The sequence below is a fragment of the Mauremys mutica genome, chromosome 12, assembly GCF_020497125.1.
Source record: "Mauremys mutica isolate MM-2020 ecotype Southern chromosome 12, ASM2049712v1, whole genome shotgun sequence".
Lineage (NCBI taxonomy): Eukaryota > Metazoa > Chordata > Testudines > Geoemydidae > Mauremys > Mauremys mutica.
Window position 1 is genome coordinate 55971860 of NC_059083.1, and position 72089 is coordinate 56043948.

The following is a 72089-nucleotide window of genomic DNA, read 5'->3' on the forward strand; positions in this document are numbered from 1 at the left end:
CTGCCGCAGCCTGGAGCCTGCACCGAGCACAGAGCCTGCACTCCAGACCCCCTCCCCCACCCCCACCCCCACCCAAACTCCCTCCCAGAGCCTTAGGCAGTAAATCTAAGTGCGTGTTTTGTCCTTTGAGTGAGGTGCATTACTGAGTGTATATATTTATTAAAACTGTAGATTCTACATTAAAGTGTCAAACAACACTGTCACAATGACATAACCAAAATTAGTACAAAATTTGACAAAACGTCAAAATTAGCACTGACGTTTCACATTACAGTTAAAGAAGTTAATAAAAAAGTTAATAAATTGACTTTTAATAGCATACTATATTTTAATACTATACTACTATATTACTCTTCTTTTTTTTTCTGCCTACCTCCAGGCGCTTCCTGCCGCCAAGCCGCCAAACAGCTATTGGTGGCGCTTAGCACTTTCCAGGAGGGAGGGGGGAGGAGCGGGGAGCCGCGCACTTAGGGGAGGAGGTGGAGAAGAGACAGGGCAGGGGCGGGGCCTCATGGAAGGGGTGGATTGGGGGTGGGGCCAGGGGCAGCAAGGGGGCGTGTCAGTGATGCGGCCCTCGGGCCAATGCACTAGTCCTCATGCGGCCCTCGGGGTCATTTGAGTTTGAGACCCCTGGTCTAGGCTGAGGTTGATGGTGGGATGGAAATTGTTAAAATCTTGGTGGAATTCCTCGAGGGCTTCTTTTCCATGAGTCCAGATGATGAAGATGTCATCAATGTAGCGCAAGTAGAGTAGGGGTGTTAGGGAACGAGAGTTAAGGAAGCGTTGTTCTAAGTCAGTGTAACAGGCGGGTCCGGGGCTCAACCCTCTGAGGGGAGGAGGGGAGCCACACCGGCCCGCTGGTCTCACAGGGGTGCTCTGTCCTGTCCCTTTAAGGCGAGGTAAATGAAGACAGAGTCAGTTGGGGCTCAGTCCTTTTGCTGTCAGGCTGAGCTATAAGCAGTACTAACGGTCTGGCAAAGGCCCAGGCCCTCTGGATCAGGGGCTGGGCGACAAACAGTATAAGGGCAGGCCTCTTGTGGCAGGCTGCCAGTAGCAAACAGTACAGGGGCTCAGGCCTCTTGTAGCAGGCCGAGCCAGTAGCAAACAGTACAGGGGCTCAGGCCTCTTGTAGCAGGCTGAGCCAGTAGCAAACAGTACAGGGGCTCAGGCCTCTTGTGGCAGGCTGAGCCAGTAGCAAACAGTACAGGGGCTCAGGCCTCTTGTGGCAGGCTGAGCCAGTAGCAAACAGTACAGGGGCTCAGGCCTCTTGTGGCAGGCTGAGCCAGTAGCAAACAGTACAGGGGCTCAGGCCTCTTGTGGCAGGCTGAGCCAGTAGCAAACAGTACAGGGGCTCAGGCCTCTTGTGGCAGGCTGAGCCAGTAGCAAACAGTACAGGGGCTCAGGCCTCTTGTGGCAGGCTGAGCCAGTAGCAAACAGTACAGGGGCTCAGGCCTCTTGTGGCAGGCTGAGCCAGTAGCAAACAGTACAGGGGCTCAGGCCTCTTGTGGCAGGCTGAGCCAGTAGCAAACAGTACAGGGGCTCAGGCCTCTTGTGGCAGGCTGAGCCAGTAGCAAACAGTATAAGGGCTCAGGCCTCTTGTGGCAGGCTGAGCCAGTAGCAAACAGTATAAGGGCTCAGGCCTCTTGTGGCAGGCTGAGCCAGTAGCAAACAGTATAAGGGCTCAGGCCTCTTGTGGCAGGCCGAGCCAGTAGCAAACAGTATAAGGGCTCAGGCCTCTTGTGGCAGGCTGAGCCAGTAGGTAGAGGGGGACGGCTGCCACCCGTGAGTGGGGTGGCAGGGGGGACACAGGCCCACCCACTCCACTGTGTCCCGGCCCGGGGCCCTAGGCAGCGGTCGTCACCGCTGACGGTCAGTGGGGATCCTGACCGCAACACACTGACATGGGTTCAGTCTGGTCAGCAGCCTGACTGAGGTCAGCTGCCCCCGGGCCACTTCCACTATCCCCCTCTTGCCCTACCTGGTCCACGGCGTCTGGCCCCGGGAAGTCCCACTGCATGGGCTCGTCCCCGCCCGGGCTGGGAGGTAGGTCTGGTAGGCTCGTAGGAAAGTCCGGCCAAACCGGGGGCTCCTCAGGGTAACAGCACGACAGCTGGGGCGCTCCCCCGGGCTCCTCGTCGTAGGTGGCGCGGGGGAGCTCCGGCTGGTCTTCCCAGGCGCGAGGTAGGGTGCTCTCCGTCCAGTTCAGGCAGTCGCTCGGGGCTACTGTGGTTCCTTCGGTAGGAGCTCCCTCAGGCAGGTCTGCTCTCTCCGGTGGCTGAGCCCTGACTGAGCTGGGAAGCCCGGCTTTTATTCTTCCGGGTCGCCGCCTGACCCTCTGAGGGGCGGGCTCACCGTGCTGTAGCCCCGCCCCTTCCTGTGTCCGGGGCTCAACCCTCTCCGGGGAGGAGGGGAGCCACACCGGCCCGCTACAGTCAGCCATAAAGATGTTGGCATACTGAGGGGCCATGCGGGTACCCATAGCAGTGCCACTGACTTGAAGATATATATTGTCCCCAAATGTGAAATAGTTGTGGGTGAGGACAAAGTCACAAAGTTCAGCCACCAGGTTAGCCGTGATATTATCGGGGATACTGTTCCTGATGGCTTGTAGTCCATCTTCGTGTGGAATGTTAGTGTAGAGGGCTTCCACATCCATAGTGGCCAGAATGGTGTTTTCTGGAAGATCATTGATGGATTGTAGTTTCCTCAGGAAGTCAGTGGTGTCTCGAAGATAGCTGGGAGTGCTGGTAGCATAGGGCCTGAGGAGAGAGTCCACATAGCCAGACAATCCTGCTGTTAAAGTACCAATGCTTGAGATGATGGGGCGTCCAGGATTTCCAGGTTTATGGATCTTGGGTAGCAAATAGAATACACCTGGTCGGGGTTCCAGGCATGTGTCTGTATAGATCTGTTCCTGTGCTTTCTCAGGGAGTTTTTTGAGCAGATGGTGTAGTTTCTTTTGGTAATCATCAGTGGGATCAGAGGGTAATGGCTTGTAGAATGTGGAGTTAGAGAGTTGTCTGGCAGCCTCTTGTTCATATTCCGACCTATTCATGATGACGACAGCACCTCCTTTGTCAGCCTGTTTGATTATGATGTCAGAGTTGTTCTTGAGGCTGTTGATGGCATTGTGTTCAGCACGGCTTAGGTTATGGGGCAAGTGATGTTGCTTTTCCACAATTTCAGCCCGTGCACGGTGACGGAAGCAATCTATGTAGAAGTCTAGTCTGTTGTTCTGACCCTCTGGAGGAGTCCATGCAGAATCCTTTTTATTATAGCGGTGGTAGGAAGGATTCTGTGGGTTAGTATGTAGTTCAGAGGTGTGTTGGAAGTATTCTTTGAGTCGGAGACGGCGAAAGTAGGATTCTAGGTCACCGCAAAACTGTATCATATTCGTGGATCTGGAAGGACAAAAGGAGAGTCCCCGAGATAGGATAGATTCTTCTGCTGGGCTAAGAGAATAGCTGGAAAGATTAACAATATTGTTGGGTGGGTTAAGGGAGCTATTGTTGTGGCTCCTTGTGCCATGTAGCAGTTTAGACAGTTTAGTGTCCTTTTTCTTTTGTAGAGAAGCAAAGTTTTTGTTGTAAATGGCTTGTCTAGTTTTTGTAAAGTTTGTCCATGAGGAAGTTTGTGTAGAAGGTTGGTTTTTCATCAGAATATCTAGTTTAGAGAGTTCAGTCTTAATCTTCCCCTGTTTGCTGTATAGGATGTTGATCAGGTGGTTTCGCAGTTTCTTTGAGAGTGTGTGGCACAATCTGTCAGCATAGTCTGTGTGGTATGTAGATTGTAATGGATTTTTTACCTTTAGTCCTTTTGGTATGATGTCCATCTGTTTGCATTTGGAAAGGAAGATGATGTCAGTCTGTATCTGTACGAGTTTTTTCATGAAGTTGATGGATTTCCACTCCATACGGCTAAATGCAGTGCCTTGCATAATGACAGGTTTCAGAGTAGCAGCCGTGTTAGTCTGTATCCGCAAAAAAAACAGGAGTACTTGTGGCACCTTAAAGACTAACAAATTTATTTTAGCATGAGCTTTCGTGAGCTAAAGCTCACTTCTTCAGATGCATAGAATGGAACACACAGACAGGAGATATTTATACATACAGAGAACATGAAAAGGTGGAAGTATGCATACCAACAGGCAGAGTCTAATCAATTGAGATGAGCTATCGTTAGCAGGAGGAAAAAAAACTTTTTGAAGTGATAATTAAGATGGCCCATAGAATTTGTTAGTCTTTAAGGTGCCACAAGTACTCCTGTTTTTTTTGCGGATACAGACTAACACGGCTGCTACTCTGAAACCTCTCAGCATCTGGAAACTCTGGGTAACTGAATTCCCAACTCACCTGTGGCAGAAAATTCATTGTCAAAGTCGATAGTAGGCAGGTTTTTAAATATCCACCAGAGGCCTGCTGTGCATACTGAAAGCTGAGCTATGTAAGGAAAAGGCAGCTCAGATGAGAGTTGGGACAGAGTGATGCAAACCAACCTGCTCAACATGCCTGATAGGTTGCTTTTAAGACCTTCAGTTTAGCAAGGTGGGAAGTCTATGAAACAACCTGAAGAGAGAATAGTCATAAGATTTAATAATGCTTTCCACTTCTACAGCACCATCCCTCAGCATTACCAGCTGTGCAGAGTGCCTTGGGAACATCAGGGCTACGTGACTGGTGACTCTTTACTAAGAAGAACAGACAGGTCTGTCAGCAGAGCAGAGCAGTGTGCTGTCTGGCAGGGGCTAAGATACGGAATGTGGACCTGAGGCTGAAGAGGAGCCTAAGGGGAGCAGGAAAGAATCCACTGATTGTCCTTCACATGGTTAAAAATGATATTGCTAGATTATCACTGGAAGGCATCAGAGGAGACTATGCCAGGCTAGGGAAAATGCTTAATGAAATGGAGGCTCAGATCATGTACAGTGGGTTTCTGCCTACCCCTAGAGGAGGAGAACAAAGGGTAACCAAGATTACAGTGATCAACAGGTGTCTCAGCCCGTGAGGCTATGAGAAGGGTTTTGAGATTTTTGACCACTGAGAGGCATTCACTGAGACAGGACAGTTCTCATGGGATGGATACCACCTGAGTAGGGAGGGAAATAGACTTCTGTGATGGAAGTTGGTACAACTGATTAAAAGAGCTTTAAACTAGGAACACAGTGGAGCCAGCTGGGGAATGATCATATAATCTCCATGCCTGATTTTAAAATTGAGAGGGAGGAAAATCAAGTAAGAAAGGATAAAGCAATGGAGAAAGGAACAACAGTGGGTAGCAGAATGGACATTAAGAGGAAGGATAGTGCTGATATCAGTCAGGTAGTTGATACTGGCAGTAAAATAACTCTACCCAATTGGGTGAGGAATTTGGGCAAAGCGAAGCAGCAACAATTAAGATGTTTGTACACCATGCAAGTAGGGTTACCAACTTTCTAATTGGACAAAACCAAGCACCCTTATCCTGCTCCCTGCTCATCCCATTCCTTGTGGACCAACCCTTGCCCTGCCCCTTCTCCGAGGCCCCATCCCCTCTCACTCCATCCCCCCACCCTCACACACTTTCACTAGGCTGGGGCAGAGGGTTGGGGATGGGAAGAGGTAAGGGCTCCAGCTGGGGATGTGGGCTTTGGGTTGGAGCTGGGGATGAGGGGTTTGGGGTGCAAGAGGGGCTCTGAGCTGGGGCTAAGGGGTTCAGAGTGTGGGAGGTTCAGAGCTGGGGTGGGGGTTGGGGCATGGGAACGGGTGCAGGGTGCAGGTGGTTCTTACCTAGGTCAGCTCCCAGGACATGGATGGCAGGTCCCTGTACCCCTAGGTTAAGGGGCTGCCAGGGAGGCTCCATGCACTGCCCCTGCCTGGGGCTAGGGCCGGGGGCTTGCCGCGCTCTGGCCGGGGCTACAGCCGGGAGAGTGGGGCTGGGGGCTTGCTGTTCTCTGCCTGGCGTTCCGGCCGGGAGAGTGGGGTCAGGGGTTTGCCACATTCCACCAGGTGCTCTGGCCGGGGAGCGGAGCCGGGGGCTTGCCGCGCTCCGCCAAGTGCTGCGGCCGGGAGAGCGGGGTTTGCCATGCTACGGCCGGGGCTATGGCCGGGGGAGTGGGGCCGAGGGCTTGTCACACTTCGCCCTGTGCTCTGGCTGGGGGATCGGGGCTTCCTGCCCTTCAAACTGTGCTCCGGCCGGGAAAGCGGGGCTGGGGGCTTGCTGCGCTTCGCTCTGCACTCTGGCTGGGGGAGTGGGGCTTCCCGCCCTCCGAACGGTGCTCCGGTCGGGAAAGCAGGGTCGGGGGTTTGCTGAGCTCTGCCCGGTGCTACAGCCGAGAGAGCAGGGCTTGCCACGCTCCGCTCGGCGCTCCGGCTGGGGGAGCGGAGCCGGGGGCTTGTCTCATTTAATACCAGACACTCAGGTTCACTCACCTTAGTATTTACACTTCTAGCATTGGTATACAAAAATGATCAATATGTAGTTGTCTGCCTTCATGTGATATATTTGAATAGGACTCCTTTCCATTAGTCTGCTTCCCTTCAGTTCCTACCTGTACTTTATCCACCTCTTTTCTCTTTTCTTTGGGACATAGAGTATCCCTGGTAATAAATGCTCCTCTAAGGGATATTTCTGTCTGAAGCATGTGCTCCTCCACATCTGTCAGCTTTCCAGAGCCTAAGTTTAAAAATTCTTCTGCAACCTCTTTTAAAATTGTGGCCAGCAGTCTGGTTCCTTTTTGGTTTAGGCAGAGCCCATCCTTCTTGCATAGGTTCTACTTTTCTCCAAACTTTCATCAGTTCCTAATGAACCTAAATCTTTCCTCCCACACTGTCTCATCCAAACACTGAGAACCTGCAGTTCTGCCTGTCTATCTGGCCCTGTATGTGAAAATGGAAGCATTTCTGAGATTTGTCTGATGTTATTAGTGAAGTAAGCTGACAGTTCTTCATGGTGCTTGATTCTTGGATCTGGGCTACACATTGTGGGTTGATTACACAAGTCGGTAGGCAGAATAGATCTGCCATCCATACATCTCCTGCCTTCACTGCAGGGGAAAGGAAGGGTTATTTCACCTTGTTTGCTGCAGAGGCCTAGTTCTGTAAGTGTTGTTTGTACTCCTTGTGGACAGATTCACAAGGGTTTTTTTTGTACCAACGGTATTTTAAATTTCTGCCTGTGCACTTCATCTGCTGCAGTTCATCTGTGACCCATCCATGGGGTCTTCCCGCTTTGGGTGGGGGGAGTGGGCAGCTTGGAACAAAGGCTTATGGTTGTGATCATCAGGTGATTGTACTAAGTCATCAGCACCTTGGCCTTTATCATTGGTGGGGCTTGTTCTAGGGTGAGTTGAAAACCTAGAGAGTTCAGGAGTCTACAGCTTTGATTGTTTGCTCCCCAGGTGGGAAGGAGGGAGGGCTTTGGCCTCAGCCTGGATGAAGGGCTGATCAGATCAGGAGTGCGGTACAATGTGGACAGGTCAAATTTGCAGTCCTAGGCTGAAGATAGGAAAGAATGTATGTCTGGGGGGCATGTGTTGGTCCAGAGATGGTCTGGAAGAGTCCCATGTGGATCATGAGATCACATACTATGGTACCATTTATATTGTGTATGAAAAGCTACCTGTCACCCAGGCCAAGGAATCTGGTGCATTTCAAACCATGCTGGGCAGCAGCACTGTGTGTTCCTCCCAGGTTGACAGTGTTTCCATTTGGTGGGCTGTACACCCCTACAAGTCTCTCAGGGTATGTCTACACTACAAGAGTAGTTCAATTCAACTTAATTCGAATTTGTGGAATCGACCTTACGAAGTTGAATTTGTGTATCCACACTAAGGGTATGTCTACACTACAAGACTATTTCGAATCAACTTAAGTCGAATTTGTGGAATCGACCTTATGAAGTCGAATTTGTGTATCCACACTAAATACACTAATTCGACTGTCTGAGTCCACAGTAACGGGGCCAGCGTCGACTTTGGAAGCGGTGCACTGTGGGAAGCTATCCCACAGTTCCCGCACTCCCCGCTGCCCATTGGAATTCTGGGATTTCCCCCCAATGCATGCTGGGGGAAAAAATGTGTCGAGGGTGGTTTTGGGTAACTGTCATCATTGAACTGTCAATCACGCCCTCCCTCGCTCCCTCCCCGAAAGCGCCTGCGGGCAATCTGTTCGTGCACTTTTCTGCTCAGTTACAGCGCGGGCACCACAGCACTGCGAGCACGGAGCCCGCTGCAGTTATGGCCGTTGTCAACTCCTCGCACTTTATCATACACCTCTTCCACAGTCAGCTGCTGAGAAATAGGGCTACTTTTCAATGGTGCTGCGAGCACTGGTGGACCATGGGGGACATTATACCAACATCAACGTCGGGTGGCCAGGCAAAGTTCATGACGCGCGTGTTTTCAGGAACTCTGCTCTGTTTAGACGCCTGCAGGAAGGTAGTTTCTTCCCGGACAACAAAATAACTCTTGGGGATGTGCAGATGCCTATAGTGATCGTCAGGGACCCAGCCTACCCGCTAATGCCCTGGCTCGTGAAGCCCTATGCAGGCGCCTTTCACAGCGACAAGGAACTCTTCAAGTACCAGCGAGCAGCGAGCAGCATGACCTGTGACTGTTCCGTTTCTTTACAGAGAAGCTGAACCTGCCCCTGTTTCTTTACCAAGTTACTGTTGATTAGCATCTGCAGTTACATACCCCGTCCACCCCGCTTCCCCCACTTCCAACACACGTTTAAAAATAAAACACATGTTCCACTGTAACTGTACAAAGGTTTCTTTATTGATGACTTTGCGTTAAAGGGTTGAAACTGGGACGCGGACTGTGCTGGGTAGGGTGTCCGGTGATGTAAAGACCGCCTCTAAACTCGAGGAATGACAGGCTCCTGCTCCCAGAGCAGTCTGCAGTGCCGGACTGGTTGTTTCAACGGAGCCTGCCATCCCTCCTTTTTGGGACTCTGTGTGCGGGGGCTATGTGGCCTTGCGGCGGGGGAGGACGGATACAGATTCCTCTGCTGCGTGGCTCTGTGGTCCAGGACAGGGACCGTTGCATGAGATCTGTAACCCCCTTCCCCCGCTACAAAGTCACGTACCCCCCCACCCACACAGAACCTGCAAACCACCTCCCATACCGACCAGGGTGCCTACTGACTGCACTGTGTGTGTGACCTGCTGCTGATCCTGCCCCGGTGTCTGTACCCTGGTAAAGGTGATTGTCCTGTCCAATTACCAACCCCCTTCCCCCCCTTCAAACACAGTCTCCTCTAAAAGAACATGACGGAAACAGTAATTAACAGAAAAGTATTTTTTATTATCAACTAGACAGTTAGGGGATGAAACTGGGACGGGGGCTTGGGTGAGGCGGGAAGGAAAGGACTTCTCAAAATTTAGGGTATGAGAGCTTTTGTGTACTTGAGTACTCTGCTGGGGTGCAGTGACAGTTTTCACGGCCTCTGGCGCCCCTCCTTCTGGTTATTTTGGGTGAGGGGGGTATGGGACTTTGTGGCGGGGGAGGGCGGTTGCAGATACACTGCAGGGGGGCTCTGTCCTCCTGCCTGCGGTCCTGCAGAACATGCACAAGGCGCCGGAGCGTGTCCGTTTGCTCCCTCATTAGTCCAAGCAGCGTTTGAGTCGCCTGCTTGTCTTCCTCACGCCATCTGTCCTTCCGTTCGCTGTGTGAGCGCTGGTACAGAGAGAGGGTCTCCCTCCACTGGCTCTGCTGGTCCGCCTCGTCTTGGGAGCACCCCATAAGTTCAGCGAACATCTCGTCTCGTGTCTTTTTCTTTCGCCGCCTAATCTTTGCCAGCCTCTGTGAGGGGGATGCTGTGGCAGGTCTGGAGACAGTCGAAGCAGTGTGATGGGAAAAAGGGAGTGAATTCCTTGCAAAGATACATTTTTGCGAACAATGAACACAGTCTAGTCTGTCTCTGTGAATTCTGGGTTGAGATCCCAGTGCCTGATGGGGCAAAAACCATTTTCGCGGGTGGTTCTGGGTAAATGTCGTCAGTCATCCCTTCCTCCGGGAAAGCTACGGCAGACAATCATTTCAAGCCCGTTTTCCCTGGATTGCCCTGGCAGACGCCACAGCGTGGCAACCATGGAGCCTGTTTTGCCTTTTGTGCCTGTCACCGTATGTGTACTAGATGCCGCTGACAGGGGCAGTCCAGCAGCGCTACACAGCAGCATGCTTTTGCTTTTGCATGACAGCAGAGATGGTTACCAGCCATACTGTACCATCTATCATACCATAAATTGGTAATAAGATGATCATGGTTACCAGTCCTTTTGCACTGCACCATTTGCTGCTGTCATAAGTGCCCCTGGCTGAGATCAGCCAGGGGCGCAAAAGCCAGAATTGGGAATGACTCCCTGAGTCAATCCCTCCTTTTTGGTATCTAAAAATAGAATCAGTCCTGCCTAGAATATGGGCAAGTGTACTAGAGAACCACTGTATCAGAGAACCAGAGAGCACAGCTGCTCTGTGTTAGATCCTGCATAAATTATGAGCTGTATGCTATTCACAGGGGGTGCTCTTGCAACAACCCCACCTGTTCATTCCGTTCTTCCCCCACCCTTCCTGGGCTATCATAGCATTGTCCCCCCACTTGTGTGATGAAGTAATAAAGAATGCAGGAATAAGACACAGTGACTTGTTAGTGAGAAATGAGTGGAAGGCAGCCTCCAGCTGCTATGATAGTCCAGACAGGACATTAAGGAGTGTGGAGGAGAGGAGCCCAGCATCCCTCTGCTAGTCCAGGGGCAATTGAATCTTTTCTTTACACATGAAGGGTGGGGGCTGATGGAGCTCAGCCCCCTGTTGCTATGATGAGGACGGTTACCAGCCATACTGCACCATCTACCAGGAAAAATTAGGAGCAGGCACCCTTGATCGACCTAACGGATGCTAGTCGGCATGGTTACCAGTCCTTTTGCACTGCCCCATGTGCCAATAGGCTGATGATGACGATGGATATCAGTCATATTGTACCATCAGCCACCCATGGCGGGGGTGGGGGGAGCAAGGATATTGGTGTTGAGTGCTGCAGCATCGCATCTATCTGCAGCATTCAGTAAAGATAGGGTGACATGTAAAAGAGTCAACAGAGGATTGTTTTCCCTTTCACTTCTGGGGGTGGGTGGGGGTGTGCGTAAATTGCCGAGCTATGCCCTGACCCACCGCGGACACTGTGTTTGACCCTAGAAGCATTTGGAGCTCAGCCAAGAATGCAAATGCTTTTTGGAGACAGCAGGAACTGTGGGATACCTTGCGTCCTCAGTCCCCCCTCCCTCCATGAGCGTCCACTTGATTCTTTGGCTTTCCATTACGCTTGTCACGCAGCAGCGTGCTGAGTCTCTGCTACGCTGTCTGTCCGGAGATTTTTTTAAAATACTTTGGACCAGGCGTAACATTACAGTAATTCCCCTAATTAGATGCAGGAGTCTGCGAGTGAGATCACCCTGAGGACGGTCAATGAAGGAGATAGAGAGCGCATGCTGCGTGAAAGCCAGCACAAACCAGGGCCCTATGCAGCCGTGCTCGGGGAGGCAATGCTCCCTGAGTACCTCATGAAAGCCTGGCGCGGAAAAGTGTGCTACCACGGAGCACCCAATAAGGCAGCTCTCCCCAGGAACCTCCTGCGGAGGCTTTTCGATTACTTCCAGGAGAGCTTCGTGGAGATCTCCCAGGAGGATTTCTGTTCTATCCCCATATATAGAGAGACCTCCTTTTCACATACTTCAGATTCCTGTTATATTAAGAATAAAAGTTTACATGTTTAAAGCACTTACCGACTGCTCCTTCCCCTGATTCAAGGTCCGGGTTAACGGCCGGGGAGGGTTGGTAGGGGATCTCCGTGACGGTGATGAAGAGATCCTGGCTGTCGGGGAAACCAGCGTTGTAAGCGCTGTCGCCTGCCTCGTCCTCCACAAACCCTTCCTCATCTTCCCCGTCCGCGAACATCGCCGAGGAACTGGCCGTCGACACTGTCCCATCGTCAGAGTCCATGGTCACTGGTGGGGCAGTGGTGGCAGGCTCCGTAGCGTCCGTTTGCCGCTTTGATTTTTTGGTAGCCTTGTCTGGGGTCCTTGATTTTCACGCGGCGCTGCGTTGCATTCCGCCTGTATCCTCTGTCTCTCATGGTTTTGGAGACCTTCTCGTATGTCTTTGCATTCCGTTTTTTGGAGCGCAGCTCCGAAAGCACAGACTCCTTGCCCCACACACCGATCAGATCCAAGACTTCCTGGTCAGTCTATGCTGGGTCCCTCTTTCTATTCAGAGATTACATGAACTCCTCTGCTGGAGAGCTCTGCATTGCTGCCGGTGTTGCTGAGCTCGCCCCGATGTCCAACCACGAAATGAGATTCAAACTGTCCAGACAGGAAAAGGAATTCAAATTTTCCTGGGGCTTTTCCTGTGTGGCTGGTCAGAACATCGAAGCTCGGACTGCTGTCCAGAGCGTCAACAGAGTGGTGCAGTGTGGGATAGCTCCCGGAGCTACTAAGTTCGATTTGCATCCACACCTAGCCTAATTCGACATAGCCATGTCGAATTTAGCGCTACTCCCCTCGTCGGGGAGGAGTACAGAATTCGAACTAAAGAGCCCTCTAGGTTGAATTAAATGGCTTCGTGGTGTGGACGGGTGCGCGGTTAATTCGAATTAACGCTGCTAAATTTGAATTAAAGTCCTAGTGTAGACCAGGCCTAAGGACACTAATTCGTCTTTGTGATTCCACACTAACGGGGCCAGCGTCGACTTTGGAAGCGGTGCACTGTGGGAAGCTATCCCACAGTTCCCGCACTCCCCGCTGCCCATTGGAATTCTGGGATTTCCCCCCAATGCATGCTGGGGGGGAAACTGTGTCGAGGGTGGTCTTGGGTAACTGTCAGCATTTAACCGCCACTCCCGCCGGCGGGAAATCAGTTCGCGCACTTTTCCTGTTAGTGACAGCGCGGACGCCACAGCACTCCACTGCGATCATGGAGCCCGCTGCAATCATCGCTGCACTTATGGCCATTGTCAACTCCTCGCACCTTATCGTCCACCTCTTCAACAGTCAGATGCTGAGAAATCGGGCGAGGAGGCTCCGGCAGCACGGTGAGGACATGAAGTCTCAGAGTGGCACAGACCTCTCAGAAAGCACGGTACGCCGCGCAATGGAGATCATGGTGGCAATGGGTCATGTTCATGCTATGGGACGGCGATTCTGGGCCCGGGAAACAAGCACAGACTGGTGGGACCGCATAGTGCTGCAGGTCTGGGATGAATCACAGTGGCTGCGAAACTTCAGGATGCGTAAGGGCACTTTCCTTGAACTGTGTGACTTGCTGTCCCCTGCCCTGAAGCGCAAGGACACCCGCATGCGAGCAGCCCTGAGTGTGCAGAAGCGAGTGGCCATAGCCCTCTGGAAACTTGCCACGCCAGACAGCTACCGGTCAGTAGCGAACCACTTTGGCGTGGGCAAATCTACCGTGGGGGTTGCTGTGATGCAAGTAGCCAACGCAATCGTTGAGCTACTGCTCTCAAAGTGACCCTGGGAAACGTCCAAATCATCATAGATGGCTTCGCCGCGATGGGATTCCCAAACTGCGGTGGGGCTATAGATGGGACTCACATCCCTATCCTGGGACTGGCCCACCAGGCCAGCCAGTATATTAACCAAAAGGGCTACTTTTCAATGGTGCTGCAAGCAGTGGTGGACCATAGAGGACGTTTTACTAACATCAACGTCGGGTGGCCAGGCAAGGTTCATGACGCACGTGTTTTCAGGAACTCTGGTCTGTTTAGACGCCTGCAGGAACGTAGTTTCTTCCCGGACCACAAAATAAGTGTTGGGGATGTGGAGATGCCTATAATGATCCTCGGGGACCCAGCCTACCCGCTAATGCCCTGGCTCATGAAGCCCTATACAGGCGCCTTGGACAGTGACAAGGAGCTCTTCAACTACCGGCTGAGCAAGTGCAGAATGGTGGTGGAGTGTGCTTTCAGACGTCTCAAGGGGAGATGGCGAAGCTTACTTACTCGCTCGGATCTCAGCGAAAGCAATATCCCCATTGTTATTGCTGCTTGCTGTGTGCTCCACAATCTCTGTGAGAGCAAGGGGGAGACCTTTATGGCGGGATGGGAGGTTGAGGCAAATCGCCTGGCTGCTGATTACGCTCAGCCAGACAGCCGTGCAATTAGAAGAGCCCAGCGGGAAGCGCTGTGCATCCGGGAGGCTTTGAAAGCTAGGTTCCTCAGGGAGCGGGGTAACCTGTGACTGTTCTGTTTCTTTACAGAGAAGCTGAACCTGCCCCTGCTTCAGTTACTGTTGACTTTCTTCTGCGGTGACATACCCCACTCACCACGTTTCCCCCTTCCAATACACGTTTAAAAATAAAGTTAATGGAATATTTTTAATTAGCAACGTTTTCTTTACTAATGAATTCGCGTTAAAGAGTTGAAACAGGGACGCAGACTGTGGTGGGTAGGGTGTGCAGTGATGTACAGACCGCTTCTACACTCGAGGAATGACAGGCTCCTGCCCCTAGAGCGGTCTGCACTGCCGAACTGGTTGTTTCAATGGAGACTGCCATCCCTCCTTTTCGGGACTCTGTGTGCGGGGGCTATGTGGCCTTGTGGCGGGGGAGGACTGGGAGCAGGACGTTTACAGGTGGGTGTGAAGGAAGGGGTGAGGGGTGCAGGCTCTGGGCTGGGGGTGGGGGCGTAGGAAGGGGTGAGGGGTGTGTGGGAAGGGGGAGGAGGTGTAGGGGGATGAGGGCTCTGGCTGGGGCTGAGGGTTTGGGGCATTGGAGAGGCTCAGGGCTATGGTGGAAGGGCAGGGTAAGGGCAGCCTGCCTTGCCATTTTTGTATGGCAGGCGCTAGGACCCTGGGGCACCAGACAGCATTTCTGCGGGGAGCCGCTCTACTGTCAGGTTGGTACGGAGCGTGGCGGGGCAGGGGGGAGACCCGTGGGGGCCAGGGCCCGATCCAGGCAGGAGCGGGGGAGAGACCCAGCTCCAAATATAGCTGGAGCAGGGCACCTTCCGCCTATGCACAGAACATGAAAAACACCTCCCAGACTGACCAGGGTGCCTAGTGACTGCACTATGTGTGTGTGACCTGCTGTAGATCCTGCCCCCGTGTATGTATCCAGGTAATGGTGACCGTCCTATGCAATTACCAAACCCCTCCCCCCACTTCACACAAAGTCTTCTGTAAAGAAACATGACGGAAACAGTAATGAACAGCAAACTATTTTTAATAATCAACTACACAGTGAGGGAATGAAACTGGGATTTGGGCTTGGGTGATCCAGGAAGGTAAGGACTTCTCAAAATTTAGCGAATGAGAGCTTTTTGGTACTTGAGCACTCTGCTGGGGTGGAGTGACAGTTTTCACGGCCCCTGGCGCACCTCCTTCTTGTTATTTTGGGTGAGGGGGGTATGGGACTTTGTGGCGGGGGAGGGCGGTTGCAGATACACTGCAGGGGGGCTCTGTCCTCCTGTCTGCGGTCCTGCAGAACATCCACAAGGCGCCTGAGCGTGTCCGTTTGCTCCCTCATTAGTCCAAGCAGCGTTTGAGTCGCCTGCTGGTCCTCCAGACGCCATCTGTCCTCCCGTTCGCTGTGTGAGCGCTGCTGCTGGGAGAGGTTCTCCCTCCACTGGCTCTGCTGGGCCGCCTCGTCTCGGGAGCAGCCCATAAGTTCTGCGAACATCTCGTTCCGTGTCTTTTTCTTGCGCCGCCTAATCTGCGCCAGCCTCTCTGAGGGGCATGCTGGAGCAGGTCGGGATACAGGTGCAGCTGTGTGATGGGAAAAAGGGATTGACTTCCTTATAAAGATACATTTCCGCAAAGAGGAAACATAGTCTAGTCAGTCTCGGTGAACAAGACCATGCACTCAGGGAAAGTTCGAATTTTCGGAATTCGCTTTCATTGCCTGGGGGATTGCACTGCAGACCAGACAAGTGGGGCGGGACAGCAGAATCCGTGGAGCAGCCAGGCATGGTAAGCCAAAGACTTTTGGCTGCTTAAAAGTCAATGTATACCACTGTCCTCTTGCTACAGGCAATCCTGAAAGCATAAACTCTGCCCCTGTTGCACCCCCTCGCGTCTGTTCCCTGTGAAAGATCCCTGTATAATGCCACTCTGCAGCCTCCACCACGTGGCTGTAAAGTGACGCTTATTGTTATGCAAAGGAACAGTGAAGCACTCCCAATACTAATAGTACACAAATTACTGTAATTAAATGCAGGAGTCTCCGAGCGAGATCACCCTGAGGAGGGTCACTGAGGCAGATAGAGAGTGCATGCTGCGTGAAAGCCAGCACAAACCAGGGGCCTATGCGGCCATGCTCGTGGAGGCAATGCTCCCGGAGTACCTGATGATAGCCTGGCGCGGAAAAGTGTGCTACCACGGAGCACCCAATAAGGCAGCTCTCCCCAGGAACCTCATGCGGAGGCTTTTCGATTACCTGCAGGAGAGCTTCTCGGAAATCTCCCAAGAGGATTTCTGTTCCATCCCCATATATATTGACCTTCTTTTCGCATAGTTAATATTCCTGTTCTGTTAGAAAAAATGTTTGCATGTTTAAAGCACTTACCGACTGATCCTTCCCCTGATTCAGGGTCCGGGGTAATGGCTGGGGAGGGTTGGTAGGGGATCTCAGTGAGGGTGATGAAGAGATCCTGGCTGTCGGGGAAATCAGCATTGTAAGCGCTGTCGACTGCCTCGTCCTCCTCATCTTCCCCGTCCGCGAACATCTCTGAGGAACAGTCCGTCGACAGTATCCCAAACTCAGAGTCCACGCACACTGGTGGGGCAGTGGTGGCAGACCCACCGAGAATGGCATGCAGTGCCTTGTAGAACCGGCATGTCTGGGGCTGGGCTCCGGAGCGTCCGTTTGCCGCTCTGATTTTTTGGTAGCCTTGTCTCAGCTCCTTGACTTTCACGCGGCACTGCGTTGTATCCCGGCTGTATCCTCTGAGTGCCATGGCTTTGGAGACCTTCTCGTAGGTCTTTGCATTCCGTTTGTTGGAGCGCAACTCCGAAAGCACAGACTCATCGCCCCACACAGCAATGAGATCCAAGACTTCCTGGTCAGTCCATGCTGGGGCCCTCTTTCTAGTCTGAGATTGCATGGACACCTCTGCTGGAGAGCTCTGCATCGCTGCCAGTGCTGCTGAGCTCACCACGACGTCCGCACAGGAAATGAGATTCAAACTGGCCAGACAGGAAAAGGAATTCAAATTTCCACGGGGCTTTTCCTGTGTGGCTGGTCAGAGCATCCAAGCTTGGACTGCTGTCAAGAGCGTCAACAGAGTGGTGCACTGTGGGATAGCTCCCGGAGCTACTAAGGTCAATTTGCATCCACATCTAGCCTAATTCGACATGGCCATGTCGAATTTAGCGCTACTCCCCTCGTCGGGGAGGAGTACAGAATTCGAACTAAAGAGCCCTCTATGTCGAATTAAATGGCTTCCTGGTGTGGACGGGTGCACGGTTAATTCGAATTAATGCTGCTAAATTCGAATTAAAGTCCTAGTGTGGACCAGGCCTCAGTCTTTGTCCGGCAGATCATATGGATGCAGTCACATGTGTGTTTGTTAGGCTGTTACACTACATGCCACTGGCAGCAGCACACAGCATATGTGTAGCTACATGCTTCAGTGAAAAGCTCACCACACCCACACTGCGATGTGTAGCTACATGTTAACGACAGGCTCTGGCATGGCTTGGGCAAGTAGAGATCTATGTAGTGTGTGTACTCGGGTACCCACTCACCTCATTCAGGTGTGACTTTACTCCACGTGTCTAACTAGCTACACAGCTATTTATAGCCATCTTCGGGGGCTATGTGAGTATGTACACTACACACTGTAGGAAGAAGGTGCACTTAAGACACATGCCTGGGTAGAACATCCTGTGTATCAGAAGGGGAACAGGTGAGCTACTCCATTTCCTTTACATTGTATTTACTTGTGAAGTGTGAAAGCACTTTTACAGGCTCCTTGCTGGTGCTGGAGGTAGCTGAGCTCCTGTGATCCCTGCTGGCCGGGGGAGTTGCATATGCAGAAAGACTTATTCAGTTGAATATAGACCCAGATTATAGTTATTAGTCAGACATGAGTCTGGTCCCTTTATTGTACAGTAATATACTGAAATTAAATTAGTAATAAGCTTCGTGGTATTTTGTTTTCTAGGTCAGTTCCAAACACAGATGATATGGAACAGTCAGGGCCGGCTCCAGAGCCCAGCGGGACAAGCACCCGCCTGGGGCGGCCCTTTCCCGGGAGGGCGGCAGGCTGGGCCGGCGGACCTGCCGCAGTCATGCCTGCGGGAGGTCCACCGGAGCCCCGGGAGCAGCGGACCTGCCGCAGGCACGACTGCGGACGGTTCGCTGGTCCCGCGGCTCGGCTGGACCTCCCGCAGGCATGACTGCGGCAGCTCAAGCGGAGCCGCCGGACCAGCGAACCGCCCGCAGCTGCGGGAGGTCCAGCCGAGCCGCGCGACCAGCGGACCCTCCGCAGTCATGCCCGCGGGAGGTCCGCTGCTCCCGCGGCTCGGGGGCGCCTCCCGGGCATGACTGCTTGGGGCGGCCAAATTTGTAGAGCCGCCCCTGGGAACAGTGCTGTATTTTCCTCAGTAAAATCCTGACATTGTGTTACAAACATCATGTTCTTAAAAGGCTGCGCAGATATCAGTAATTGCCAAGGAGTGGAAAACTTTTTTTAAAATGGAAAACATACAGATTAAGATGGCATTGCAAACAGTGAACACTTCATCTTTTATTCAAAGTTACATTAGCACAAAATTGTTACAGGTTCTATATAGATTGAGATTCAAATAGCTAGGCTCAAACAACTTTCATTAATCAAAGATTAACATGGTATAATACAGAAAGGAAAAATCAGTTTACCACCAACCCATTCTAAAAACAGCAGTGCAGCTGGTCAAACTCTCCCAAGATTTTGTTCATTCCCCCATCTATATTTATCCCTGAGTCAAAGATTGGTTATATGATTTACCACAGATACACTACTAAGATATAGGCAGTGACTGGTTACCCTTAGCTGCTATCCAGATAAAGTAGCAGTTAGCAATGAAAGAAATAAAGTACTAGTTAACAGCTCTGTTTTTGAGTGCTCAGTTTTACAGATTCCAGTTCAGTTCCATTCTTTATGTGGGGAGCCATCCCTGCAGAATCACCAATATATGTAACTATAATTTCACAGGTAATGATTTTTTTCAGATCACCTTTCTTCTGGCAGCAAAATATTTTATTACTGAAGCAAGGTTAACAGTGCCATGAAGCATCATGGGACGCTAGGTGAGTTGGGTCAACAAAACTGTTGGGATATGTAAGGGTTAAGTAGAGACCTGGGAAACCGCTAGTGTGCTGGTATGGCATTAGGGAGTAGAGTCACAGGCAGGCACCATTTCTTTGCTTGATAGCTAAGGGGGGAGGAATAGTTCAGTGGTTTAAGCATTGGCCTGCTAAACCCAGGGTTGTGAGTTCCCTCTTTGAGGGGCCATTTAGGGAACTGGGGAGTAAAAAAACAACTGTCTGGGGATTGGTCCTGCTTTGAGGAGGGGGTTGGATTAGATGACCTCCTAAGGTCCCTTCCAACCCTGATATTCTATGATAAGTGTCATCCCTTGCCCTCCCCTTCAGCTTATTGGGGATAGATAAATGTTGCAGCTGCATAAGGAATGTGGGGATCTAAAAGATACTCTTTGTGTAGAGCAGTATTATCTCCCCCTCCCTTCCTTCCCAAGCTATATAAATGAGCTCAGGGTCATGGCTCCTTCCTTCCTCCCCATGAACTGCTGATTAAGGGAACTTGTGGCAACAAATTACTGCAAAGAAATGTATTTTCAAGGTAAAGATGTGTGTATAATATGTGTAATGCGGTAATCAGTCAATGGGGGTGGGTATAATCATAGTGTGGGGGTTTCTATTACTTCATAGTATCAGAAGGGTAGCTGTGTTAGTCTGGATCTGTAAAAGCAGCAAAGAGTCCTGTGGCACCTTATAGACTAACAGACGTATTGGAGCATGAGCTTTTGTGGGTGAATACCCACTTCGTCGGATGCATCCAACGAAGTGGGTATTCACCCACGAAAGCTCATAAGGCGTTTTGGGGTGTTGTAGCGGACGTAGGCATTTACACACACACTTTTTATTTAAGTTAGTGCTGTAAGTAATCCAGTGCTTACTCAACAATCGGGTTGAGGGGAACAAGTACTGCAATAAAGAAGCCCGTCTACTCAATCTGCCTTTGGGTCAGCCTGCTCATTCTCTAACAAAAACTGAGCATCACTGCCATTTTAAATTTATGAACAAATTCTCATTCTTGTTTCTTTGTCAGAATTTTTAAAGAATGGATAAACCTCTCCTGAGAATGAACAGTCATTAAATGTGAACAATGGAGTCCTATCGGTTACATTGAAAAAGGTCACCTGCCTTTCTGGGAAACTAAGATAAACTCCAATTTTCTCGGTCTTTTCCTGCACCATGATTTGGGTCCATGGATGTGTTTTTGCCCAGTAATTGCTCCCACACAAACCCATAACCCAGAATCCCTCTGCAGTGGAGAAGGAAAGTTTCCCTTTTCTCTGTATGGATTTTCTGGCCACTCCCAGGTCCCAGTCAGTGCTTGTCCCGACATCCACCTCCCAGTAGTGCTTTCCAGAGGAGAATCCTTCAGAGCCCAGCACACAGACAGTCAAATCAAACCTCTCTGGATTTTGCAAAAGTCTTTGAGGTTGGGATTCATGGTTCACACTCTTCTCATCCCAAGAAATGGAGAGGTTGGGGTGGGCTGTTCTTTTATCAAAAGTGACGTTATCTGCAAAGAGAGATTGGGTGTTCAGAAACACTGGTCTAATGTCAGTCTTAGCTGGGATAAGGGGCTGTTTACAGGATGGGCTCCATCCTACACTCAGTTCTCGGGGGGGAGTTTGGCCTGCTTGAAGCCTGCTTGAGAATGTTTTTGTTGTATTGAAATATTTTAGAAACATGAGAGTTGTTTGAGATTCACTCTAAACTGAAAGCGATTCTGAATTATTTGGGTGGTGTTCACAAGGGGAAGACAGCAGGGCTGCCGGGGAGGGAGGCAAGTGGGGCAATTTGCCCCAGGCAATTTATCCGCAGGGGTCCCCATGAGAGTTTTTTGGGGCCCCTGAAGCAGGGTCCTTCACTCGCTCCAGGGGCCCCAGAAAACTCTCGCAGGCCCTGGGCCCCCAGAGCTTCTTCTGCTCCCGGTCTTTGGCAGCAATTCGGTGGTGGGGGATCCTTCCGCTCCAGGACCCACCACCAAAGTGCCAGGTCTTTGGCGGCAATTCGGTGGTGGGGGCCCCTTGCCACTGAAGACCCCAGGCCCCCTGAATCCTCTGGTTCACCCTGGAAGACAGACAAATAAGTCCAACATATAGTGGAGACTGGAATCCACAAAACCCTTGCTAAGCTGCTGCCTAGCCCTGCAGGCATATACATTCACTAGGCACCTAGGTTTTCACCATTCAAGTGCCCAGATTGCCAAAACTTTGGTAGCTGGGCCTGCACTCAGCCACCTGAGTCCTGACATTGCTGAGCAGCTTGGAACCTAATGCATGCTCAAGCCCCAGCAGAATTAAAAAACTAGGTGTTCTCCTGTCTAGCCTGCTTTTGGGGCATGATCCAGTAGATGTGAGACAGACATGATGGGTGAGGTAATATCTTTTATTGGACCAACTTCTGTTGGTGAGAGAGACAAGCTTTCCAGCTACACAGAGCTCTTCTTCTCACTAGCAGAAGTTGGTCCAATAGAAGATTGGGGATTGGTCCTGCTTTGAGCTGGGGGTTGGACTAGATGACCTCCTGGGGTCCCTTCCAACCCTGATAGTCTATTATTCTATGATTCTAAGATATTTCCTCACTCACCTTCTCTCTCTAATATCCTGGGACCAACACAACTAGAACACTCCTGTGTATACCAGTCAATGTGCTCAGATGAGGAGGTGCCATCCCTATATGTGCTTAAAGTTTAGCCCTTGCTTAAGTACCCTGAAAAACTGGGGCCAAGGAAAAAATGTTAATATCTAAACAGTGAATCTGATCATGGAGAAGAAAACTATTGCACCTATTATGTTGGACCTCTGTACTTCCATGGTGTGTTCATTATTGCACTACAAATGTTATAAAAGGACTTTCTTAGTACAGGGCTGGAGCACTCACAGGGAAAAGTGGGGGCCCTGTGCTCAGCAACTCCTCCCCCACCCTCCCAGAGCTTCTGGAGCACCTCAAATAACTGTTTGCGGCAGTCAAGCTCAGGGAGGGAGGGGGAAGAACAGGGATTGAGGGAGGGGTGCCCGGGGGAAGAGGCAGGGTGGCTGGGAGCACAGCCCTGCAACTGGCGGCAGGACCAGGAGCGCAGCCCCAGGCCAGTGGCAGGGACTGGGAGCGCAGCCACATGACTGCGGTGCTCTGGCCGCAGGGCTGTGCTCCTGGTCCCCGGCCATGGAACTCCGCAGCTGCCCTCCCTCTTCCCCCTAGCGCCCCGCCCCGGTCCCCACTCCATCAGAGCCGGCCCCTCTGCTGCCACCGTAGCGAAGCCAGCAGCAGCAGAGGGGCCATCATAGACCTCCCCTGGTCCAGCAAATTCCCTGGTTCAGGACTGGTCAGGTCCTGAGGATGCCAGACCAGCGAAGTACAACCTGTAATAAAAATGTTTTGTCTAGAGAAGCTAGAAGTGGGGATTGCAAATCAAGACTTCTAAGTTCTGTTCCCTTCTTTGACAGTGACTCATTGAGTGAACTTGTTCAAATATCTTAAGTTAGTCTCTATAAACTGTGTATAATACCTACTTCAGTGAGGGACACATGCAGCTGGATTAATATTTGCAAAGAGCTATGATGTGATCAAAAGAAAATGGGAATCAAGTGCAAATTACTGTCACCACTCTCATATATTCATATCTGCCATAAATCACCATCATTAAAGCTGTCTCACCTTCCCCTGAATGACCATCGCTAAGTATCATATTCAGTTTTCTCCACCAACACCATAATCAGCATCAATCTCAAATCAACACCACCACTGCCAGAGGTAACTTTTCACCACTTCTTCAATTCATCATTATCAAATGCCATCAAAATCCCACACATTTTACTCCTGGTTACCACTATACAGCATCATAACACCTATCATCAGTACTTTTACCCTGTACTTTTACCACCAGTACTTTTACCACAATCACCAGCATCACCTCATCTGTGTTTTTACCCTGCTCCAAATCCTGAGCCTCTCAGGGCTGATTCTGATCTCACAACAGTGTAAATAAGGGAAGACTCCACATAAATCCATGAAATTACACTTATCTGAAATTGTTGAGAGGTCAGAATCAGTTCCTGACATAAATGTGATTGTTGAACAAGTGAACACTGTGAAAACTTAGCAATGCTCTCAGGAGAACAGCATTTGATAGTATGTTTCCACTTTGATTGCTGTATTAACACAATGATTTCTGAATAATATGTTTTCTGTTACTTGTTTTATCACAAGCCCTTCTCCATCTGAAATCAGAGTGAGAAATAATGGACATTGAATTAAAAGGGGATCCATACTAAAGATTTCTCTCATTCTGGCAGCAGGATGCTCCAGACTGAGGAAGCATTAAAGGATTATTTAATTGTGCCGCAGAAAAAAATGTAGATATTAATATGCATGAAAATGACCCTAGAATGTACCCACAGGCACACATTGTACACCATACCTACCACTTCCTGAACTCCTATGATTAGAAACTGAGCAGGGGTATTACAGAGCACAAACCCTCCTTGCCAGACTGGCACCTCCTCCTGGTTGTTCTGGGGATTAGCTTGAAGCCAACATCCATGTCCACCATCTGCACACTGGCACTCGGTCTCTGCTCCTGCCTATGGCTCCTCTCTCAGCTCCCTGAACCACAGTGTCCTCTTTGCAACTCAGCCCCCCAACTGTGTCACCATCTGTGTTTTCCCCATCCAGGGAGTGGGGGGTGTATCTCTGTCCCACAGTCCAGCCACTTCCCAGTGGTGGTGACCCAGGCCTGCCTGCTACTCTGGGCCCCAGAGCAGGCACCTTGTAAGAAGCAGCAAATAGCTGCTCTTCTGTAACCTCTGTCAATGCTATTCTCTTTCCCTGGGCCACTTCCCATACCCCCAGCACCTTCTTTGCCCTCAGCTTAGGATGTTCAGCATCTTAGTCCCAGGAGCCAGACAGGAGATCCCTCTTTCTTTCCTGGTCCCTACTAGCCACTGCTCTGCCTAAAATGCTTAGTTCTCTCAGCCCTCCAGGGACACAGTCCTTACTCCCTGAGCTCATATCAGCAACTGACCTACTCTGCCCTGCAGCTCCATTTTATTTGAATCTGCTGGGCCCAGATTGGTCAGTCCTGCAACTCCTCCCTGATTGGCTGTGCATCATGCAGCCTCTCTGGGCTCATTTTCATAGCTCCTTCCAGGGCAGGGCATGATTAACCCCTTTGGTGCCATGACATTCCATGGATGTGAAATTGGTATGTGGTTAGAATTATGTCCTGATATAAATGTGATTTTTCCCAAGAAAGGACTGCGTACAAACTTAGCGTGGTTCTCATGATTTGTTCTCAGGATAACAGCAGGCTATGTATTGATTCTGGTTTTGTTGCTGTATTAACACAATGATTTCTTAATCCTGGAAGAAATGTGTATTTTGTACCTGTGTAAATGCAAGTCCTTCTCCAGTCTGAAATGAGATTGAAAAATAACAGACCTTGAATTAAAAGAAGCCCATACTAAAGATCTAGGATCATACTAAAGAAGTAGGATCTTCCAGACCGAGGAAGCATTAAAGGGTCATTTAATTGTACAGCAGAAAGAAGTGTAGATATTAATATACACAAAATTCTCCCTAAAATGTACACACAGACAGACATAGGACTCCATCCCTACACATGGGCTTTTCTGAGCTGCTATGATTAGAACCTGAGCAGGGTCTAGGTCTGCCTAAGAACTGCTTTGTCTTGCAACTCAAGCCAATGCCACATATCATCACGTAACCTGCTCATTTTGTGGTGTGGTATGTTACCAACTTTTTCTTCCATAAACCAAACTCCCTCATGCTTTCCCCTCATCTACATACACTGTGCCAAACCACTGGAGACTATAAGCACAATTTACACGCCACTTATATTATTTATTTTGGCAGTGTGGCTGTAGCATTACACCTCAAATGACATATGGACTAGAAATCAAAGCCATAAAATGACTTGACTGTTGCAGTACTCAGCATTGCAGCATCTTTTAAGCACCTAGCTCTCCGATGGAATTCAGAAGGCCTGGTCCCTGCTCCCTATTCACTGCATGGTGTAGCTTGTAATGAATACATTAATCTATTAATAGAGCTAGATATAAAAGACTAATATCTGATAGATGATGGTGTAGCGGGGTGGTCACCCTGCTCCAGTCAGAAAGGGGTTCAAAGCAGCTGAGGGAGGCTGGTTGGGTAGTCAGCCACAGGTGCGGCTGCACACAATTAGGGCACAGCTGGGGGAGCAGAGATGACTAGGCTGCCTGGGAGACCAAGCAAGGTACCTGAAGCAGAACAGGGCTGGGGAAGGGAAAGCAAAGCTGAGGAGCTCTGGCCTGGTGAATCCCCAGGCTGAGGCCTTGCTAAAGGCCAGGGGAGGTACTAGGGCTGCAAGGTGGCAGCTGGGGCTAGAAAGGCAGCAGGTCCTACCCCATTGCCAATGAGTGGCCATTACTGTAGTCTGCCCCAGTGAGCGGGGGCTAGATGATGACTGGCATTAGCCACTGAGGCAAGGTGGGTATAGGGGGTTAGGGTTCCCCTGGGAGAAACAGCACCCCAAGGTAAGGGTCCAGGAGGGACATGAGGCTAGAGGTCATGGAGACAACAGGGTAGGTAACAGAGGGTGAGGAACCAGCCCAGGGCCGTGAGAGCTAATTCCCCAAGGCAACCAGCAGGAGGTGCCACACCAGTGAGTCAGCGCTTTGCAACAGATGGGTAAAAATATAGCTTAAGGTTTAAAGCTGAAATGCAAGAAACCTACATGTTTAGGCCTATAAGCTCTTTAATTTAGCCAAATAAGGCCTTAGGGCTTAAGACAAGTTAGCTTTATAATATGGCTAATTTATGTGTGCTAACTTAATAAAAATCTGCTGAGCTTGTGTCTATATTTGTATGCTGTTTTGAAAAATAGTTACTGATTTTGGATAGTAATGTCTATAAGAGGCAGAAACTACAAGAGGGCTATTGGTGGCCAGGATGAAATGTTAGAGACTTCCTTAAGCTAACTGCATATTATGGTGATAAAGTGATGAAAGCATTGATAAGTTAAAAGATAAACTATCCAAATGGCCTATTAGGTGAAGAGTTCCTCAAAATATCAGGGTGCTCCCAAAGATGGATGTATATATTAATGAGCTTCAGTGGGTGTATGCATAACTTATAAATAGGGTCTGACAGAAGGCTGGAGGTCATCGCTCCCTGGAGGTCATTTTTTTCTTGACCCTCAACAAGAGCAAAAACCTCCACACTCCTTCAGGATTACATATGGGCATGTGAATAGGAAAGAATCGGAAATACTGGTACCAGACACTTTGTTGTTTCTAACCGTTATAATTTATGTGTCAGTCGTATTAACATGGGTTCCCTATGAGAGAAGATTTTTAACAAAGGCACAGATGATGAAATATCATCATTTTTTTTCTCTCATGCACCTCTAGTTTCCAACAATGATACTAACCCACAGGGTGGAGAGATAGGGGCCTAATAAGGGGCTCTACAAAAGCCAGCACCCTAGAGAGGGTGGCACCTAATTTAGCCAATGGGAGATGCTAAGCCCTGGGAATTCAGCATCTATGTCTGGTCTGTAGGGTGGGGCCTTTCTCTACGTGGGATTCTCAGCCATGAACTATCTCCTGGAGTCAGGTGCCTAAGCTTTATCTTACAAGAAAAACAGCAATGTGCCTAATTCCACACAAAATGGCTGGGGAGAAGGACAACCTCCTTTTTAATCTTTAGCCTGGTAGTTACAGCACTCACCCAGGATGCAGAAGTTCCAGTTCTCACCCTCTGCCTGAGGTGGAGCTGGGATTTGAACTTTGGTTGCCCACCACCCACCTGAGTACCGTAATCACTGGGCTGAAGGTTATAAGGGAGTTCCAGAACTATGGCTGAAGAATACTGAAAGAAGCTCATGGTTGGGATGGGGAAGAAGAGTGATGAAAGGCTCTGTTTGCATCCTATGCACTGTGCAGAATGCAGCAGCCTGAAGGTTGCTCTAAACTGTTCAGGTTACCAACAGATCTGTGGTTGTTGCTGAAGGGAGATGTGGCAGGAAAGAGTGTGGATGCTGAGCTATGCCCTAACATTTGCACTAGGCCAGCAGTAGGGTAAAATAGTAGCTATATGTAATACAATGATTCCCCAGTGAAAGGAGAACCCCCTAGTGCTCCCATCTGTGTGTGTGTGTGTGTGTTTTGTTTTTTTAAAGAAGTTTGTGTACTGAGAGCAACATGAAGGAACTGCAGTGTGGCTGAGATTCTGACACAAAATATATATTTTTAAGTTCAAAGAACTACTGTCCCCCATTAGCGTACAATAGTTAAATTAGATATAATTTTCCTCTTCTCAAAATGATTTTCCCAATTAACACGCACTGGATCATGAAAAAATTACATCATGAGAAAATTATCACTGTGGAAAACATATGCTAGCCCCCCTGGATACTCTCAAAGATAAAATTATCAGAAGGGGAGTCACAATATTATTAAATGTCTATTTTGTACAGTGATAGTTAAAATCAGACTTCAATTTTAGACTGGAGAGAAAAGAAGTATAAATACACCTCTACCCCGATATAACATGACCCGATATAACACAAATTTGGATATAACATGGTAAAGCAGTGCTCCGGGAGGCGCGGCTGCGCACTCAGGTGGATCAAAGCAAGTTCGATATAACATGGTTTCACCTATAACCCAGTAAGATTTTTTGGCTCCCAAGGACAGCGTTACATCGGGGTAGAGGTGTATTCTGGGGTAACCAAACAACATCTTGTGGGAGAAAGTCATCACAGGTCTTTTATGGTGTTTAAAAGAAAGTGGCTGGCTAATGAAAGAATGCAAAGAAGAAATGTTTTCAGTTAAGAACATTCTTCTTAAGGACAGTAGCAGCTTAGAAAACAAAGAGAACATACCTTGTGCTGTCTGGAGATTGTCTGCAAAAAATAGTGTGATTTCAATTAGAAATTGGGTGAACAGGTATTACCTTACCTCACTCAAGGAGCTGTCCCTGCAGACATCCCCAATCATCATCTGCCAGTTTTCTCATTCATCCCCTTTTTTATACACCACACCTGATCCATCATCCAAATTTGCTAACTCTGAATCTTGCATTCCATAACTAAATCAAACAAAGGCCTTGTGCTTTACGAAAACCAGAGACGCAGCTCACACCCCACTGACTCCTCTTTACATATGCCCCTTTCCCAGCCACCAATCACCACAGACAGCTTATTGATAAGCCTTGAACCCTCAATCTCTTCAAAGAACGATAGTGATACCCGCAATTTAAAGTAATTCATTCTGAATCTGATTAACACTAAACTAAAATTTTCAAAGCAAATCTCCTTTCCTGTTTCTCAAGCTTGTCAGGAAAAAAGCACAGAAATGAAATTTGGGTTAAAAGAATACTAGTCTTTCGATATGCACTGAAGCATCCTAATTTAAAGTAATGGACAGCATTCCTGCACTGCCGTGCCTCCTTTGTGACTTTCACTGTAGGTCTACACAGCAGTGGAGAGGTGTGATCCCCAGCTTGGGTGGATGTACATGCAACCGCTCTGTTTGATCTTGTCCCTGAACGTAGTGGTGTGGCCACAGTGGCCCAGGCAGTGGCTTGGGCTAGCTGCCCAATTACATACCCAGGGGCCATATAACAGGAGGTTCCAGTCACAAAATATATATTCCAATCTCAAAGCCCCAAAACTTCAGTTAGGAGTAGGAAGGAGGAGATTCCGATATAAGGATTTAGTGTAGGTAATTATAGAGATAGGGGGCATCAAAGAAATTCAGCTATAGCTTCACGTTTCAAACCTTACAGCTGTCTGTGGAGCATTTCCATCTAGTGTCATTAACTGAGGTACACTGGAGGAAGCTGCAGACAATCCTCTGTGAGTTAGACTATCAAATGTGGTTATAAGGCCTCTGCTTCAGAACCATTTCTTAAAATTAAATAAACCCACAATTTATTACACAGGCTGTAACCTTGTATTTTTACAGAAGAATGAGAAGAAATGGTCTATGAGATACTTCAATAACACGCTGATACAGGTTCACTCAACCTGTAATACTTCAGACAGTGTAATAGCAGGCAGAACGTGCTTTTGTGTATGACTGATGACCTCCTTCTAGCCATGGATAAACTCCTGAATGCACTTTTAAAATCTATCAACAGCATTTGATAGGAACCCAGGGACTGCCTGACTGGATCAGCCCAGGGGTCCATCCTGTGATGATTTAGAGGAAGGTGTAAGAAAGAAACCCTGGAGGAGGCAGATGTGGAATAAACATGCACACAAGGGAATTTTCTTTCCAGCTTTGCCAGTGAGCAGTCAGCTTTTGCCATGAAGTAAGAATACACTGTGTACACTTTTATCCTATCTAATGTAACTGTGGGTATACATGTTGATCAGTGGTTCTGAAACTTTTTCATAGTGAAGGCACATCTTCATGGAGATACTGTCTCATGGACACTTTTCCTCAATAGCCATCCCTCCGTGTGACAATCACAGTTATTGCTTACTTGGAAAACTAATTTGAGGGATATAATTTAATATATTTTTAGCTGTTTTCAATGGAATTCAGCAGATGGAAAGAAAGAGGAGACTCAGAATCATGTGGCCAGTCCAACAGCTAGTGCTCCAAGGACCACTGTTTGAAAAATATTATTATCCCTGTGAGTATATAATCCTTTCCTAGAAATCAATTCAGCTTTTCCCCTCAATGGTGTTTTGTGGCAGTGAGTTCTGGACTCAGTTTAGCCAGAGGATCCATTTGTTTTGTAGATGGCCTGAGCATTCCTCATTGTTGCAGGGAGAGCTGCAGTGTGCAACATTAAAGTGATCTACAACAGGCAGAGTTGTGGAGTCCCCTGTGTAGTGTCCCTGCTGCCTCATGCAGGAGAACTGCAGTAGTTCTTCAACTTTATGGGCCTGTTGTTCCTGCATAAGTTAGATAACAGCAGAGAGGTCTGATTCACAATACACTGGGTTTCTGCTTATCAAACTTTCTATTTTCCAGGCCTGAGGTTACGTAGTTGCAGCAATATCCAGCGTTAGGGCAGAATCTCTAATATGTGAGTTGTCCCAGTGGTAGTGCAACAGCCTAGTCATCAGGGGTGGCTCTAGCCATTTCGCCACCCCAAGTACGGCGGCACGCCACGGGGGGCACTCTGCCGGTCGCCGGTCCCGCAGCTCCGGTGGACCTCCCGCAGGCGTGCCTGCGGATGCTCCACCGAAGCCGCGGGACCAGCGGACCCTCCGCAGGCACGTCTGCGGGAGGTCCACCGGAGCCTCCTGCCGCCCTCCCGGCGACCAGCAGAGTGCCCCCCACGGCATGCCGCCCCAAGCACGTGCTTGGCGTGCTGGGGCCTGGAGCCACCTCTGCTAGTCATATGACTATAGAAAAGAAAACTCTGGGCCACACTTTCTTGTAAGTCTTTGTTCTGCAGGTGTACATCTAAAGAAAGGATGCATATTGCTGTTCCACTAAGGAGTAGTTCTGCAAAACTTTGGTTTTGTTTGTGTCTTTCTTTGCATAGTTAGGATAATAATACTTGTCCAATTATATCAAGGGAGGGCTGTGCAGATTAATTACTTAATGTCTGTACATGCTTTGTACATATAAAGCCCCATAAAAATGTTAAATATTTTTATTAGACGTTTCAAAGAGCCCATATATATGAACTACCTGAAAACCCATTCTGATGTTGTCACACAGGAGTAATTCAACACGTGAGAACTTCAAAACTGGATGGAAACAGACTGTGATCTCAGTGATGATTGAACCTGGTGATATTCTGAACAAAAAGAGCTCTCTCGGCCATACTTGTAGCTGTTTCCATCATGTCACACTGACTCAACAGATATTCTAGGCTTCAGAGGGACATGCAGGCAAAATGACAAATCTGGAATTCTCTTATAGAGGAAAAATATAATAGAAATTATTCTTCTAAAAAAATAAATAAAAGACACTCCTTCCTACCCCTTGCCAAGTATTTGATCCATTATGGTCTTCCAGAAACCCTACTGGTTTTAGCTTCCCTAACTTTACAAGATTTAGCTGAAGCAGCAAAGAATCCTGTGGCACCTTATAGACTAACAGACGTTTTGCAGCATGAGCTTTCGTGGGTGAATACCCACTTCTTCGGATGCAAGCGGGTATTCCACTGCTTGCATCCGAAGAAGTGGGTATTCACCCACGAAAGCTCATGCTGCAAAACGTCTGTTAGTCTATAAGGTGCCACAGGATTCTTTGCTGCTTCTACAGAACCAGACTAACACAGCTACCCCTCTGAAGATTTAGCTGTATTCCCTAAATAAAATATAGGGAATTTTGCTAAAACCAGAATGTTTTTTTTTAAAATGCACTCACTGTAATCACAGGAGGGGAGGAGTTCAGGATGGAAATTATAATATCTCTGTTTTCTATAGTTTAAGTGTGAATCTGATGAAAAATCAGCACAGACTCACTGCTGCCCTCCCTGACAGTCTTTGAAAAGGAAAGCAAAGATTGAAATATACAAACATTTATTCTGGAAAACTAAATAAATTAAAGATGAAATCCTGCTCTTCCTTCTCATGATACAGCTGGCAAAAAAAATCCAACTAAAATGGCATTTTCATTTAAAAGATTTTTTTTTTCAGGAAAATATAAGTTTTGATTTATTGACAGGCAATTTGGAAAGAAAATGAAAATATTCTTTAAGGTTGGAATGAAATGTTTTGTTCTGATTTTTTTTTAAGAGGACTTTTCAACCAACTCTAGTGAGTCGTCATGTGAATAAAGTGAGCAAAATGGACTCAAAGCACTCAGTGCAGTGATGTTTGGAATACCCATCTCTCGCACTGAACTCAGAGGGAGCTGAGGACACATAGGATGTCAGGAGATGGAGCCTTAACATGTATCTTCTTTGTACTGAGGTTTGTGACTTGTCAGACACATTCTAATAAAAGATAAAGACTGAACACATTTGCTTGTGCTTCTTCCTAACCAGGGGTTCAATTGTACCTTTTAGACACAGCCTACGGTAAGGAGTGGAGCCAAGCCACATTACCCCAGAGCAATCCCTAGAAGTCATTGGATGCCTCCAGAAATGCCTATGCTTGAACGGATCTGGAGTTGGGGTTAGGCCAGAGCACAGGGACTGGAACAGGCACAAGTGCACTTTGGAAACTCTGGGCCTGACCCTGCAGGAATCAGAACCATTACAGGGACAAACATGAAGGCATTCTGCAAAGACTAGTAAGGAGATCTGTTTCTTATTCAGCGTACATAATAAAGCTGCACCAGCATCATTGTATAAAGCAGGCCTACCCACTGAAGAGCAAAGTCAATATCCCTCTGATTTTAGAGCTGTTCTCAGATTTTCAGAAGCAATAGTCACTTACCATTTTCCTCCAGGAGTGGTGCTGCAAAAATAAGCAAATGTCTAATCAGATTAAATCATCAAGAAATAATGTTACAAAATTATCTGATAGAAAAGCATTGAGAAATACAAAATCAGGTCTCTCACCATCTGGAAATGACCAAATTTATTAGGGGCAATTAAATATCATATAAGTTAGAAGCAGCAAAGAGTCCTGTGGCACCTTATAGACTAACAGACGTATTGGAGCATGAGCTTTCATGGGTGAATACTCACTTCGTTGGATGCATGAGTGGGTATTCACCCACAAAAGCTCATGCTCCAATACGTCTGTTAGTCTATAAGGTGCCACAGACTCTTTGCTGCTTTTACAGATCCAGACTAACACTTGACATAAAAGTGTTTTATGATACTTGACATAAAAGTTAGAGGGAGATTTTCAAAGGCAGAAAGGGGTAACTCCCACAGAAAGTCATTGGAAGTTGGATGCCTAACTCCTATTTATCCCCTTTAAAATATCAACCCTACTATGTCATGTTATGTTAAAGTCTATACACAAACAACGTCAGGCTTTAAAACTGTGCTTCACTCACAAAGCCAACTCAGGCCCTTAAGTTTAGGTAGTACACCGGACCCTCGCTAGAACGCGTCTATATAGCGCGAATTCGCATATAACACGGTCGCGGCCATGGATCCCAAATTTAATTACTTTAATTGCAATTCATTTTAATGTGGTTCCCGCGTTTACGTGGTACCGCACATGGATCCCAAATCCCATGTTCTAGCGAGGGTCCAGTGTAATTTGAATTACCTTGAAGAGTGTGAACTTTGTTACTTCAACATGGAGCAATGCTGAGACTGGCACAGGGATAGAAGGATGTAAACTTGCCCATACTCCCACCTAGGTCAGGAGGCTTGGTCAGTTCCTGATGCACGTTAGAGCAGGCTTGAGGGCTACTCTAACTAGTACACTGACTGTAACAGCTCCTATGCATGGTTGCACTATACCCCAGCCATGGCCCCAGCTGCCCTGGAGCAGCATAGCTCCTGTGCTGGGTCTCCTGAAGGGTGCTCAGAGTCAGCTACACCACACTGTATCTGTCACAGAGGCCCCCACAGCAGCATATTCCTTTACAGTTCTTTGTATCAGGTGGCTGAACTGCAATTAGGACATTTCCCAGGGACGGTTTCTGAATCCAGCCCTAGGGTGTAGGCTTTTGGTACTGAGGCCAAAAAGGGTCAGCGGTAAAAGGCTTCTTGTGCCATCCCTTCACGCTCATGATAGGGTCTGGGGAAATTAGGACCCTAAATAGGCAGGCTTTATAGAAAGAACCTACTCAAGGGTTATGAGTGACTCATAGATTTTAGGTCAGAAGGGACCATTGCAATCATTTAGTCTGACCTCTTGCACATTGCAGGCCACAGAACCTCACCCACCCACTCCTGTAGTTGCCCCATAACCTTTGGCTGAGTTACCGAAGTCCTCAAATCTTGATTTAAAGACTTCAAGTAACAGAGAATCCCCCCTTTATTCTAATTTAAACCAGCAAGTGACCCGTACCCCATGCTACAGAGGAAGGTGAAAAAGTCCCAGGGTCTTTGCCATGGCACCTGGGGGGAAATTCCTTCCTGACCCTACGTATAGGGATTAGTTATACACTGAGCATGTGAGTGAGACTCATCAGCCAGACACCCAGGAAAGAAATCTCTGCAGTAATTAAGAGCCTTCCCCATCTAGTGTCTAGCTGTGGGAGATATTTGCAGTCCTGGATGGGCTCCATGCCATTGTAAGCAATCTCATCACACCATCTCCTCCATCAATTTATCAAACTCAGTCTTGAAACCACTTAGGCTTCTTGTCTCCACTGCTCCCCTTGGAAGGCTGTTTCAAAACTTCACTCCTCTGATGGTTAGAAACCTTCATCTAATTTCAAATCTAAACTTGATGATGGTCAGTTTATATCTGGATGGATCTAGACTGTTCTCAGTGGTACCTGATGACAGAACAAGGAGTAATGGTCTCAAGTCGCAGTGGGGGAGGTTTCGGTTGGATATTAGGAAAAACGTTTTCACTAGGAGGGTGGTGAAGCACTGGAATGGGTTACCTAGGGAGGTGGCGGAATCTTCTTCCTTAGAGGTTTTTAAGGTCAGGCTTGACAAAGCCCTGGCTGGGATGATTTAGTTGGGAATTGGTCCTGCTTTGAGCAGGGGGTTGGACTAGATGACCTCCTGAGGTCCCTTCCAACCCTGAGATTCTATGATTCTATTATCTATTTTTTCTTGAGCCAACATCAACACTTATCTTAAATAACTCCTCCCCCTCCCTGGTGTTTACCCATCTAATATATTTAAAGAGAGCAATCATATCTCCCCTCAGCCTTTGTTTGATTAGGGTAAATAAAGCAAGCTCCTTAAGTCTCCTCTTGTTAGGTAGGTTCTCCATTGCTCTGATCATCCTAATAGTCCTCTGAACCTGTTCCAGTGTGAATTCATCTTAAACATGGGAGACCAGAACTGCACACAGTATTCCAGCTGAGGGCTCATCAGTGCCTTGTATAAGGATAATAACATTTCCCTATCTCTACTGGAAATACCTCACCTGATGCATCCTAGGACTTCATTCGTCTTTTCCACAGCTGCATCACATTTGTGGCTCATAGCCAACCTGTGATTCATGACTTTGTGGATTAGTTGCTACTGTTCTGGAAGAGTTTAGGATGTGGCTAGAAAGTTCAAAGAGTTACCCTTCAGATAATGATGTAGTTCTTTGAATTAGAGCTGGTTGAAAAATGGATTTTCCATTCCTTGAATGTTTTCAAGGGTTTGAAATTTTTCCCACATCAAAAAGGGAAGAAAAGTCAAAAATCTCAAAAATATTCACATATCAAAAAACCAAGCCAAAACAACTTCAGCTCAGATCAATTGACATTTTGTTTCAATAATTTTGAAACATTTCATTTCAATTTTGACTTTTTAAACCTTTTTAGTGTATTTCTATTTTGCCCTGCCCCCCAAGGTTTTTTCTCAAATGATGCCCCATCACGGACCCTCTAGCCACTATTTCTGCCAATGGACCTGCATAAAACAGCCTAAGATCTAACTCCCAGCACTTGACTCATGCATAATTTCTAGTGGGATCCTCAAGCAGGTAGGCAATCTCAGAGGTTGCCCAAGAGCACACATTCCAGATCAGGGCCCTGGAGGAAGTCACTGGAGACTGAAACACTGGGACCAGCACCCCCTGGGGGAGCCACCGAGGACTGCACCACTGGGACCAATCCCCCTCGAGGGAGCCACCAGGGACTGCACTGTAGGGACTAGCGCCCTCTGGGGGAGCCACTAGTAACTGCAACACTGGGGTAGTTAGTGCGCTGACCCAAGATGCAGGAGATAAGGGTTTATTTCCACACTTTGCCTGATTTGAGCAGGGACTTGAACACACATCTTACTCCTGCCAGGTAAGTGCCAGAACCACTTGGCTATAGGGTGTTCTGTGACAGGCTTTTTCTCACAATCTCCCTTGTGGGAGCTGTTTGACTTCACAGGAAATATTTCAATAGTCATTGCAAGGAGCAGAGAGCGTGACTGTCGAGCCCAGTGGCTGGGACAGTCACCTGGGTGATGGGAGATCCAGTTTCCAGTCCTTGCTCCAATGACTATGTAACTTAGACAAAAGGGAACAGCTTCAATAGGAGACAGTTCTCTGGCAGAACACCCTAGAGCACAGTGTTTAGGGGAGGTAGGAAAGCTGGCTTCAAATCCTGGATCTGTGTCAGGCAGAGTGGGGATCTGAACCCACATCTCTTGCATGCCAGGTGAGTGCTTTAAATCCTGGTCTAGAGAGTATAAAGAGTCCTCTTGCTCTGCAGCTGATCTGGCTTAGCCTCCCAGTTTCCTTTGAGGATTAATTTTAGGCCGTATTTTTCCTCAGCATTATCTACTAGTTATTTTAAACAGCAGAGAGGTTGGAGATGATATGGATCCTTATATTTAGGTTGCCTAATTCTATTATAAAATATCTTGTGAGCTTTTTCTGAGAAGCTCGAACATCTCCATTGCTTGCATTAACCCTTAAAATTCAGCTGGGGGAAAACCCTCTATCTCCTTTGGAATTCTTTTGGGTTTTACTTAACTATAAACTGCTAGTACATTTTAAACCCTAGAATATCTATATGTAAACCCAAATCCTTTTTGTGTATAAATAAAAATGTTTTGTATGTACAATTTTAGTCCTCTGTACCTGTCAACCTAAAGAGTTTTCTGTAATCAGATTAACTTTTAGGGGATGACCAACTGTTGGAATATATATAATCTGCAATGGACTGTTTGTAATTTCATGCTCTGATCCCCCTGACCTATAGTAACTATGACCAGATTTCCAGAGATGGGCTGTCAATATTTGATAAGGAGTTTTTGTTATAAAATGTGTTCTGTGATTGATGACATAATAAACCACTGTTTGATATTAAGGTCAGTGAGAATAATGACTTGTCACTGATGGCTCAGTTCCAGATGTCTTTAGCTTATTGATTAGTTAAGATAACATATCTAGGATAGAACTCACAGACAGATCATTTTGGGAAAAGATTTTTTTGTCCTGGACAGTATATAAGAACAGGGTTTTCGAGGATTTAAGCATGAATCAAGCCACAGTCATTTCTCCAGTTATCCGATTGGCAGGTAATTTATAAAATCTTCCTTTCTATATTGTTCTGTGTTAATCTTTGACTAAATTAAGGCCATTTGACCCTGATAATTGACATTCATATTACTATTGTTAAATATTCAAACAGGTAACAAAAGTGTTAAAAATCCCCATTTCCTTTTCTCTCACATTTGTTCTTCAGCAAAATGTTGCTAGACCAAAAGATAATTGCTAAACAGAAGTATTCTAAGCCCCACCAGGCTGATGTTGAAGTGGTAGCAGCACAGCCAACACAGGGTATAGCCAGGAGTTCCCAAAGCAGCTTTAGCTATGGTAGGAGCGAGCTGGGCTGGCTTGTCTGCACCTGACCTTGCACATCTCCCCAGTAGCCCAGATCCCTCTAGCACCATATAAGGCAGAAACTATCACAGATCCTGTCTGTCAATAAGAGGGAGCAGCAGGGCTAGGATCACACTCCACTGATACAAGGCCAGCTCCAGGGGTTTTGCCACCCCAAGCAGCCAAAAAAAAAAAAAAAAAAAAGCTGTGATCGCGATCTGCAGCAATTCAGCGGGAGGTCCTTCGCGCCGAGCGGTAGTGAGGGACTCTCCGCCGAATTGCTGCCGAATCCCTGAAAGTGCCACCCCACTCCCGAGTTGCCGCCGCAAGCATCTGCTTGATAAGCTAGTGCCTGGAGCCGGCCCTGCACTGATATCCTAGAACCATCAGATGACACCAGTGGCCCCATCCACCCAGTCATCCCTCTGGAATAACAACAGCCTGCTGCCAGTTAACATGATGTATGCTGCAGTGCTGAAGATTCAGCATTCAAACCTTGCTGATCATGGAGGAGTTGTTACAATTGCTCATCACAGAAGTTCCTGAAACTTGTTTCTTTAAATCAAGCTTATGTAATTATATAGAGAAAAAACTTTGCATTAAAATAATGTTATTTAAGTGCCAAAATCAAGCAGTTGAAAGTTAGGAAATGTCAGATTTGCAGTTGCCTGTGCATACACAGATGCATTGATTCCAAGACCAGAAGCCTGTAGGCCGAAGGCCAGAGAACTTCCCCAAAATAATTCCTAGAGCAGATTTTTAAAATAAAATTCAATCCTTATTTAAAAATTGTCAATGATAGCCAGCCCACCATGACCCTTGGTAAGTTGTTCCAATGGCTAATTATGATTATTTATTCTATTTTATTATTGGTTAATAATCCTCACTGGTAAAAATGTATACCTTATTTCCAGTCTGAATTTGTCTAGCTTCAACCTTCAGCCACTGGACTGTGTTATAGCTTCTTTGCTGCACTGCTGAGCTCAGTTTTAAATATGTGTTCCCCCTATAGATACTTATAGGCTGTGATCAAGTCACCCCTTCGCCTTCTCTTTGTAAACCTAAATACATTGAGCTATTGGAGTCTCTCTCTCTCTTTCAGATATTATGATATAGTCTTTAATTATGTGATCACATACTATTTTTTCCACAGGGCCTCTGTCTCATTCAGTGCACAGGATGGATACACAAGAGGACAGAATTAAGATTTCTCTGGCAACTGTATGTCTGCCATTGTCTAACTTTGAAGGGCTTGACTTTACAACCTAAATAACTTCCTTGTAATATAGCTTTTTATATGTACTTTCCAGTATTGTTTAAATATATTGAGTATCTTTTCACTCCCAGTACAACCAAAGTTCAAAGGTGTTTAGACTGAGGACCCCTATTTCAGAAAGATATTTAGGCCCAGGCCAAACTTTAAGTACATAAACTTTCTCCTGACTTACTCCCTGTGCAACCCAACTGTCTATAATATTTCTTACTTCTTTCAGGATCACGTGATCCCCAGCAACTTCCTGAAATAGAAAACAGAAATAATGTATTTAATCTAGGCATGAAGATAATTTTCTAGTTACTGCTCCACATATGTACCAAAATAAGATCTTCTTATCCAATTTACCAAACACAAGATGCTGAGAAAGAGAGTAATCTGCCAGTCAGTAAAGGTTACCTTTTTACTTCAGCCTAAAATAACTTCTATGGTCCTTAACAAGAACACATCACATTTCATGGCAATGTCATCCTGCCAGGGGTGAAAGTAAGTCTAAAGACTTACCAGTATGAGGGCCTGGCTCTGGGCCCCGGGAAGGGGTGGGGCCTTGGGCAGAAGGGCTTGTGCTGTCCTGGGCTCTGGCGGTGATTTAAAGGGCCCAGGGCTCCGGCAGCTGCTGTGGTAGCGGCAGTGGTGGCTGGGAGCCCCAGGCCCTTTTAAATCGCTGGGCCCTGGGGCAGCTGCCCTTTCCCCCCACACATTGACAGCCCTGCTGGTAGGGTCCTTAAAGCACTGCTTTAAAGTGCTTTAAGAACCTTACCAGTAGGGCTCCCAATGGGGCGGGGCGGGGGAGTACAAAAGCGGCAGCAATGTTAAAGGGTCCTTAAAGTGCGGCTGCAGAAGTGCTTTAACATCGGCTGTGTACAGGCCACTTCTTACCGGGATCCCATACCAGCCTGCACCGGCCCACCTTCACCTCTGCATCCTGCTCTTAAAAAGGAAGATTTTTTACTCCTAAATTGATAGTGTTAGTGTTCTTCGGAATGTCATGCAAGTCATGAAGGACTCAATCTTCCAAGCCACTGAGCTCTTTATCTTGCTCCAGAAAACCAGTGTGTGCTGGGTAGAGCAGGACAATTATCCCCCATGACTCAAATTATCCCCGCACTTCTGTTAATTCACCCCAGACTGATATTAGCCTTTTTCTCAGCTTCACCACATTGTTGACTCATATTCAATTTATGATCTGCTATAACCCCCAGATCCTTTTCAGCAGCACTACCACACGGCCAGTTATTTCCCATTTTGTAGTTGTGTATTTGTTTTTTTCCGACTGAAGTGTCGTACTTTCCACTTGTCTTTACTGAATTTACATCCTTCTTTGCTCAGCATCTTTCCATCTTTTCCCAAACCAAAACTGACAATGTCTGGTAAGATGTCTCCTCCTCCCTCTTCCTTTAATCCTCCCCCCGCCCCCTGCAATGAAACAGAATAAAAGCCACATTGTGCCTCACCCTCATGTGGTCACAGAGGGTTCAATAAATCATCTCTCTCTGGCACTGCCCGTGAAAGGACCAAACACAACTTCAGGCTTTGGGCCATCCCCACTCCTACCTCACCAGCTTGTGAGTGGAACCGGTGAGTAGAGGAGTCTACTGAACCCCATGAATTGGTGTTGCATTCCTGCTGCAGCCCAAGCACTGTGCTGGGCATTGTAGTGTGGGACACTGAACTGTTGCACTGTTGTTTTATCATCACTCAAGTTGTTAAATTGTAGCATTAAAATATGACATTTTAGAAATGAGGGTTATGTATTTGTAACTGGAGTACTTTGAAATGAGCCTCTGCATATTCATACTCATCAAGGCATGTGCATCATTAGCCACCAGGATGAGAGCTTTGTTCATTGGGGCTACTCACCCTCATCTCTTCCTCCCATTCTGAGAGAAGGGATCTGATGGTATCAAAGGGGAGGTGGCACCAACTACCCTTTAGTTCCTTCCCCTGATTTGAGAATTTCTAACCTGAGGCACTGAAGAAATGGGAAAGGTGCATGTGCAGAGGGTCATCACCCAGATATCCAGGAAGAGTAGCCATGACATCTAAGCATTTAACTGAGCACTTGCTGGAAGTTTTGGGCAGAGGTCTCCAGTCTGGGACTCCTGTCAGCGGTATGTACAGAGGGGCAGATCAATATATGGAAATAATTGTCTTTTAAGACTGTGTCTTGTGCTTGCTGCTTGTAGTTTCGATGCACCCTGTAACGGGGTGGGGACTCATCACCTGGCGCCTCTTGCTGGTGACTCCAGGAATTAGCTCTGTCCAGTGGAGCGCCCCCTCCTGGTGGTGTCCCGTCCATCTTTCTGCCCTCTGTTGCTGTCTCTGGATCTGCGTTGCTGCCTTCTCGGCGGTGTCCTCTTCGAGGCCACTGCCCTCCGGCAGTGCCCCCTTAGTCCATCTGCACCCCCTTCTGGGGGTCGGTGATCAGCAGTCCCACACCCCAGCCACCATGTCCAACCGCCCTCTGAGTCCAATCCCTCTTGTTAGGGATCTGGCGTAGTACAGTGGCCACTCCCTATGGCCAATGTTTGGGTGACTGCAAGGGGTGAAGTGGGGGACCCAGGCCCAAGGACCCTCTGTCGGCAGCCTCGCTGTCCTCCTTCTCTCCCCTCGTCTGTCTGCTTCCCTGGGCCACTTCCCCTACAGCCCCTTGCACCCACTAGGCCCTTCCTTTCAGGGCCTGCAGCCTGGCAGCTATGGGCTCAAGCTCTCTAGCCTCCCCGAGCCTGGCCAGCACTGCACTGTCCACAGTGCTATCTCCACCCTTGGAGACTGACCTTCCCCTCTCAAAGGCCTGGGACAGACTGCTGGCTCCTGCTCTGGGCAGCCTTTATATATGGCTGAGCCTGGCCCTGATTGGCTCCCTCCAATCTGGGCCCTGATTGGCTTACAATAAGCCCCTCTTTGATTCAGGGCCGCCCAGAGGGGGGGGGGCAAGTGGGGCAATTTGCCCCAGGCCCCGGGCCCAGCAGGGCCCCCCACGAGAGTTTTTCGGGACCCCTGGAGCGGGGTCCTTCACTCGCTCCGGGGGCCCCGGAAAACTCTCGCGGGGCCCGGGCCCCCGGAGCTTCTTCGCTCCCGGTCTTCGCTGGCAGGGGGTCCTTCCTCTCCAGGACAGAAGGACAACCCCCCCGCCGAATTATCGCCGAAGCGGGACCCGCCGCCGGAGTGCAGCCGGGTCTTCGGCGGTATGTCGGCAGCGGGGGGGGGGTCCTTCCGTTCCGGGACCCGCCGCCGAAATGCCCCGAAGTTCCACGGTGGGGGCTGCACTTCGGCGGCGGGTCCCGCTTCAGCGGCAATTCGGCGGTGGGGGGTCCCCGCCGTGGGTCTTTGGGGCACTTTGGCGGCGGGTCCCGGAACGGAAGGACCCCCGCCGCCGACTTACCGCCGAAGACCCCGGGCCCCCGGAATCCTCTGGGCGGCCCTGCTTTGATTGGCTCCCTGTCTGAGCAGGCGCCTTGACCTGCCACAGCCCACTCTCACAGGGAGTGGGGCAGTTTGCCCCACTACACACCCATAGCACAGAGAGGAGAGTAACTTAGGAATGCTTCTGGACATCAGAGAGAGCTCTGTCTCTGGACCCCAGAGCTGAGTACAACATCACTGAAGGTGCTAGTACAGCCAGACAGCATTTTGTCCCATGTCAGCTAGCCCTATTGGCCACCCAGGCAAGCCTCATTTGTATTGTGATCAGAAAGCAAACCTCGCACACCAGTAAGTGTAGGCGATGGATGTCTCAACTCTTAGTGACTGCAAGAGCTCCAGGTTAGTTGTTTTTGAAAAACTTGATGCAGGCCTCTCATTCCCTTGCAAGATGCGAGGAATTGAAGCTGGGTTACTGAGGCCTGGTCAGTTGCTCGACCTCATGGTTCCACTGGACCTTGGGGTTGGTAAAGCTAACGATGGGGATCCCTAGGTGTTTCTATCACTCTTTATGTGGAGCACTAAATCCAAAGCAGACCTACAGCACTCAGTTTTTTCTATGTAGGTACATCATAATGCATCATTCATTCCTTGCAGAAGAAGAATGGTTACACACAGCTCTTCTTTGCCTTGCAAAGAGGCTTTGAAATCAATAAACAGCCTTTTTGCAGACCATCGGTCACATCCTCTGACACCAAAACTGGGGCCTGCTTCTCCTACAGACACTGTGGAGCTGGAAAAACTATGGATTCATGAGACATCTCAGAATCAATGTAACTGAGGTGAGGGAAAAAGAGCACAGTAACCTCACATCCTAAGGGAGTCTTTGATTCAGGCATCAGTTCTTAGTCTGTCAGATATTCAGTAAATGCCTTCTTGTAAACCCAATCCTGGGCAACTGAATTTCTACTAGACGTTTTAGGGCCAGATTTGCATAGGTTTAGGTGACTGAAGATGCATATAAGCATATATTGGGATTTCCAAAAATGCCCAGCCCCCTAATTTCTGGAGTAAGGTGCATGGTCACTTTTGAAATTCCCACTAGGTGCTTCTCTTCATTGCTAGGCACCTAAAACTTTGAAAATCTGGCACTAAATTCTTAGAGATAGGCTGGAAAATCTCCTAGAATCCAGGGAATTGAAAGCTCTATAACCAAATAAATTGGCTGAGAAGATGTTGAAAGTAAGAGAATCTAAGAATGGATTTGTCTCTCTCCTTTTAGTGTTCTGTGAGATGGAACATCAGAAGGGAAAACCATGCCCCCAACAAGCAAGACACCAAGTGTGTGTATCTGAAAATGGCCAGACAGGAAGTACTGTTTGAAGACACCATCTTATAACTCAGTGATCCCCTATCCCACATCTGAGCTGAAGCTTGTAATGGGTTCCCCGCTCCAGTGTTGTGAGGACCAGCACACTGGGTCGGTTTGTTCACACCACTATGTTAGGCATAGAATCAGCAGCTCTCCAAAGATCTCCAAAGACTCTAAAAAGTGGAGACTGCAGTACCAGGCTCCAATGACTTGGGCAGATCTATGGGCTTCAGTGTTCCGGAGCCACTAGACAAGGGACCTGCCTGTGTCAAAGTTGTTGGATCATCATGCTGGCAGGATCCCAGGCAACTGATCCCTCCTTGGCAGTCCTGTATTGGCATTCCCTCAGGCCTGGCTGCCTGATCAAGGCTTTGTGGCTGCAGCTCCATGGTTTTGTGGCCCCAGATCCAGGTCTAGCTGCCAGATCCAAATTTTGCAGCCCCGTATCCTTTGGGAGACAGATCCAGAGGCCAGAGTAACTTCAGGCACATGGCCAGGCCTGCTAGGTCAACCTGGACTAATCCAGGGACCTTAATGGTGAGTTGATCCTTAAATGAATGCTGGCCTCACAGATGACGAGACTTGAATCGACTTGAATTGACTGGACCTGAGGGGTGTGCAAGGGGTTTGTGAGGTAGCCCTCCCACTTCTGAGGGTCTAGACCAGTGGTTCCCAAACTGGGGTTCGTGAAATGTTACAGGGGGTTCTTGGGAAAAAATTCCCTACTCGTGGACAGAGCTGTCCCTAAGGGTCCCAGGCAGCCTGGGGCCAGCAACCCGGAGCCCCTGGACTTCCAAGAGCTAAGCAGATCAAAGCAAGCATATCTATCACACTAAGAAGATTTAAACTTCCAGACTCCTTATAAGAAATGGAAAGGGAGGTGGATATGTTTTGCTGTTTTTTAAATTAAATAGGCAGCTAGTATTGTTTTAAAATGTATTATGAAGTACAAGTTTAAGCTTTGTTGTAATGTGCGTTATTTGCCTGGACTGCTCAAGACCTGAATGCTTGTGTAGGAGGAACTCTTTGAGTTGGCTTCTTAAATACCTTCATGCTGTTTCATATCTGACACTCCTTGATGAAACATAGGAGCCTTGTCTTATAACAGGCTTATTCAAAGTGATACAAGCTATGAAAGGGAGATCTTGGAAGAGCGTTGCTGTTTTCATAATGTAATAAAAATACTGTAATGATAAATAATAATAAACAGCATGTAATAAGCATGTCATAAAAACAAATTTTATATTTCCAAGATCACTGTTTTTATAATTTATACTCAGGTAAAGGAGAAAATCCCTGGAAATATTCATTTTTAGGAGGGGGTTCATGAGACTTGACATTTTAGTGAAAGGGGTTCACAGGTTGTTAAAGTTTGGGAACCACTGGTCTAGACAAAGCCCATGCTGGATAGGCATCGACTTTTCTTTTCTTTCCCTATAGGAAATCAGACTAACAAACAACCGATCTATTATAAACAGCATTTGCCTCTGAAGGGCAGAGAGCGAAAACAATGATGAGAGAAGCATTGAGGATTTTGTGTGATTGATCCAAGCTCGCTGCACTTTCCACAGTAGGAAGGAGCTCAAGGGCAGTTGGGCCGCACCCCCTTTACACTTTCTGAACTCTCTGGTATGAGAGGGAAGAGAAGGGTGAGCGACCTCTGCAGACGCTGCCTTCCAGAACTTTACGGTACCTCCCGGCACAGGTGCCTCGATCCTACAGTGGTATGATTCAGAAGCCACTCAAAGAATGACTGTTAAAGTATTGTCTTTGACATTTAATACGCCAAATTCATTTGCCATCACAGGACGGTATGAACTCAGCAAAAGTAACAATTTTAGAACAAAATTTCTGCTAGTTTTTGAAATATATTCAAAATAGATTATAACAATCCATAGTATTTAAGGTGTGTACTCTTACCACAATGTCCCCGCCTACATTTCTTCAACAGGATGGTGGCAGCGATGATGAAAGTAAGGCCAACTAGTATCAAAATTGGTATGTAGATCCAATCTGTGACAAAGAATCATCCAAGAATTATCACAAATTCCAGGTACTGAACAATATTGTATATTTCCATTTCAGATATAAAAAACTGCTCAACAAGCTCACATTAGTGATGGAAAAGAGAAAAACAACATGGATAGATTTTTCTTACTTTTTGGAGAGAAAGGAAATAATTCATAGTGAACACCAAGGCTTAGTCCTGACTCACACAAGACCAGAAGCTGTAACATCACCTTATAGAGCAGCACAAACCTTTTAAGAAATAAACTATTTTAGCGGGGGGAGGGGTAGCTCAGTGGTTTGAGCATTGTCCTGCTAAATCTAGGGTTGTGAGTTCAGTCCTTGAGGGGGCCACTTAGGAATCTGAGGCAAAAATCAGTACTTGGTCCTGCTAGTGAAGGCAGGGGGCTAGGCTCAATGACCTTTCAAGGTCCCTTCCAGTTCTTGGAGATAGGATATCTCCATTTAAAAAAAAATCTGTCTAAGGTCCAAGTCCTGCAAACAGCTATGCATGTGCTTAATGTTAATTGATTTCAATGGGACTGCTGGTGAGAAAGTTAAACACATGCTTGCAGAACCAGGAGCTTGAATTAGATGCCTAAGTCCCATTTAGGTGACACTGCAACCCACTAAGCTCCTGTTTGGCTGCCACCAAACCATGACAATGCCTAAACTCACCCAGGGACCATGTTAGTACAGTAAACTAGTTCCCTAACTGCTGATGTTTTGGCCCCAGGTGTGTGCACTGCTGCCTCACCTGAAGCACCCAGATGCCCTCCCCCTGCCTAAACCCCAGAGCCATCCATGAGCCCTCTGTAGGGCCCAGTGCAGCAGGTGTGCTCAAAGGCTGCCTAATTCCACACAAAATGGGGGAAGAGAAGAGGAGGAGAAGGAAGAGTACCTGTCCTATGCTGACTGGCTGTTCATTCCAACCCCTCCTGTCCTCTCCCTCACAATCTGTGCCCCCGGACTGACTGCACACCTGCCCCCATTTACTCTCCTCTGCTCCGCTGTCTTGTCTCTCTAACTCCCTTCCTTTTACCATCCCTGCCCCTTAACTTGTAGTTGATCCCCTCCTAAAGAAAGAAAAAGAAAGAAAGAAAGAACATAGTGGCACTAACATGCAATTTGCTGCCATCACACTGTTTTACTCTGCTGGTTATCATACCTCTTCCCCGGTGGTGCAAGTAGAATCCATGTCTTACCGGTACAGGATGGGGCACCAGCACGTGACCTCCCTACGTGACCCTCCATGTAACTCCTCTCTGCCCACAGCCTCCCCGTTCCCTCACAATGATCCATCCCACATTACCTGGGGAGGACCTCCGGTGGCTATACCACCCCCAGCCCTGTCCCTCCAGCCCTATCCTCTGGAGGGGCTGCTGTACAGGCGGAGGGGACACAGCTCCAGGGCAGGGGGTGGGGCTGGGGGTGGTACAGCTGCGCCAGAGGAGCTGCCAGTGTGGGGCTATCCTGTATCCCCACATTCTGCTCCTCCTCTGTCTTTCTGGTACACTGTGCTGGCTGAAAATATCTTGCTGGTACAGTGTACTGGACCAGACAGCCTTACTTTCACTGCTGCTTTTCCCCCACTACGTCTCTGTCTGGACTCGTTAGATTGTTGGTTCTTTGGGACAGAACAGTCTGATACTCTGTCTTTGTGTGGAGCCAAGCACTATGAGGCCCCATTCTTGGATGCCTGTTAGGCATGACCACAATATACACAATTAATAGTAAATAATAATAAATAATAATGGCAACTCTGGGTGTTGCTAATGGATTTGCTGTTGTCTCAGAAGATGCATTTTTGAGCTTTTAAAACCTTTAAATAAAATTTACTTTCTCCCAAATTTTACCTAGTCACTGCAGTTAAACAGGTGTTCAAAGAAAACAACCAAATAAAATATTAAACAGCCTAATTTAAAAATCTCTGCCTCTCAACAACTCATTGTTTGGTTTATTAGCTCTTGTGGTGTAGCTATTCCACTAGTTCTCCATGCACCAGAAATCACCTGTAACAGGCAGTCCTTTTTCTACGATGCTAAAATGACAAAGTATCCCACATGTGGCAAGTTCAGATTTGGAACTGATGGAGAAATAGCTCTCAGCAGGCTGAGGAGAGGAACAAAACTAAACAAAAAAATTATCTTCATCCCTATACACACCGTCTCCCTCATCCAGGGCCCTCCTGTTCCTCTTGAGGGCATCCTTCTCCCCGCCCATCACACAACTATGGTCTGAGGCATGGATACTGTGATGCTACACAGCAGAGAATACCTGATCCCAGTCATCGCAGGGATGTCTACTGGGCACACTCAGTTCTGCCTCTGTTTCTCCTGTGGGAGGTGCTGGTATTTGCCATTTCTATTCAGATCCTCCATGATCTGATACTTGTGTCACAAACCATGATATTTTTCACAGGTTAAAGTTTCACTTACCATTAACATTGGAATTTATGATTGTAGGATGTGGAAGAGGAGCTGAAAAACAAATGGATAGGAAAATGTAGATAAAATGCATAGTTCTTCATTAATGTAGTACAGTTGATGATGATGATGGAGTCTCTTGTTGATTCGAAGGATGACTGATATTACAGTTGATAATTCATATCAAAGTAGATTTTTTTTACAGATAATATGTGTTTATAATAGAAATTTCATATCAATATCTAGCTTTCACATGGACAGACACCACAGATGCGCAGAATTTACAACATACCTAGAGGGTAGTCTCCTTTCCATGGCTGTTGCCATGCCAGGATAGCTCATTGTTGTAACACTGTTTCTGGCCCAGCTGAGGACCACAAAGCAGAAGTGGGGTCCAGGCCTACATCTGCCCTGCCACATTGACAGCAGCTCTGCCTTAGAAATGCATGTTCCATGGGTAGGGACTTTGCTGCATTTGGTGCTGAGTGCCGCTCAGAAAACAGAATGGAGGAAGGCACACCTCCCATGGCCCGTTACATGGCCAATGAGGTGAAGGAGGTAGTAGCCCCAGACAGGGCCAGCAACACAGATGGAATTGGACAAAGTCCCCCAACAGTTGCCCAAGGAGGAGAGGGGTGAGGAAAGTGATGCTATGTGTATTGTTTGAGAGCTCCCTGAAATGCAGTGCTCTCAGGCTCCCCAACTAGCCATGGACAAAACACGCGTAGTGGGAACACAGGGTTAGACAAATCTCTCCCTTTGCACACTGTCCTGAGAAGCCCTCTTAACTTAAATTTTTATTATTATTATTATTATTTTAAACAGAAGAGGTTAACTTAACTCCTTAACTCCTCATATCCAGTAGCAGGGGCGGCTCTAGACATTTTGCCGCCCCAAGCATGGAGGGTCTGCTGGTCCCGCGGCTTCGGCGGACCTCCCGCAGGCAAGCCGCCAAAGGCACCCTGCCTGCCGCGACTGGCAGAGCGCCCCCAGTGGCTTGCCGCCCCAGGCACACACTTGGAGCACTGGTGCCTGGAGCCTCCCCTGTCCAGCAGCAGAAGGCCTGTTCATGAAAAGATAGGTCCTTCTCCTACTGGGTCACCTCACTTTCACTCTCCCCCAGGACTACATGTTGATCTCAAGAGGCCCGTCTCTCCTCCTTTTCTTTATCAGCTTCTCAGTTGTCCACACTCACAAAAAACTCAGCACAAACAGCACTTTGTCTTGTTCTTTGGAGACTGTTTTCTGTTCCTGTCATTTCTAAACCAGTGGGATGAAAATGACTGCAACCATTTTTGAAATTATTTGTGATTTTTTTTTCATTTTTTTACCATAATATATTATATATTTCAAATATCTGTTTATTAACCATTTTGTAGTTTATGGACCTAAATTTAAAGCTATTCAAATAAAATAACTGATAAAAATCCAGTACAATTCTGTAGAAGTTTAAATCTTCATAAAATACTTTAACTATAGAGAGTTACAAGGAGTGAGAAACAATAAAACTTAAGGATGACCTTGACAAGCACTTTGGAAAACAAAATAGATGGATCGTCCTCCCACACACATTTCATGCTGTATATACATGGCCTCAAAGCATTTTTATTTTATTTTTATTCCTGCTTGCTTTTAATCTTAGAAATATCAGAGTAACAGTAATATCAACTCTGATCTCCCTAGTTTTCTAGAAGATTTGTTGAGGGTCTTAGAAGATACATACACATGCTGCAGTCAAGGGAATTAGGGCACTGGCTCTTTAACAAAGAAAGTCTTTTCTCCAAGATGTTAGTCATTGCAATTAAATAGATATCAACAATAACAAACAAAAGCCAATGTATTTTAAACTGCCTGAATAAAAATCCCTTTCTTTCTCAACTGTTTGACTTTCACAATCTTGGCTCTTTCGATGTCATAATTACACTACTTTCTCAGTTACCATAGAATCTTCCAGCCTAGGCAGGGCTGGAATTTGTCATGTAAAAATGCAAGCATAAAAATAAATAAATAAAAATGAAGGCCTACTTTATCTATTATATAGATGCTAAAAAGGGCAGAAAAGCCAGCTCCCCTCCACCCCTTTTTATGTCCTCTTTAAGAAGATGTCCTTTTGCTAGGATATTAAAACCTCAAAATATCCTGCAAGTGGCAAGGCCAGAGTTATAACAGAGGAAGAGCCAGCCAACAGGGGTCTCTGATCAAGAAATACAAAACCTCTCTCCTTGAGAAACCACTATCCCCTTTCCAGGGCCTTCCTGCCCCCTAGAGGGCATCTCGCTCTCCTCCCTCACTCAGCTTTGGACTGAGTCATGGATCCTTTGGTTCTGCATGGCAGAAAACAGATGCCAGTCAAAATAGATAGGATCTCCATGAGTCACACTCACTCCTGCCTCTGCTTCTCCTCAGGGCGATGCTGCATCTCTGAATGTCAGTATTTCCATTATTATTACTTGCTTGTGTTACTAGAGTACCCAGGAACCCTAGTCACAGACAAGAACCCCATTTTGCTAAGCACTGTACAATACAACCCACTCCAGAGCCTGCCATTGTCCCTGTTCTAGTAGAGGACGGCCTCTCTCTCTCCCCCAAGCAGGTGCACTGCTCAGGGTGTTGCTGCATCATGTGGTAGCTGCATAGTGCATAGGGTGCATCATCAGAACCTTTGCAGGCCTCCATATTGAAGAGGTGTCAGGTGAGGAAACTCTGGCACTTGCCACCTCCATGAACTGGAATCATGATTAGTAATGCAGTGTGGTAACATTTTATTTTCTTGCAGTGCCAGCCCTTCCCCTTCGTCCCTCCTCTCACCTATCCTCCATTTTGCAGCAGATTTCATAGAATCATAGAATCATAGAATTCAAGATCAGAAGGGACCATTATGATCATCTAGTCTGACCTCCTGCAAGATGCAGGCCACATAAGCCGATCCACCCACTCCTGAAATAATTCTCTCCCTTGACTCTGCTGTTGAATGCTCCAAATCATGATTTAAAGACTTCTAGTAGCAGATAATCCACCAACAAGCGACCCCTGCCCCATGCTTCGGAGGAAAGCGAAAAACCTCCAGGGCCACTGCCAATCTACCCTGGAGGAAAATTCCTTCCCGACCCCAAATATGGCGATCAGCTGAACCCCGAGCATGCGGGCAAGACTCTCCAGCCAGACCCTCTGGAAAAAGGCTAACAATATCCTATCATTGACCCTTTGTACTAATTACCAGTGTGGCACGTTATTGACCTATTGACTAAACCCGTTATCCTATCATACCATCCCCTCCATAAACTTATCTAGCTTAATCTTAAAGTCATGGAGGTCCTTCACTCCCACTGTTTCCCTCGGTAGGCTGTTCCAGAATTGCACTCCTCTGATGGTTAGAAACCTTCGTCTAATTTCAAGCCTAAATTTCCTGACTGACAATTTATATTCCTTTTCTTGTTTTGGTCCAGTTCTAATCAGTGATTCTCATCACACCCCCTCCCAGTTTAGAAATGAAGTCCTGAATACTCGGCTGGATAGGACTTCCTATTCTCAGATAACATGCACAACACTTCTGAATCCTCTTCATTTACCTCCTATAATGTCCTTTGCCCCTTACTGGTTATTATGTTCTTCCCTCATCCCCTCTCTTCCTTTTAATCACAACCACCTCATGGAACTCACTGGAGGAGGATAATGCTATGCTGGGTGCTTGCATGTTAGGAATGCCCACTTGTCTTCGGCACAGGGGAATAAACATGGTTTTGGTCTCAGACCACTTCCTCCCATCACTGGTACTCTGATTACCTCTCTTGTTTATTTTGGGGGAGATTTTCAAAAGCCCTAAAGGCATTTAGGCTCTCAACTCCCATTGGAAGTCAGTGAGAGTTGGGTGCTTCACTCCATTTGTGTCTATGAAAGTCTCCAGCTATGTGTATGGTATTGATTAGACTGGAAGTTGTTTTGGTTTGTTAGAATCCAGATAAATTAATTATGTTGCATTTACAGTATATTTAATCCAAAGTTATACTTTTTGATACATTTTTGGTGGGTGTGTATATTTTAAAATAAAATTACAAAGTAACTGTGGTGTGAAAAAATATTGTAAAATGAAATGTATTAATTACTGTCTTTGTTCTGACCCTCCAGCTTCTGTTATTGGTCCCACAAACCGTGATATTCTTCACAGTTTACAATTTCACTTACCAGTAGTTGTCATGTTTGGAGAATATTCGAAAGAAGCTGGAAAAGAACAGATGATAAGGTGAGCAAAATGTGACTGAAGTGTGCATTCATAATGCTTTATACCACAGTAGAATATTACAGTTGTACACAGGAAATATAGGTTTATAATAGAAATGTCACATTCACATCTAGAATTTACCCAGACAGACTCTACAGATCCACTGAATTTACAATATAACTACAGTATGGATAAAAGGAGCTCATCTCTGGAACGTTATCTATAACAGAAACATAAGTTCACCAAGTTCACCCCATTTTTATGTACACTGACATGACATCATTAAATAAGAATCCAAATCCTGATTCATTACCTCTGTCCCCCAAAAGTTTACAATGTCACTTACCAGTAGTTGTCATGTTTGGAAGATATTTGAAAGAAGCTGGAAAAGAACAGATGATAAGGTGAGCAAAATGTGATTGAAGTGTGTATTTTTTCACTAGTATATTAGCATTCATAATGCTTTATACCACAGTAGAAGATTACAATTGTACACGGGAAATATGTTTATAATAGAAATGTCACATTCATATCTAGACTTTACCCAGACAGACACTACAGATCCACTGATGACCTGAAAAATAAGGAGTAAGTTACAGTAAATAATTTTTAAATGATAAAATAATTTAAATTGATTCAGGATCAGAACTTGCTCATTGCTATTGTGTATTTTTAAATAGCTTTTACTGGTTTATTGTCATTTCTAAAACCCTTTAAGAATGCAGGTAATTGGTTTGTTTCTCACAAGTTCTGACTTTCTCCCCACCTCACCTTCCCCACATAAACACTGTCTTTTTGTCTTCTGTTTTTTATGCACATAAGCAATTCTGCCCTTTTACCTGCTGAATTTCTAGTTTTCCTAACACTGGATCCTACAAGATGCCAAGAACTCTGCTCCTGAAAAGCATTTACATTTGAGATGAACCTGAAGTATATGAGTAGCCCTGATGAGACCAGTTTACTTATTTAAATTTAAGCAGGCACTAAAATACTTTGCTGTATTAGGGAACTTTTAGGATAATTATGACTATTTTTTTATTATTTGTATTATCATATTGCCTAGAAACCCATAGTATGGATCAGGACTGAATTATGCTGGGTGCTATATAAACATGTGTTAGCCAAAAGGGCTCGTTTCCCCCTGGAGCTTACCTAATTACACCAAGGAGGCACGGAGACAGGAAGACAAGTACCACACCCTTTATTGATCGGTCAGCTGAGCGGGTGTTCCTCTCGGCTAGTGCCAGAGAAAGAGACACACCTTTCATGGCCAAGCGGCCTACCTTTATAGCCGGTAACAAACAACTTAGCCTACGTTTGTCTACGTCATTTGGTTGACCTATAGACCCTGTACATGTATCTATTAGGGGATAATTGGGTACGCAGGATACATATATCATTTTGTGGGGGTTACAAGAGACATACAGCTGTTGAGGATACATTTGTCATTCTGAAGGGGACACAAGTTACATCCGTTGACCCTTTGTACTAGATACTTTGGATGGATACATGTGAACGCAGCTGCATACACTTGGGGAGCCAACATATACTTGGGGAGCCAAACAAAACTGATAAGCGAAATAGCTGACTTAGGTAGATACACGGCCTTCAGTCTAATGAGTTCTGTAAGCTTTCCAACACAGTTTGGACAAGCATAACATAACTTTGGTTTACTCAGGCCTAATACAAAAAGGCTTCATTAGCACTATGATTTTCCAACAACTCCCCCCTTTGAGAATACTTACCAAACCTTTTGGCTGAGTTTTCTCACACTTTGAGGCCAAAAAGCAATGAAGCTCTGCAGAAATATTTACAACTGCTCTTTTAAGCTTAGTCACCCCCAACCCAGGAATGAATGCATGGACAAAAGAGTGGAACCTTGTTCATTTAACAACGAAGGGATTGGGGCACTGACTATAACTCAGGTAGGTATACCCAGTGGTTTAATTTCCCAGATGTCTCGGTGAATAATTTAATCCCATATGCATCCTCCCCATGGATCCGGCAGGATTCGGTATGTGGGAGCCACACCCACCCCAACCGGTCCATATGCTTGGAAGGAGCACTGTAAATGTACACACTTCCACCCAGAAAGTGTCCAAGTATGTCTTCATGACCACAGATCAGATGGTACTCCTGATATGTCTGTAAGGGCAGTGGGTTAAGTCTGGTGCTCAAGATCACTTCAAATGGCCATCAGCTGGTCATCGAGGAAATCCTGAAATTTTAAACATACTAGATCCCACTGCAATGCCTTCCCAGCCTCAGTGATATTCAATACCATCTCTGTCAGTAACTTCTAGGTTATAGAACTAAGGGTGGAAATGACATGTAACTCACCAACTTCAGCCTATACTTGGGTTAGCTGAACTTCAGAAATAAGGCTAGTGGCCCTTTCTAGTCGGCCCAATTTCTTATTATGTTCTTGGCCTTTAAGAATATTCCAAATGGCTGCTACACTATTGGCCCCAGCCCACAGGGATCTGCCCAATTTCTTCTTTTTCCAGAGGAAATAACCCAGGCTCTTTGTTGTGCTAATCTAATGGCAGTCCCCTGTGAGCAATCTGGGTATGTAAAAGTGATCTGAAAACTGGATAAAGGCAATGTCATTTAAAATCCAATTAGGGAGGGCAATACATACTAAAGGATTTATCCAAAACACAGGGCGCAGCCTGTAGAATAAACCCCAAAATTCAATTAATACCACATTTCCAAACAGGATCCCACAAGTTTTTTCCTGCCAGTGTAGAATTTTTGTTTCTTTACCAGGGTCAGTTCTCAATGTCCTTTTTAGTCAGGAATTCCTGGACTTTGGCAATGTCAGTGGAGTGAGCGTTCCTTCTCCTTTCCCAAAACAATTGTAGTTTAGCATTCTACAGGGGAGAGATTATCAGCACATCACCCTGTAATGGTTTTTGATTCTTCTAGAAAAGTTCAAAGGCACAGTAGGTCTGTCAGCGGACAAGGGAGAGGTTAGCTAGCACGTCACCTTGTCCTTTTTCCCTGCTGTCCAGAAGGCACAGTGGAGCTAGAAGAAGGAATAGGCTAATCGTCAGTAGGAGAATTCTCCTGATGTAGAGGGGTCTTTTTGCAGTGAGAATCATGGGTCCAAGCAATCAGTCTTTGGCACATCACAGCGGTGTTGGTAATCAGCAGGACTCAATAAAGGCCTTTCCAGTGTGGAGCCAAAGCAGTCTTCGTTGGTGGACCTGTACATTGATCCGGTCTCCAGGTTCCATGGAGTGGCAGGGCTGCTAGGGTCTTCGGGTAGTGCGTCTTTACCTGTGTAAAAAGGAAACCTAACACATTGCATTAGTGTCTTTGCAGATTTTACAGCTGGTTGGGCATATTCAAGCCCCCCTTTTCTGGTTGTTAGCCAAGTGTCCTTGAACGAAGTCAGTGGTTTGTTTTTTTTTTGTTTTTTTTTGTTTTTTTTGGACTGAGCTTGCTAATTAAAGTTTTTCTCAGTTAACTCGTTCTTTTTCCTTTTCCCCTTTTTGGCTTCTTTTTTTTTTTTTTAACCTACAAAGGAAACTTTTACTTTTTTACTTATACACCTTTTGTTAACAATGAACACATACACATTGCTGTTATACAGTACATTAGTCTTATTATTTAATGTATGCCACATATACCCTTCTACTAACATAACCTTATTACAGAGCTTTGGAACAACAAGCCAGGACAAGCACACCCACTTTGATGAGTTTATTTAATACAACCTCTAGTTCAATAGCTTCCCACCATCCCCAGCCCTCTGGCTAGAAGTTTGAGATAGCCAGAAGGATGCCATGCACAATATGGGGAGTGGGTTAACTTTTCATGTCCTTGCTTCCAAAGACTGTTAGTATGCAAATTTTAACAACAATTTTCAATTAAAAGATTTGGCCAATGTAGTTTCTTTCTCTTACTTAAGAAAATATATTAGACTTTAATAGATCACATTTTTCTGATGTATCCAAACACTTTGTATTTTAAGTTGAACAAAACAAATATCTGCATTTCAATTCAAGCCTTCTGCTTTATTTCAAACCAGACCATCCCATGAAAATATTAATCACAACAATTTGGCTACAAGACAAACACCACAAGACAGAACATAGAACACAAAACTTAATTTTTACTCTGCCAGTAAATCACGATACGTTGAATGCTGTTCAGCTGGCATTAGTTTTCTTTGATTATCTGAAAGACCAAAACAGAGGTCTACCCCTTCTGGGCAGTCAATTATTGCTTAAAATATACAAATACCCTTGTTGATTTCAGGCAAAACAAGGGAATTACCCCATATTGTCTTATATGTGTTTCATAGACAGCCCAGATTTCAGTGGCCTCTACCTTATCAGTTAGATAATTTGCATTAATACAGATGCTTTCTGGCTTGCTTTTTACTTTTAACTCCTGCTTTTAAACACTGAAAGAAAACATCACCACTTATAGTGCCTTAGAGCCTAATAAATTTTCATTTACATAGCACTGTATACATTCTTCAGCTAATTCAACAAAATTGTTCATAGCCAAATGATTGCAATCTAATAATTTCTTTGCCTGAATTTATTTACAAACATTAAAAAAAAAACACCAAGAACTTTTCTCTTTAGCATTTTTACAAAGTTCAACTACTATTTCCTCCAGCAACTACAGAGTTAACTTTTCACTCTCCTTCAAATCACTTGCTCTTTCCTTATATCACTTGCTTGGCTCCCAACAGCCACTTACCAATTCAAATCGCCATTCCAAATATCCTCCTGAGTATTTGAAATCCCCATGCTTACACTCACTTACTTCTTCCTTCCACGAGACCCTCAAAAGTTTCCAACCTGTTCTCCAAGCTCTCTGTCTGTTGCCTGCCCGCCTGGGCCCGATCCTTTTTTTTTTTTTTTTTTTTTTTTTGCGCGCTGAACCGTTTCTTTCATGGGCTTCTGCCCCCACCCTTCTGGTTTTTTTTTTCCTAAAACATTTTATTCACAAGACGACCCGAGTCCTCCCTCGTGAGGCTTGCCACCTGGGCAAAACGCATGGCCCACTGGCGTTAACTATTTAATTGCCTCTTGTAGCAAACACACTGCTGTTACGGCGTATGCTGAGCACAAATGGTTAAATTTTAACAAGTCCCTAAAGGACTGGTACTTGCTTAGCCAGGGCTTCCTTTTATAACTGGAAGTCCTGTCTCAAGGCCTGCAACTTGGCCTGGCGCAGGTTTGAGTTGCTGCCTGGTTCATGATCTATGCTCTTAATTGCTTAATTCCAGTTATCAAATACACATTTTTTTTCTTTTCTCCAACTACTTTATTGCCCAGTTCTGCTACGACTGGGGGTAGATTCACCTGCCACCCTTCCTGGTCAACCAGGGTGGAGAGAGGAATGCTAAACCCTTCTCCAGTTCTCAGACTTACTGCAGCTGAGAATGGGCACACCTTTAATTATGCAATCCTCAACATATAACACCAACAGAACCAAATAAAACAAACATAAAACAACAAGGGTAAAACAAATAGATGGTGTAAATTCTACAGGGTTCCCCCATTCTCTATTGCTCACCAAACTGTGACAAATTTCTGTTACCAATTTATGCCTCATGTCAGGTGATCAAACTGACACTGCAGGACGTTGCAGGAGGATAGAGAAAATACACCATATAACCAAATTTTAAAGCTTCATTAAAATGATAAAACAACAATGGAGAGTGTTGGGAATGCTTCCACATCACTTATAAAAAAATACGAATGCCCCATACTTACACATATCCAGACTGGCCACGTCTGTATATAACATTCAGAAAAGGGGAATAGGTGGACGGGAGATTATCCTGTATACAGCTTGTTCAGAATTTCCAACATGCTTCCGCTCTTGGGAAGGCTGTTCTTTTACACCCTGGAATCTCCTGCGGTGTCTCTTTCAGAGATTCTAGTCCAGGTCAGCTACCTCTGGCTTCTCCAGTGTCACCAAGCCACACCAGCACCGGCATCCGTCACAAAGTCAGACTGTTGGATCTCACCAAACAGTTAAGCTTTGCAAATGTAATCTCAGTTCTGTAACTTGTACTGCCTTTGGTTTGCTTGACCTTGAGCATAAAACAACTTTCTCTTTTTATCTCTGGGCGAAGCTGAGTTTTAAATTAACCCGTTTCTAGACAAATTGCTCACACTGTGTCAGAGGCTTTTCTTTGGTGATTAAAAGCTCCTCTGAGATATATGATCTTATCTAGATTAAAGGTACCTTTTAATGGGCATTGTTTAGATGGATCTTCACGCGTATAAAGATTTCAATTCTCTAAATACCTGCAGGTTTTAGAACCATAATGTACGTACATATAATATGCTGGGGTACCCTTAGGGGGTGAGGTGGAATGTTTAGACTGTCCCTTACCCACACGGAAAAGAAGGGGGGGGAGAGAAGATGGGTTCACACGCTCCTAGACCCGGTTACAGTTTTGGCTTCCAGCATACCAATAGAACAAGAAACAAAAGTACCCCTACCAAAAAGAAAAGCCAGCCCTGGGGCTGCTCTAAGTCCCAGTAATTGTTCAGCACGGCCCATGGACTCGTGGAGTTAATGGAATTATTCATTTGCCGTGTCTGAACCTAGGTACCTTAACCAGAAAGCTTTTACCCACACACTTTCCTATTTGTGGGTTCCTTTACCATTAGGGGCCCAAGGTCCCAACCCGCACTTCGGGGGCGTTAATCCTCAAACCCAGGAGGTAACGCACTTACCACGCCCGGAGTGGCCACGTCTGGCAGGTGGACTCCCCTCTTCTGGTACTGTCTTGCCTCCGTGTCGGCTGGAGTTCTCTGTGGAGGGGGCGTAGCCGTCCCGGCCGATTGCGGCGACCCGGAGCTTGAGCAAACCAATAGCTCAAGGTGGCCACTCTCCTGAGCCGTCCTCGGCCGCCGGTCAGCGCCCCCAACAGGGAGAGAAGTCCCGGCGTGGAGTCGCCATTTGTTAGCCAAAAGGGCTCGTTTCCCCCTGGAGCTTACCTAATTACACCAAGGAGGCACGGAGACAGGAAGACAAGTACCACACCCTTTATTGATCGGTCAGCTGAGCGGGTGTTCCTCTCGGCTAGTGCCAGAGAAAGAGACACACCTTTCATGGCCAAGCGGCCTACCTTTATAGCCGGTAACAAACAACTTAGCCTACGTTTGTCTACGTCATTTGGTTGACCTATAGACCCTGTACATGTATCTATTAGGGGATAATTGGGTACGCAGGATACATATATCATTTTGTGGGGGTTACAAGAGACATACAGCTGTTGAGGATACATTTGTCATTCTGAAGGGGACACAAGATACATCCGTTGACCCTTTGTACTAGATACTTTGGATGGATACATGTGAACGCAGCTGCATACACTTGGGGAGCCAACATATACTTGGGGAGCCAAACAAAACTGATAAGCGAAATAGCTGACTTAGGTAGATACACGGCCTTCAGTCTAATGAGTTCTGTAAGCTTTCCAACACAGTTTGGACAAGCATAACATAACTTTGGTTTACTCAGGCCTAATACAAAAAGGCTTCATTAGCACTATGATTTTCCAACACATGGACAAAAAGACTGTTCCTGCCCAAATGAGTTTAAAGAGTTGTAAGAAACAACAGCAATCTGTAACCCACTAGCCCCCTCTTTTTGTCCTCTAATTGCAGCGGTATTATCTGGCCCCTTTACCTTGAATTTTCCCTTATAATAGTTCTAAATACTTATGCTAAACAATCTGCTCCACCTTGCATTTAGCCAGGGCCGGCTCTAGCTTTTCTGCCGCCCCAGGCAGAAAAGAAGAGCGCCGCCCCCCCCCCAGCGGCGCCGACCGCAGCCCGAGCCCCCGCCCCCCGAGCAGCGCAGCGCCGCCCTAGCCCCCGCCCAGGGAGGCGGCCCGCAGCTGGCTACCGGTTGGTCTGGAGGGTGGGGGGTGGCCGCTGCCCGCAGGAGAGCAGCGCGAACAAGCTGAGGAGCGGCCCCTCCTCTGCAGCTGGGGCAGGGCCGCGCTACCAGCTCCGCCTGGGGGGGGGGTTCTTACTGCGGAAGAGCGGCGGGAGCGGGTAGCGCGGCCCTTCCCCAGCTGCAGAGGAGGGGCCGCTTCTCAGAGTGCACCGGCGGGGACAAGCGGAGGAGAAGCGGCCCCTCCTCTGCAGCCCGGGCAGGGCTGCGCTACCAGCTCCGCCTGGGGGGGGGGGGTTGCTTACCGGGAAAGGCGGGAGCCGGTAGCGCAGCCCTGCCCGGGCTGCAGAGGAGGGGCCGCTTCTCCTCCGCTTGTCCCCGCCGGTGCACTCCGAGAAGCGGCCCCAACTCTGCAGCCGGGGCAGGGCCACGCTACCGGCTCCGCCTGGGGGGAGGAGGAGGGGGGTTGGATACCTTGGAAAGGCAGGAGCCGGTAGCGCAGCCCTGCCTCCTCTGCAGCCCGGGCAGGGCTGCGCTACCGGCTCCCGCCTTTCCGCGGTAAGCAACCCCCTCCCCCCACCCCACCCCACCCCAGGCGGAGCTGGTAGCGCGGCCCTTCCCCAGCTGCAGAGGAGGGGCCGCTTCTTGGTGTGCACCCGCGGGGACAAGCCGAGGAGCGGCCTGTCCTCTGCAGCCGGGGAAGAGCTCCCGCCGCTCTTCCGGTAAGCGGGCACATACACGCCCGTCATTTCGCCGCCCCCTAAATTTCGCCGCCCTAGGCACCTGCTTGTTTAGCTGGTGCCTAGAGCCGCCCCTGCATTTAGCTATGACAGTTGGGCATGCCTTTCCCAGACCTGAAGAAGTGCTCTGTGCAGCTTAAAAACTTGTCTCTCTCACCAACAGAAGTTGGTCCAATAAAAGATATTACCTCATCCACCTTCTCTCTCTATGCTGGGACCAACCCGGCTACATAATACTGCATAGTTAAAAAGCAAGTTTGTTACCCCCAAATGGATAGTTTCAGTATTCTTTGGAATGTCATGCAAGTCACTAAGGACTCAGTCTTTCAAGACACTGAGCACTATTATCCTGCTCCAGAAAACAATCCAACACAAGCTTACAGTTAAGCACATGAGCAGTCCAATTGCCTAAAGTGCATTGCTCAAGTGTTTCAAGGTAAGGCTCATGCTTAAGTGCTTTGCTGGACTGGAGCAGAATATGAGGGGTAAGGCTGAGCTAGGAGAGAAGGGTTTAAAGCCTGAGGCTAGAGTGACGAAGGGGAGCCAGCAAACAGGGGAGTTTGAGAGGCAGAGAAGGTGATTCCCCCTGCTGAACAAGATGCTGAATATTAATTTAGGGGTGAGTGAGCTTGTTTGACTGTTTTCAGGGAGACATAATATAATCATTATGGTTAGGAAAGGCCACATCACCAGTACCAACGCTGCTCCTGCCTCCTCCACCTGCACCTGTATCCAGACAGAGAACCTGACCATGGATGCCTCCACGCAGATTTGGATTTGCAGGGACTGTGGCCTGCATTTCCCTTTCAAAGAAAGCCAGGCTGGGGAGTCCATCCAGTGGGAAAGGTGCCTGCTGGTGGAATCTCTCAGGAAACAGGTGGGACAGCTACAGGAGGAGGTGGCTAGCCTGAAGATCATTTGTGCACCATAGCTGCCAACTTTCATGCAGTAAATAGGCACCTCGACTTTCAAAATAAGCCAAAAATCAAGATAATCCCATTTCAAAACAAAGTCAAAACAAGCCAATCCCTAAGAACCCCAACAGTCTATGTGACTAGCTCCCCCCAGCATGCAGTCTGGGACTGTGGTGGGCCCACTGTGCACCCCTGACTCTCTCCCCCATCTTGCCCCTGCTTTCCGGGAGCTGATAAAAAAGAAGCAACAAGCTACAACAAGCAAGAAGCTGCAAGCCAAAAACTAGCCAACAAGCAACTCACAAGCCAATTAAGCCAAAAACAAGCTGAATTTCTGCATTTCTTTCACGGGTTTGGCATGTCTGCCGTGCACACAAGGAATTAATTGAGAATATTCATAAGGAGGCCTCCAAGGCTCAGGAAACAATCCAGCTGGAGAGGACTGCTGTCACACCACCAGGGGAGGTGGTTACGGCTCTGTCACAGGGACGACACTGGCTGATGGTTATTTCCGGCAGCAGGCAGTGCTCCACCCCTAATCCCAACTCACCAACCACAGTGAAGAAGAATCATTATGCTGTCCTGGCAGGGCTGGCTCTAGCATTTTTGCCACCCTAAGCAGCAAAAAAAAAAAAAAAAAAAAAAAAAAAAAAAAAAAAGCTGTGTTCGCGATCGGCGGCAGCTCTACCGCCGCTTCTTCTACAGCGGCAATTCGGTGGCAGGTCCTTCACTCCAAGAGGGAGTGATGGCCCCGCCACCAAATTGCCTCCAAACTGCTGCACATGCCGCCCCTCTCTTCATTGGCCGCCCCAGGCACCTGCTTGCTATGCTGGTGTCTGAAGCCGGCCCTGTGTCCTGGTAACAAGTGATGAGCAATCACCCCAAAAGGTGGAAGAGGAGAAGCTCTGTATCCTCAAGGCTGAGAGGATTGTTTCCACCACTCCCAAAAGGAAATGGATGGTAGTGGTGGTTGGTGACTCCCAGGCCTGGCTCCAGACCCCAGCACGCCAAGCGGGCGCTTGGGGCGGCGTGCCGTGAGAGGGCGGCAGGCAGCTCCAGTGGACCTCCCGCAGGCATGCCTGTTGAGGGTCCGCTGGTCCCGCGGCTCCGGTGGAGCATCCGCAGGCATGCCTGCGGGAGGTCCACCGGAGCCGCGGGACCAGCGGACCCTCCGCAGGCACGTCTGCAGGAGGTCCACCGGAGCCGAGGGACCGGCGACCGCCAGAGCGCCCCCCCATGGCGCGCCACCCTGCTTGGGGCGGCGCGATTCCTAGAGCCGCCCCTGGTGACTCCCTTCTGTTAGGGACAGAGACACCCATCTGCAGGTGTTATTTGGCATCCCAGCCTGCCAGGGGCCTCTATCTGAGATGTTACAGAGGGATTTTCAGGGATCATCCAGCCCTCTAACTACTACCCTATGCTATTCAACCATGTGGGCCCTAATGATACTTCAAGATATGACCCTGAGCAGATCAGAAGTGACTACAGGGCTCTGGGAGTAAGGGTGAAGGATTTGGGGCTCAGGTGGTGGTTCCTTCGATCCTTCCAGTGAAGGATAGAGGCCCAGGCAAAGACACATGCATGCTGGAGGTGAATGAATGGCTGCCCGGATGACATTGCCCGGAGGACTTAAGCTTTCTTGATCTTGGGATGATGTTCCAGGAAGAAGGACTGTTGAATGGAGATATGGTCTGCCTATTGGGGAAGGGGAAGAGTATATTTGGATACAGACTGGATAACCTAGTGAGGAGAGCAAACTAGGTTTGACAGTGGCAAGAGACAAAAGCCCTCAGGTAGGTAAAAAACATTAAGACCTGGGTGAAAGGTCAGAATCTCTGGGCAGAAAGGGGCATTATCGCAGGGACAAAGGAGAGACAAGAGGGAACATAAGAGGGAAATCAAATCAGTATCTTACATATCTGTATACTAATGCAAGAAGTACGGGGAATAAACTGGAAGAACTAGAAAGACTAGTGAATAATTACAACTATGACATAGTTGCATCTGACTAAGTGGGTATTCACCCACGAAAGATCATGCTCCAAAACGTCTGTTAGTCTATAAGGTGCCACAGGATTCTTTGCTGCTTTTACAGATCCAGACTAACACGGCTACCCCTCTGAAACTATGACATAGTTGCCATCACAGAAACATGGTGGGATCATACACATGACTGGAATATTGGTATAGAAGGGTAGAGCTTGCTCAGGAAGGACAGGCAGGGAAAAAAGGAAGGAGGTGTTGCCATGTGACTGAGGTTGAGATGGAAATAGGAGACAGACTTGTTAAAAGTCTCTGGGTAAGAATAAAAGGGGTAAAAAACAAGGGTGGTGTCATGGTAGGGGTCTACTAGAGACCACCTAAACAGGAAGAAGAGGTGAATGAGGTTTTTTTTTTAATAACTAACAAAACCATAGAAAGCACAGGAGTTGATGGTGATGGGGGACATCAACTACCCATGCATGTGTTGGGATAATAACACAATAGGGCACAGATTATCCAAGTTCCTGGAATGTATTGGAATCATTTTTTTATTTCAGAAGGTGGGGAAAGCAACTAAGGGAGAGAGCTGTTCTAGATTTGCTTTTTGACAAATTGGGAGGAACTAGCTGAGAATTTGGAAGTGGAAGGCAGCTTGGGTGAAAGTGATCATGAAATGGTAGAGTTAATTATTCTAAAGAATGATAGGAGGAAAAACAGCAGAATAAAGAGAATGGATTTCAAGAAGGCAGACTTTACCTATCTCAGGGAGCTGGTACATAAAATCATATGGGAAGCATGTCTAAGGAAAAATTGTTCAAGAGAGTTGGCAGTTTATCCAAGAGACATTATTAAAGGCACAAGAGCGAACATTATATCAATTATACCAATACATTAGAAGCAAGCAGAAAACCAAGGACAGGAGAGGCCCATTATTCAATGATGGGGAAAGATAATAAAAGAAATTGTGGAAATGACAGAAATGCTATATTCTTTTTTTGTTTCAGTTTTCACCAACATTTTTAGTATCAATCAAACATCTAACAGTGAAAAAGAGGTAGGATCTCAGGCTCAAATAGGGAAAGAAAAAGTTAAAAAAATACCTAGAAAAGTTAGATGTCTTCAAACTGGCAGGTTCTGATGAAATATACCCTAGAATACTCAAGGAGCGGACTGAGGAGATAGCTGAGCAATTATAAATTATCTTCAAAAACTCAAGGAAGATGGGAGACAGGAAGGGGGCAAATGAAGCCCAATCTATGATGAGGGGAATAAGGAGAACCTGGGGAATTACAGACCAGTCATCTTAACTTCAGTATTTGGAAAGATAATGGAGAAATTATTAAGAAATCCATTTGCAAACACCTAGAAGATAATAAGGTGATAAGCAACAGTCAACATGGATTTGTCAAGAACAAACCATGTCAAAGCAAACTAATAGGTTTCTTTGACAGGGTAACAAGCCTTGTGGATCGGGAGAAGTTGAAGTGTGGTATATTTTAATTTTAGTAAAGCTTTTGATACAGTCTCACATGACCTTCTCATAAACAAACTAGGAAATACAGCATTGATGGAGCTATTATAAAGTGGGTGCATTCCTGGTTGGAAAATGGTTCCTAGAGAGTAGATGTTGGTATTCACAGTCAAGCTGGAAGGTCATATTAAGTGGGTTCCTGCAGGGATTGGGCCTGAATCCAGTTCTGTTCAATATCTTCATAAATAATTTAGATAATGGCATAGAGTTATAAAGTTTTAAAACAATACCAAGCTGGGAGGGGTTACAGGTGCTTTGGAGGATAGGATTAAAATTCAAAATGATATGAAGAAACTGGAGAAATGGTCTAAAGTATATAGGATGAAATTCAATAAGGACCAAAGTAAAGTACTTCAGTTAGGAAGGATCAATCAATTCCACAAATACAAAATGGGAAATGACTGCCTAAGAAGGAGTACTGTCAAAAGGGATCTGGGGGTTAGAGTGGATAACAAGCTAAACAGATGTCTACAATGTAACACTTTCATGAAAGAAAAAAAGAGAGATCATTCTGGGATATATCAGCAGGAGTATTGTAAGCAAGACACAAAAAGAAATTCTTCTGCTCTACTCTGTGCTGATTAGGCCTCAGCTGGAATATTGTGCCCAACTCTGGATGCCACAATTTAGGAAAGATGTGGCCAATTTGAAGAAAATCCAAAGGAGAACAACAAAAATGATTAAATATCGAGAAAACATGACCTCTGAGAGAAGGTTGAAAAAACTGGGTTAGTTTAGTCTGAAGAAGAAAAGAGAAAACTGAGGGGGGGCATGATAATTTTCAAGTACATAAAAGGTTGTTATAAGGAGGATGGAGAAAAACTGTTGTTGTTAACTCAGGGTATGGCTACACTTACAAATCTGCAGCGCTGGTAGTTGCAGCGCCTGCATCCAACATACTCTCTTTCCCCCCTCTGCCCCCTCCTCCGGTTTCTCTCAAGCAAAGCAAACACTCAACCCCTGTGAATGACTCCTTTTCTCGCTGCTGGTCAAGCAAAATGCAAACACTCAACCCCTGTGAATCACGCAGGGAGGAGGATCTCATTTGATTGTTCACAGATTGATCACAGCAAACAGGAGCTGATAAGCAGCTCCGGTAGCAACGGAGCTCCGGAGGTTCACAACAAAACAAAGAGAGGCTGCATAACAAAACAAAGGGAGTAATTTAGTTAAAAGCATTCTGGGATACACCCTTATACCCTGGAGGCCAATAACAGCGTTGGTGTGTGGCCACACTTGATGACCAGCGCTGCAGCACCGGCACTGCAATCCTTATTCCCCATGCTGAGTGAGGTGTACGGCCAGCGCTGCAGCCAGGGAGTTGCAGCGCTGGAAGTGCCCTGCAGGTGTGGCCACTTACTAATTGCAGCGCTAGAAAGCCTCCACCAGCGCTGCAACTCGCAAGTGTAGCAATACCCTAAGGCTACAGTATAGTCATGGAGGTTGAGGAAGTCACGGAATAGTGACCTACGTGACTTCAGCCTGTGGTGGTTGGGAGCTGCAGGATCCCCCGCTGCCCATGGGGTCAGGGAGCTGCAGGGTACCCCTGCTGCCTCTGGTTGCCTCTGGCACTCCAAGCCACCACAGGTGGCAGGGTACCCTGCAGTTCCCAGCTGCCATAGGCAGTGGGGGATCCCCGAGCTTCAGGCCACCGCAAGTAGCGGGGAACTCCCAGAGCTCCCAGCCACCACAGGTGGTGGGGAACCCCCAAAGCTCCCGGTTGCCACTGGCAGTGGGGGAACCCCTGATCTCCCATCTGCAGTGAGTGATGGGGGTCCCTGTAGCTGCCAGTGATGGGGGAACCCCTGAGTTTCCAGCTGCCATGAGTGGTGAGGAACCCCACAGATCCTGGCCTCCACGGGTGAACCCCCAGGCTCCCAGTGGCCATGGGCCCCTGGAGCTGTGGGCAGAAGAGGTTCCCCGAAGCTCCTGGCTGCCACAGGTGGAGAGGGCACCCACTGCTCCTGGCCCCCACTGGAAGCAGGGGGACCTTCGGAGCTGCAGGCAGCAGGGATACCCTGCAGCCTCCAGCTGCTGCAGGCAGTTCCTAGCCCCCATGCAGCTGCCCCGCTTCAGGCCATGTGGGGACCCGCAAATCCCCATTTTGTTAGGGATATTTTTAGTAAAAGTCATGGACAGGTCACAGCTTCTATGAATTTTTCTTTTTTGCCTGTGATCTGTCTGTGACTTTTACTAAAATATCTGTGACAAAATCTTATCCTTATTGTTAACCTCTCAGGATAGGTGTGGCACAGGGCTAGGAAGTGTTAAACAGCTTGTCGGCTAATTGACCTAGATTCAATCTTTAGAGACATATTAGTAGATAATGTTTGTGTTTTTGTGTGTTTACATATATATTGTTAGAGGTTAACAATTAACCAAACAGTTCCTGTCTATCAATATATTCTGTTAATTCAGAGTTCAAAAGAAGATGTTAACATTTACATGAATTGTAAATGTAGTGATAACACTCTCTTAATTTCTCTTTGAAGTTTGTGGTAAATCACCTGCAAATGGTGGGAGATAGGCAACTGCCTTTTGTTAATCCATGTAGCTAATTACCGGTGATGTTTAGGAATAGAAGATCACTTCAAAGACACTATTGTTCACTCAAGGACTGCATGTTATCAGGAGGATATCATAGCCTGCCAGTAATCTCTATAAAGATTCTTGGGACCCAATCCTTACATCTCAAATGTGCTTATGCTTTATCAGGGGAAGCTTGAGCCACAAGATTGAAGTCTCTAGTTCCATTCTGGATCACCCTGATATTGCACATGGGACGGAACCTATGGACTAATTCTAAAAGAACTTTTTGCAACTGTAAAGCTCACCATCTCTACTATGAAACTGACCTAAAAACTCTATTTATACCCATATGTATAATGACCTTTTTAACCAAAATTCGCTCTCTTTTCTTTTTAAATAATTGTTAGGTTAGTTAATAAGAATTGACTGTAAGCATGGGTAAGATCTGAAATATTTGGGTAAGATCTGAAATATTCATTAACCTGGAGGGTGTGTCCCATCCTTTGGGAATGATAGAACTTTTTATACGATGAACAAGATTTTCAGTAATCCTCATCATATTTGACTTGGCTGTCTGGGAGGAAGCCAAAGCCTGGATTGCTTTAAGGAAGCTGTTTTATTCCTGTCTTGGTAAATCTAAGTATTAAAATAACCACCAGTTTTGGGGACTGTCTGCCCCATTCTTTGCAGTTTGCCCTGATTGAGCAATCTCAGCATGCCCCCCCTCGAACCCCAGTCCCAATAGGATAAGAAGAAATGGGCTTAAGTTGCAAAAAGGCTATCTTAGGTTGGACATTAAGAAAAACTTCCTAACTGTCAGGGTCGTTAAGCACTGGAACAAATTCCCTAAGGAGGTTGTGGAATCTCCATCATTGCGGATTTTTAAGAGCAGGTTAGACAAACACCTGTCAGGGATGGTCTAGAAAATACTTAGTCCTGCCTTGAGCGTGGTCTACTGGACTAGATGCCCTATTGAGGTCCTTTCCAGTCCTACACTTCTATGATTCTATGATTAACACTTCCCTAAAATCAGTTATTCTTTTAAAATCCCCACCCCTAACACAATACACAAAACTAAGATACCAAATAAATAAAAAAAGGAATTTTTTAAAAATTTAGTTCAGAAATAACCCCTGTTGGCAAGCCCCCGGCCCCAATCCCTTGGCGAGAGTGTCAGGCGAGTGTGGCAAGCCCCTCCCTTCCAGCCAGATTGCCGGTCAGAGTGCGGGAAGCCCCCAGCCCCGCTCCCCCGGCCGGAGTGTCGGGCAGAGCGTGGGAAGCCCCCGGTCCCGATCCCGATCCCCGGGACGGATCACCAGGCGGAGCATGGCAAAACCCCCGGCCCCTATCCCGCAGCTGGAGCACCGGGCGGAGCACGGGAAGCCCCTGGCCAGAGCGCCAGGTGGAGCACAGCAAGCCCCTGGCCCTGCTTCCCCGTCCAGAGCTCGGCAAGCCCTGCTTTCCCAGCCAGAGGGCCAGGCGGAACGAGGCAAGCCCCTGGCCCTGATCCCCCAGCCAGAGCGCTGGGTGGAGTGCGGCAAGGCCCCCATCCGCTTCCCCGGCAGGAGCGCCAGGCGGCACGTGGAAAGCCTCCGGCCTGGCTCCCCCGGCACTATATGTTTGCCCACCCCTGCACTGTATATTTAAAAACTTCTGTTGCCTAAACTTCAGGTTTTCTCACCAGCAGTTTGGAGTAACATTTCCCTTTGTGGAATGTGTGAAATGATAGAAAAAGCTTGTGTTGCCTGGGCACTGATGGGAGCCCTTCACCCTGACCGAGTTAGTTTCAAAATTTTCTAAAATAAAAAAAATAGCTTTACATTTTCAACTTCCTGTTGTGCCAGAAATTATTTCACTGGGGTTAGCCAGGTTGTGTCCAGGGAGTTTCTGCCATCTGAATCATCCCTCTCACAATATATTGGAGTTCAGTTTGTAAAAGTATCATTTTATGTCCTTGTAATTTAATAAAGATTTTTTTCTGTGTTTCTGCAGTGAATTATTTGGGATGATAACCTACTGTGACTTGTCCTGTTCTACTGGCTGCAGTACCTCCACAAATCACACACAGTGCAGTACAAGCCTCGGCCAACGAACCTTTGTGGACTGTTCCAAAAGGAAGTTTTTTGTGAGGAATTTATGGTTGAAGTTCTGGAGACAGCCAACAAGAAGATCTAACACCAAAACCAGATGAACTTGTGGCTAGAGGAAAGGTATGGTGAGACGCAAGAGGAAAGGCTCAGACTGGCTTCACACCTCGAGGACAAGGTTTCAGCACAGGAACAGGCATTTAATTCACAGTTCCTGGAACAGGAATGGCTGCTAAGGGAGGAGGACAGAGCTCAGCAGAAAGAACTGTTCCTTTGCCCCATGCAGCCCTCCATATTTATCCCCTCCATGTGGATGCTTCCACCCCTCCAGTAATTTCATAAGTGGTCATGTCATTGCATGGCACTAAAATTCCACACCTATCCCCAAGCACCCCCATCCCTCCTGGCAATCATTAATCCCCTGTACCACCTATCCCAACAAGAGCATTCATAAAGGTACTATTCCTTCTCTCCCACTGGGTCATGCAAATCCATAATGTGGGAGCACCAAGCATCCCTGACTCCTGTTGCCTGGGTGCATCCACCTCCAGCAGTTATAACTCCATTTTCTGGCCGAGCGTACCCATTCAGCAGCCCCTCGTTGACATAGGTCCATTCTGGGGGAAATGTCTCACCTTTGGCTTCACAGAGATTGTGGAGAGCACAGCAAATCACAGTAATGTAGACAGCATTGATGACAACTGAATCCAAACAGTTCTGTAGACCCTCTCCAAGGGGATTTTAATCTGCCAAAAGCATATTAGCTACCATTCCACACCTGCTGAGAGTGTAATTAAACCTTCATTTGCCTGGGTCTCTGAAAGCAGGGTTCAGTTCCATTGGCTGAGGCAAAAGTGTGTATGCAGGTTTCCCCAGAATAACAGTGGGGGACAGTAACTCTGTTTATAACAATGTCATTTTGTGGGAATAATGTCCCAGCTTGTCCATGAATGTAGACTCCCAATTGGTGATAAACTCTGGCATTGTGAACTATCTGAGTACAACCCACATTGACATTCATAAATGGTCTTCTATGGTCCATAAGGACTTGCATAACAATGGAGTTGTTGGCAGTTTATGTACTCACATGTCCTTGAGGAGGACAAACTATGTGCACATAAGTCCCTCAATGGCACCAAGTGCACTTTGGAAACCCCATTCTCCCAAACCCAGAAATTATTTCTGTAACATCTTTTATTCCAGCCACTTTGCGGTGAACCACACGCCTGATTGTCTCAGAAAACTCCATCACCACTTTACCCACAGTTGAGTTTCCGACCCCAAACTGATTTGCACCAGACCTGTACCAGTCTGAGGTAGACAGCTTCCAAACAGCTCTAGCAACCTGCTTCTGTACCGGCAAGACTGGCATTGTATGTTTGTCTTTATGCTGGAGGGTCAGGGTAAACTACTCACAAAGGTCTAGAAATGTGGCTTTCTTCATGCAGAAGTTCTGGATCCACTCCTAGTCATCCCAGGTCTACAAGACAATGTGATCCCACCAGTCTGTGCTTATGTGCTTATGGCCTTGCACCAGAAGCACCAGTGTATGCAGGGGACTCAGTGGCTGAACTGAGTGTCAAGAGAAGCATCAGCCACTTTCAGTTTGCCAGGTGAGGGTATGCCTCCTGCTCCATCATAAACTGTGTCAGGTGTCTTTGGTGGGTCAGAAAATTCTGCCAAAATCTCATGGAAGCACTTCCTGTTTCCTGACCCAGGAGTGAGACCGCAAGCAAGAGAAATTCATTAAAAGGTGCTCCTCCATGTTGCTGGCTCTGGTAGCTGGAAGCACACAGACCAAAATGACCACTCAGCAGGCTGTGTTGGTGGGCTGTTTAAACATCCTGAAACATGCAGGCTATGCAGTAGTAAAGTTTTCCGACAGTGCGCTACTGTCAAAGGACTTGAGGGACCACATTTCCAGCAGGTCCTTGGGAGTCTGGGATATGGCTGGTTTGAATCAGGTCTCTGTACTGCAGTGTGGATGCCAAAGCTCCAGGTTCAAGTCGGGTTAGAAAATTCTTAATGTAGAGTTAACAATCAGTGTAAATGTTCTAATCCAGAGTCAGCTGACTCAAGCCCCACTAATCCAGGGTTTACATAACAGTGTAGACATACCATACCCATATTGTCTTTTTAGGACATAGCTGTAAT

The 72089-nt window shown here is 47.1% G+C and overlaps 1 protein-coding gene across 1 annotated transcript; it reads right to left on the reverse strand.

Moving 5' to 3' along the window:
- Window positions 1–20097: 20097 nt before the first annotated feature.
- On the reverse strand, window positions 20098–58033 carry LOC123345434 (butyrophilin subfamily 1 member A1-like). Its single transcript, XM_044982315.1, has 10 exons — window positions 58009–58033; window positions 52614–52649; window positions 52231–52266; window positions 48061–48102; window positions 45536–45628; window positions 39092–39124; window positions 32646–32666; window positions 28173–28193; window positions 24671–24697; window positions 20098–20801 (listed from the first exon to the last, which is right to left on the reverse strand). The coding sequence occupies exons 1-10, from the start codon at window positions 58010–58012 to the stop codon at window positions 20287–20289; spliced, it is 828 nt and encodes a 275-aa protein (XP_044838250.1). The 5' UTR covers window positions 58013–58033; the 3' UTR covers window positions 20098–20286.
- Window positions 58034–72089: the final 14056 nt, after the last annotated feature.

Excerpts from the sequence above, each read along its gene's own strand:
- LOC123345434 (XM_044982315.1), bottom strand. Across the intron at positions 52,267-52,613 it reads TCCAAACATGACAACTACTG|CTTCTTTCGAATATTCTCCA; the intron begins GTAAGTGACATT and ends GTTCTTTTCCAG. Across the intron at positions 32,667-39,091 it reads ATCACGTGATCCTGAAAGAA|CACCACTCCTGGAGGAAAAT; the intron begins GTAAGAAATATT and ends TTATTTTTGCAG.